Source organism: Astyanax mexicanus, chromosome 2 (assembly GCF_023375975.1).
Source record: "Astyanax mexicanus isolate ESR-SI-001 chromosome 2, AstMex3_surface, whole genome shotgun sequence".
NCBI lineage: Eukaryota > Metazoa > Chordata > Actinopteri > Characiformes > Acestrorhamphidae > Astyanax > Astyanax mexicanus.
The window spans coordinates 38,040,665-38,094,923 of record NC_064409.1 but is presented as its reverse complement, the minus strand read 5'-3'; the positions used below and the strand labels follow the sequence as shown (position 1 = coordinate 38,094,923).

General features: G+C 38.8%; 1 protein-coding gene across 1 annotated transcript; it reads right to left on the bottom strand.

The window, feature by feature from the left end:
* Positions 1–15,040: 15,040 nt before the first annotated feature.
* On the bottom strand, positions 15,041–31,971 carry LOC125799137 (scavenger receptor cysteine-rich type 1 protein M130-like). Its single transcript, XM_049475168.1, has 21 exons — positions 31,770–31,971; positions 30,699–30,770; positions 30,158–30,466; positions 29,723–29,776; positions 29,465–29,629; positions 29,246–29,335; positions 28,500–28,559; positions 27,870–27,935; positions 25,801–26,109; positions 24,696–24,986; positions 23,522–23,824; positions 23,074–23,388; positions 22,662–22,985; positions 22,139–22,474; positions 21,673–21,978; positions 21,503–21,571; positions 20,136–20,444; positions 19,958–20,023; positions 19,493–19,651; positions 19,271–19,363; positions 15,041–15,434 (listed from the first exon to the last, which is right to left on the bottom strand). Exons 1-21 carry the CDS (start codon positions 31,969–31,971, stop codon positions 15,130–15,132), a joined length of 4,203 nt encoding a protein of 1,400 aa, XP_049331125.1. The 3' UTR covers positions 15,041–15,129.
* Positions 31,972–54,259: the final 22,288 nt, after the last annotated feature.

Genomic DNA, 54,259 nt, shown 5'->3' with positions numbered 1-54,259 from the left:
GCTTTACGAGCTTCTCTCCCAGCATAGGGTGTGTTTTTCTCAATCAGCAGCTGCTTTTAAACCACGCTGTAGTTTAGTAATAAGATCGCGCTTCACCGAGAGTTGAAACAGCCAGTTAAATTACCTAACAGGACTGAAAGAGCTCCTATCGGTTCTCCGGTCTAATTCGGTCTAAATAAACCCAAACACCTTTGTTCTCTTTAGACAAAAAACGAAAATAAGAATAGAAAAATAAAAAAATGAAAAAATAAATAAATAAAATAATAAAATAAGGGGGGCGCAGTCTGCGCATGCGCCAGATTTTGCGGCCGCGCATGCGCAGTGGACCGATTTTTTTGCGGTCTTCTGCGCATGCGCCAGATTTTGCGGCCGCGCATGCGCAGTGGACCGATTTTTTTGCGGTCTTCTGCGCATGCGCCAGATTTTGCGGCCGCGCATGCGCAGAAGACCGCAAAAAAATCGGTCCACTGCGCATGCGCGGCCGCAAAATCTGGCGCATGCGCAGAAGACCGCAAAAAAATCGGTCTTCTGCGCATGCGCGGCCGCAAAATCTGGCGCATGCGCAGAAGACCGCAAAAAAAAATCGGTCCACTGCGCATGCGCCAGATTTTGCGGCCGCGCATGCGCAGAAGACCGATTTTTTTGCGGTCTTCTGCGCATGCGCCAGATTTTGCGGCCGCGCATGCGCAGTGGACCGATTTTTTTGCGGTCTTCTGCGCATGCGCGGCCGCAAAATCTGGCGCATGCGCAGAAGACCGCAAAAAAATCGGTCCACTGCGCATGCGCCAGATTTTGCGGCCGCGCATGCGCAGTGGACCGATTTTTTGCGGTCTCCTGCGCATGCGCGCCCGCAAAATCTGGCGCATGCGCAGTGGACCGATTTTTTTTTGCGGTCTTCTGCGCATGCGCCAGATTTTGCGGCCGCGCATGCGCAGAAGACCGCAAAAAAATCGGTCTACTGCGCACGCGCGGCCGCAAAATCTGGCGCATGCGCAGACTGCGCCCCCCTTATTTTATTATTTTATTTATTTATTTTTTCATTTTTTTATTTTTCTATTCTTATTTTCGTTTTTTGTCTAAAGAGAACAAAGGTGTTTGGGTTTATTTAGACCGAATTAGACCGGAGAACCGATAGGAGCTCTTTCAGTCCTGTTAGGTAATTTAACTGGCTGTTTCAACTCTCGGTGAAGCGCGATCTTATTACTAAACTACAGCGTGGTTTAAAAGCAGCTGCTGATTGAGAAAAACACACCCTATGCTGGGAGAGAAGCTCGTAAAGCAGCTCTTAAACAGCGCTGGTTGTGTTTTTTTTTTTCTGAACGAGCAGCTGCTGCAGGTAATGGGGCTAACTGAAGCTAAGGCTAGCGAGCTACGGTGGAGCTGGCTAAGCTAATTAGCTTAGCCAGCTCCACCGTAGCTCGCTAGCCTTAGCTATCTTACAGCGTTATTCGCCATTAACACGCTTCAGTTTAAATAGTCTCACCACGCTGTAGTTAGGTATTATAATAAGACCGCGCTTCACCGAGAGCTTAAACAGCCAGCTAGCTAAATTACTCACCGGGACTGAAAGAGCTCCCTTCGCGCTGCTCCACTCTACACCGGCAGGGTTATCACTACTGCTGCTGGAGGCCCACCGCTCCGCCTGTTTTACTGCCGCTGTTTTAAGACTGAGGGGCTTTTAATGAAAACAGAGTAAAGGGGAAACAGTAAAGAGCAGCGCAGCGGACCTTCAGCACCAGAGTGAAAAAACACTAGATTATTTAACCCAACATTAATGATTGTTCCCCCTAAATTACACCTCCTGCAAACTCCCTGAAGATCCCGAAGAAAAGGGCGACCGTCTTGTTCTTACTGACTGAATCAGGGGAGACACGACCATTCAAAACTAGGTGTGGGGGCTACGGTGCCCGAAATGTTTATATATATATATATATATATATATTTTTTTTTATATTTTACTAGCACTCTTATGTAATTCAGAGTAAGTATAATAATTAACTATGAACAGTTATATTAAAATAATATTGTTATATTAAATCTCAGACACCCTCAAGCCACCCCCCCGCTCTTTTCTATTGACTTTGGTTTCTTCCAAAAGTCACAGCTGAACAGCTGATGAGATGATGGATGGTGCATTAGTATAGCTTGTCTAACCCATTTCTTAACGTTGGAAATTGAACAGCACACTTAATTTTCTCTCAGCTCAATGAAAGGCTGGGTTTAATGGTTTAAACTATTAGTCTGCTGTATTTTAGATGTGTTATTTTGAGATTATTTATTGCTAACGTTTATTAAAACAACATTTATGTTTTGTTCTATTTAAATTTATAAATAAAATTATGCTTAACATTATAATGTTTAAAGCAACTGATATATAAAGATAGTGAGACAAATAAAGCAGGGCTAACATTACTGGCTTTTAGTATCCTAGTCTTTCAATACTTTATAGTTCAACTGTTGTTGTTTTTTTTTTTTTTTACCTATGTCTGGATAACTTTTACAAGAAGAGTGTTTATAATTGGGCAAAAAAGGCTGTTGTCCCTGAAATGTCCAATGGAGTACGATGGTGAATAAGGGGCTCTGAATGCCAGTGCTGATACACTGATGTGACGGCTTAAGAAAACATTAGGAAAATAAAAAAACAGAGTCAAACCAAGCACTGAAATGTGAGTGTATCATAAAAGGTATATATATTATTATTCAATTTTTTTGGTACAAAATAAACATTAAGAAAAATAACCAAAACAGACCTCTTAAGTTAAGTATAAACTTAAGAACTTAAGAAAAAGCATTTTTGTGAATCCCCAGTTTAATATTTTCCCTCTGATTTTTGATCCAGCCATCCATTTGTACTGACAGCAGCAGATAGTGTATATCAATTCTAGAATTAAATTTTGTGTTTATACAGTTTGTGTTCTACACAATTACATAGTACATTATTTTATTTACTATTATAAAAGCTGCACATTTGAGATTTGATTTTAAGCCTTTTATATGAGAATGGCACTGACAGCGCTTCTGAAAAAGGTCACCTCTAAAACTGCTGATTCTAAAAAGTTTAGAGTTGCATGCCCACCTGTAAGACCAGACTTTTTACTTCTAAAAAAACAAGTCACTCAGATCTATCCTTAAAAACAATTGCAGAAATTCAGCAACCCAGATCAGTTGTTAATTCAAAAAAGAGACAGACAAGTGTTACAGAGACATTAGTATTTATTTCAATACATGTGTACTACAAAAAAATGTTTCTGCACACATAACCATTGACCATTTCACAGTGGCAGCCTCGATTGCTTTATTTGATGTACACTCAAGCTTAAAGAGTAAGATTTACATTTTGGAAGCATAATATGCTAAACTGACACAAACATTTGTCTTCATTTAAAGACAAAAAAACATTTGACAAACAAATGCATAATATTGTGATGTATGCACGGCTCAGTAAAAAGCTCTTACAGTGAAGATGGGTTATGGACATAAAGTTGAGGTTATATAGCTATAGCTTTAGGGGCACAATATACCCGAATCCAATCCCTAAACATCACTCACCTTTTATAAGTGTGTGAAAACCGACATTAGAGCAAAGATTTAGACCTTGTGCAGGGCTTAAGGGTTTTAGTTGAGATACACAAGCAAGTGTCGTCTGCTACATAAGGGTCACTGAAAGACACGGTCACACCAAAGTCCTCCTTGTAGATGTCCCAGGTTTTGGACTTACGTGGGTTGTCCAGTTCCTCCCTTGACAGATAGAGCCTGTTTTGGGACCAAAGCATTATAGATTGCATTCAAGCAGCAGTCCATATGATTTTTCCTTTTACATTGAAAGCAGTAATGTTTACTAAACTGAGAGGGGACAAAATATCAAAATATTCTAATTAATGAATTAAGTGGCCTGGCATTTTTATATATAAAATCTAAAACCAGAGTGGTCTGGTAGGTAAACAAAGCCAGTGTCTGCTTCTGAGGACAATGGACAGCAAAAACCTCACCTGTTGTTCTCTACAAATGAAGTGTTGAACCAGAAATAGAAAGGATAGTCCTCATACCCCTTTGGAAGACCCTGGGCATAGAGAACAATAGAGAAAAAACATTTTGCCAAACAACTGGAAAAAACGATGTCCATAAAATCATTCTTACGTTACAATAGATTGGGAACTTACAGCCCTGGATTCAAACATGACCTTAACATCACCACAAACCACTGGCCCTTCCTGAAAGCTGATCACCACGGCATTGTTTTCAGTATCTGGGAACAGCTGGTAAAATATGAGAACACAGTATATGAGCGAACAGTAAAATAAACACAAAGGAACATAAGACAAACATCTGAAAGACCTTTCCCAACAATTACAATGTGATTTATGTTTTAGTGGGCTGCTACTGTCTTTAAAGGTTCAATATTATGAGCTTATTGAATATTTAAAAGTTGTTCTTTAGTACATATTTAAAATATGATTTGGGGTTAAGATGATACCGATTCACAAACGCTTTCACTAGTGTATGTATGTACAAAATCTTTTAATAGTGTATGTAAGGCTGTTTTTTCACACTATAGTTTGTTTGCTCTGGTCCAAGTCAGGTAATTAATTGATTCTCTTGGAGCATTTCCCTCATGGTTTGTTGTTTTAACAGAGGATAAAATTCAAGCTCACCAAAATGAGTCACAACAATCTTTGTAATCTCTTTGGTTGTTGGTCAGAGCTGTCTTGGCTGGGAGCAAGAAAGTAAACCGATTTCTGTGCAGTTTAACATGGAACAACAGCAGAGGTGGCATGTGTTCATTTGACTGACTCCACATCTTAAAACTGACAGAGTATGCTTGACAGATGGGTTGGATCAAGGTCAGATCATGTTCTCATCACAAACCAACCAATTCAGAGTTCAGACCAACAGTTCTCAGCAGTCTCATTGCAGTTGTGATTACTGTACTCATCCATGTCCAAACAAACAGCACTACACGTAAATATGAACAGTTTATTTTGACAAATAAAAAAAGTAGGTGTGAAATCACCCTAAACTACTAAATCATTTAGGGGTTGTGGGATTAGCCCACTTCACATGTCTGTTCTGGATATGCCATATAGCTCTGGTTTTAATTAGGAAACCACTGTGTTTAAGGTTCACAGTTTTTCACTTTTTTGTACTGAAACTACTCTTGTCATTTGACTATGAGGAAGTAAATACAGTTTTATACTGTAGAAAACCTTTAAAAGTTAGCTTACCCTACAGTTCGTCTGCGTGGCACAGACACACTGGAACACCTGCTCTCTTTTCACTATGATCCGCACCTTCAGATCACTGCCATTGCCCTTTCCCACACCTGCACAACAAACACAGCAATGCCCAGGAGCATTAAATTACATAACCAATACACATAACAGTGCAGTCACTCTGAAAGGAGCAGACTGACTGCAGATTTTAATTGGAACTACACAGGAAACAGCCCCTAAACATACACTGCCCCCCAAAAGTACTTGATAAGTCAGTCTCATTTCTTTATTTCTGCTTTAGACTGAAAACAAATTGGGTTTGACATTAAAAGATGAATAGGAGACAAAAGGTCAACAATTCAGCTTTTGTCCGAACTTACCAATTTGTCTTCAATATTCATCTTTAAATTATATTTTTGTTACACCAAAATGTTTTCACTAGAGCAGAAGAAAAAAAAAATCAATTGGCCTCAGTGTTTCAATACTTTTGTAGGAGAGTGCAGACATACAGCTCTGGGAAAAAAAGAAACCACTTAAAAATCTCATTGAAAACCTCTGGAATATAATCAAGAGGAAGATGGATAATCTCAAGCCATCAAACCAAACTGAACTGCTTGAATTTTTGCACCAGGAATGGCATAAACTTATCCAAAAGCAGTGTGTAAGACTGGTGGAGGAGAACATGCAAAGATGCATGAAAACCATTTTTTTCCCCAGAGCTGTATGTTTAACTACTTGGTCTCAGTCTTCAACTGAGCACAGCAGAAACTAAAGGAGCAGTTCTGACACACTGAATATATACATACACATTCACCTCACCTCAGGAGAAATACAGTACCTGCGCACTCTCAAACTAAACGCTGTCAATCAACCATGTACACACCATCGTACCCGTGAAAAAAACCCCTCCTCAGCTAAAATGAATAAGTGAATCCAGTTTGGATATGGCTTTAGACATTCAGCTGAACAACTATGGTGATGGGTTAACCTAAAAATCAAATCAAATACATATAGAAAACATTGATGATGTCTTTAAATCAGTGAAAACTTCAGCATCACCTTTGCCTCCTTTGCAGTGGATGGCAATGACATTCCCTCAAACTGGCAGTGTAGTTCAACATGTCACTGAGAACACAATAACACAAAGTTCCATATGTGAATAAGAGCTTAGGTTCTCTGCCCAAACCCAACCCAAGGTCTGACCTGGCTCGAGATTTCCCACCACTTTCCTCAGGTTCCTCGGGCTAAAGAAAATAATATAGTTATAAGTTATTTTCATTTTATATAAAGCTATGAATCAAAATATAGCAGAAACAAATCAAACTGTTTTTAAAAAAAAGTTGCACAAGTGCAAAGCGCACACTGTCCATATTACGCACTTCACCTGCCGCTGCGCTTTCCTCCAAATGTGCTGGCTGCTTGGCAATGCTGCATCAGCAGCAGCTCGAAAAGAAGCGGTGGCTGACTTCACATGTATCGGAGAAAGAGTGTGCTAGTCTTCATCCTCCTGGTGTGTTGGGGCATTACTAGTGATAGGGGGAGTCCTAACGAGTGGGTTGGCTGTGTAAATTGGGGAGAAAATGGGAAAAAAATATAAATAAAATTATAAAAGAATTTATTTTCTTTTCTTAAACCATGTTATATTATACTAGATTAGAGGAAAGTCATTCAGACATTGTTGTAGCCTAATGTTTAGGCCTTTGGATCATTGTTTGCATTGTTCATGTTATAATCTTTTGGAGATCTGTTCCTAATAATTAATAATATTTTTCTTAAATAATAGGTCTTATTCATTCTTCACTCATTCTAAACAGAACGAAAATGTTTTTTAAAAGCTCAGTTTTAATGCTCTACTTACTCAAAAAATGTCAGGTTTAATTCGGGCTTTGGCTCAAAATGACAGTGTATGGGGCAGGTTGGGTCGAGCTCTAATGTGAATCCTTATACTGCATTCCATCTGAAGTAGGAATTCAGAACTGGAAATTTCCAAGTTCTAAGTAGAACATTTCAACTGGAATAAACCCACAAGTTCAGAACGCAAGATGGCTGCACCAAACATCAACAGTAGTAAAAGCAGTAGTATTTTACGTTTCATTAGCACGTCTAGCTGTTCATGTTTCCATTGTGTGTGTGAATGTGCGTCTGGTATCGCTGACAATGCAAAAAATTATAACCTGGGACATATAATGTGGGACATTTTTTGGTTACATTTGCTATAAAACACTGGTACATGATTAATAATTAAGTTGTAGTAAACATGAAAGTCTTTAGCTTATTTTATAATTCCCTCTGGAAAAAAAGAAAACAAGGGTAAAATATGTATACACATGTAGATTACAAATAGTGTTAACCTATAAATTTAAATTATTTTCTGTGCCTTTTCTATGCTTTCACAGCACATTTTAATGACCATAGCGTGTTTAAAGCATCAGAGTAGACAAGAATGTATATCAAAACTGATTATAGTAGGCCTATATTTACATTAAATATATTTAAATAATTAAAAAAAAACATTTATTTAAGCAATGCTAAGACACAATCTTCAATAATAAAATGTGTCAAATTCTGAGCGCTCCATAATGTAGGGCTAAATTACTTCACTCTGCACTGATGTATTAATCAGCTCAGGCCCATAAACATTTGGTAAACATTTCTAATGTTTAACCTGTAAACAGTATTTCACACTTTCATCAAACATGATATAGAATCTTCTGTTTAAAACTTTGAACAGAATCAATTTTTAAATAAACTAATTTGGCATATATCTGGCTGTCAGGGAATATGTTTAGGTTGTGTCTATATTGTGTAGATTCTTTATTTTTTAACAGCTTTTAAATGCATCTGTTTAAATGTTGCCTTCTTGTCACCATTACTGGTAATTTACTTGCATATATAACCAATATGCTTCCCAAAGAGTGGAAGAGAGCAAGAGCTTAATTACAGCCTAAACACCTAGATTTTTCTCTGTGAATTTACAGTTATATTCCATCTGAAACTCCAATCAAGTTATCAAATTATTTTTTAAATAGCTTTTCTCAGTCGATAAACAGAGTCGATAAATGGAAACACAAAGATCACAAAGAGTAAATTTGACTTTGACTTTGTTTTTTTTTGTTTTGTTTTTTTCCAAAACTTATCCAGGCCTGAAAATGACTATTTTCAAGTTCCTTGACTTTTCCAGGTTTTTCATGACCCTGTTCCACAGTGCTTCATACACACCTCAAAAATAGCTAGTTATGTACAGGTGCAAGTTTCACTTATAGGGTAAGACATTTTTTCGACATATTTTGTACAGTTATTTTAACAGAACGTTGTCGACTCAGGTGTGAAGTTATTCCCAGCTCCAACATCCAACATAAAAGCTAAATGGAACACAACGTTAACGGCAGAAGAAGCATTTGAGTAAAGTGCTGCTCATTACTTACTCTAATGACGGTACGTTATGGTCGTCAATCATCACTCGTTGCACTCTGTAATGGAAGAACAGTGGATCGTAGCCTTTTTGACCTGAAACAAGACCAAAGCTATGCTCAGCACCACTCATTTATTGAGTGTCTCCAGCAATATAATATAATATTATATGATCTAACTTACTGCAGAGATTGTAAACTCTGTAATGATCGGGATGCTTTGTGTCCAGAAATATGGCAGCTTCCTAAATACAGCAAATTGTAACATTGTTACATAAAAATCTGTTTAAATCAATAATTCAGCTAAAATAATTGCCTTCTACAGACTTTTCAGTTTTATTTTATTTTCTTAATTGTTAAGCTTACTTTTATGGGATTTCTGTAGAGTGCCTGCTTTCCAGGTGAGGGAAAAGACATGGCAACAAACATTATTAACTATTGGATCCCAAACCAAAAGCAGAAAATCTAGATTCAAATAAGATTACATAATTAGGTAAAGCATCCCAACCTGTGACATAGGTGAGATCCAAATCAAATCCATCCTTTTTGTTACCGCCTTTTGTTCTCAGATACCTGCAAGATTCACAAATGCCACAAATCAGCATACAAACAGTAACTTGGGTGTATTTTAAAAGGTTTTGATGGATTTTAATAATTTTCCAACCTATTTCTAAATACATCAAAATGTTTAATTTTTTTTATTTAATTCTCTCTGAATCATGATGAAATAATCAAACTGTAATTAAGTTTAACATTTCATTAGAATCTATATGAATAACTGATATAATTTAATTAAAATAAAAGAATGATGGCCAGCATCCATTTAGATCCTCACCTTTCTTCTAGTGACCTTCTCCAGATCTTTCTTCTGAGAGGCCAGACGAAAGACACGCACCAGGATAACTATCCTCAAAGCCCTCAGGAAGCTCACCACCCTGTTAATGATAGAGAAAATCACATGAATAGCTAAGAAAGAACAACATGTAGATGAATAGTTTACCACATCATCTGAACACAGCATTTGTTCTTTGCACTGTATGATAATTTAATGATGAATGGACTAATCTGCGTCATGAAGTAGCTCCGTAAGTTAGCAAACTAACTTACATAGCTAAGCTGTTTTGGTTCTACTGTCCCCAAACGCCCCATAAACTCGAGCCACGAGACTCATATAGCTTTCATTGCCAAGATTTTACCTGCTATCACTAAAGATTAATAAGATAAATACACGTTAGCCCTGTAAATCCACCTAACGTGCAAATGATCTTAACGCAAGCACGAACGAGTAACGGATTAGTAAACACGCAGGTAACCCTCGCTGTTTCTGAAAGAAAACTTCTCCTCTGTCTCTGTTTATACAGCGATGGTTTGGGTTTAAAGCTGGGTTTGTTGTGCTGGATATTTGCTGCAATATTATGAACTGAGATCAACCAGTGCTAACCAGTGACTTTAAAAAACAAATAAACACAGCTGTTACTGGACTGAAGGGGTTTTAAATATATTGTAGCGTCCGCCTGGACTCTGAAAGAAGGACCGAGTAGGCAGTTTAAGTCGCTTTATTGACTCAACTTAGAACACAGGTTGCTGTAGGCCGCAACCACGCCGAAAAATTAGTGTTGTGTCGTTCATGAATCATTTGAGTGAACGAACTGAATCCAATCACTTCCCCAGCTGATTCGTTAATTTCTCAGTTCAGTAGTTAAGCTCAGCAGCGACCCCACAGGCCGGCAGGGGAACTGCTGTGTGGTCTGTGAATCACTGAATCACCGGCGAATCTGGTGGCGGAGACTCTAATTGCGAGGAAACTTGCTCAATGCTCAGTGATTCCTTCACTCACTGAACTGTTATCAGGGCTGGTGCTCTCGTTCACTCAGTGATTCGGTCACTCACTGAACTGTTATCAGGGCTGGCGCTCTCGAGAAAGAAAAACAAGGTTGAGGCCTGGTAATAGTAATAATAACGTATATTCAATTCAATTCAATTCAATTCAATTTTATTTATATAGCGCTTTTTACAACAAAGGTTGTCACAAAGCCGCTTTACAGGAAAAACAGGTCCACGCCTCTTATGAGCAGCACCACAGAGATGCCAATTTTATGGTGACACAGTGGCAAGGAAAAACTCCCTTTAAGAGGAAGAAACCTTGGAAGGAACCAAGACTCAGTCCGAGGAACCCATCCTACTCGGGTTGACCCGCTCAGTACAAACAAACAACAAACAAATAACAGAACAAAACAGTACAGAGAATTAATGTGAACTATGGCTAATATAACAGGTACTAATTTATGAATATAAGAATGTGATGGGCACAAACTATAGAGCTATGGCTAATACAGAAACAGATACTGAGTGTGTTAATGGTAATCAGTGCAGGGTTGCAGAGCCGGACAAAAACACAGCGGGCAGTGGAGAGCCAGGCTGGGAACATCAGGAACAGGGCATCTCCATACATGTAAAAGAGATAGATAGAGAAAACAGAAAGGAAAGGAAGAGAAAAAAAAAGCAGGAGTTAGAAGGGCTGTGTAATAACTCTGATGAATAGAAGGACAGGGCTGATTCCTGAAAGCTGGAACCACAGACGGACACATCCAGGAAGACCGGCCGGCCAGGCGTCTCAGCACATGTGAGAAAGATAGAGATAGAGAACAGAGAGGGGAGGGAAGAGAAAGGGGTTAGAATGGTTTTATAAAACTCTGCTGGAGTGGGATGGGCACTGGTAGCAGCAGCTCAGGACATGGGGAGAGAAAGAGAAAGCAGATGATTAGGACAGGGTTTATATTTGCTGGATAAGCTGTAAGAGGAAGAAAATTGTAATGAGACATTACTCAAAAGCATGAGCAAATAGAAATGTTTTGAGTCTAGATTTAAAGATTGAGAGTGTGTCTGAGTCCCGTATATTAATAGGGAGGCTATTCCAAAGTTGGGGAGCTTTATAAAAGAACGCTCTTCCTCCTGCATAGTTTTTTCTAATGCGCGGGACTAATAACAGGCCAGCGTCTTGGGAGCGGAGTGAACGCGGCGGATTGTAAGGAGTAAGGAGTTCCTGTAGATAATGCGGGGCCAGACCATTAAGGGATTTATACGTCAGGAGAAGTATTTTATAATCTATACGAAATCTAACAGGTAGCCAATGTAGGGATGAAAGAATAGGTGTAATGTGATCGAACTTTCTAGCTCTGGTAAGCACTCTTGCGGCTGCATTCTGAACTAGCTGGAGTTTATGGAGTAATTTATGTGGACTTCCAGCCAACAACGCGTTGCAGTAGTCCAGCCTGGAGGTTATGAATGCATGTACCAGCTTCTCAGCATCTTCCAGAGAGAGTATACTGCGGATTTTAGCTATATTTCTTAAGTGGAAGAATGCAATTTTGACTATGCTACATATGTGAGCATCAAACGAAAGAATTGGGTCAAAGATGACCCCAAGGTTTCTCACAGTTTTACCAGGTATAATTAAGTGACCGTCTATGTCTACAGTATTAACATTTATGTTTTTATCAATATTAGGACCTAATAGAAGGACCTCAGTTTTATCAGAATTAAGTAAGAGAAAGTTGTGTGTCATCCAATTTTTAATGTCTTTAATACAGTCTGTTATTTGATTTATACAGAGCTCCTCGTTGGGTTTAGCAGATATGTAAAGTTGCGTGTCATCAGCATAGCAGTGAAAGTTAATACCATGCCTACGGATAATTTTACCCAGTGGTAGCATATAAAGAGTAAAGAGTAATGGAGTCAGGATTGATCCTTGAGGGACACCATATTTTACTCTAGACTGATAAGAGCATTCGTTATTTAAGTAAACACACTGGAATCGATCTCTCAGATAAGATCTGAACCAGGTGAGGGCTGATCCTTTAATTCCTATAAGATTTTCTAACCTATCAAGTAGAATAGCGTGATCTATGGTGTCAAAGGCAGCACTTAGATCTAGCAGTACAAGGATGGCATTACTGCCCCTATCAAGAGCTGAAAGTAAATCATTAGTTACTCTAAGTAGAGTTGTTTCAGTACTATGGTTTTGTCTAAATCCAGATTGAAAAACCTCATGCATACTATTACTTTGTAGATACAAGCGCAGCTGGTTAAACACAAATTTTTCTAGGATTTTGGCTATAAAGGAAAGATTAGAAATTGGTCTATAATTAGGAAGCTCGCGGGGGTCCAGATTTGGCTTTTTGATAATGGGCTTAATGACCGCCAATTTAAGAGAATTGGGTACGTAGCCCATGCTAAGGGATGAATTTACTATTTCTAGTAATGATTTTCCCACCTTTGGCAGTGCCTGTTTCAATAATTGTGTGGGTACTGGATCTAATATACATGATGTTGATTTTGATGAGTTAATTACACTAAGTAAATCTTTTTCTGTAACCGGGCTGAAACACTCTAGGTGTGTCTCAGAGCTGGAGCAGCATTCATCGATATCTATAAGTAAATTTTGGGGGTGATACTGAATTTTTTGTCTAATGCTATTAATTTTATCATCAAAGAACTTCATGAAATCATTACTATTAATGTCGACAGGGATAACGGAGCTAGTTTGTTTTTGACTGCCGGTGAGTTTAGCCACAGTAGTGAAAAGGAATCTAGGATTGTCTCTATTTTTCTCAATAAGCGATGAAATATACTGGGATTTTGTTTTAATTAGGGCTTTTTTGTAGTCTGTGAGACTATGCTGCCATGCTAGCCGGAAACATTCTAGTTTTGTGTGTCGCCATTTACGTTCAAAGTTACGAGCGGTTTGTTTTAATGTACGTGTGTGGTCATTATACCACGGTGCTAGCTTTTTATCCCTGATTTGTTTTATTTTTGTCGGCGCTACGCGGTCAAGGTTAGAGCGGAGCACAGTTTGTAGATTTTCTGTTTTGTGCTCGAGATCATGCTCATAGGACGGAAGGGAGATGGTTAAGTCGGGGAGTTTATTTACAAATTCATTAGCAATTGCGGTTGTTATTTTACGCTTGCTGATATAGCGGGGCGGGAGGAGAATATTTTGATTAAAAACTATTTCAAACATAATTAGATAATGATCGGATATTGAGTCATGTTGAGAAAGAGTAACTATATTCTCAGCCTCAATACCCAGTGTCAAAACTAAGTCTAATGTATGACTACATCGGTGAGTGGGGCCAATTACATTTTGTTTAAAGCCTAGAGCATCTAAAACTGATTTAAATGCAATTTTTAGTGGATCCTGGTCCTTTTCAAAGTGGATATTAAAGTCTCCAACAATTATGATCTTATCAGAAAGAAGAATTACTGCTGCTAGAAAGTCAGCAAATTCACTAATAAAATTTGAGTATGGTCCAGGAGGACGATACAGTGTTATAAGCAGAAACGAATGCTGCGTTTTGGAAGCAGGAGACGGGCCTGCTACTTTAAGACTAAGAACTTCAAACGACTTAGCATCCAATTGTGAGTTTTGAGATATACCTAACATTGAGTCATAGATTGTGGCAACACCACCGCCACGACCAGAGCTGCGTGGGTAACTGAAATAGCTAAAACCTGGGGGGGTAGACTCATTTAAAGCGATATATTCATCAGGTTTAATCCAGGTTTCACACAGACATAGTGCATTAAGGTGATTATCAGTAATAATATCATTAACAATAACTGATTTTGGTGCTAGCGATCTTATATTTAATAGCCCTAGTTTCATACGGACGCTGCTGGTACTCTGAGAGACGGATGCTGTTGTTTTAATTTTAATAAGATTATTAAAACAGATTTTCTGAGTTTTTCGGTTTCGAGCGACACGGGGGACAGACACAGTCTCAATCCTACCAGGTAAAAATGCACTTGTATCTGAAAAAGGCACATAATTAAAACTCACAGCCTTATGCACAGGAAAGTGGCAAGATAACTCATTAGAACAATGTATATTACTAAACTGCCCATTACTTAGACCACTAACCTGGCCGGTATGACTGGTTAGGGCCAGTCAGTCCCGGCGTAGCACCGCCTCAATGTTACCAGAGAGGACGGTGGATCCCAGGCGGCTGGGGTGAAGCCCGTCTCGGTGGAAGAGGGCTGGACGTTCCCGAAAACTCTCCCAGTTGTCCACGTAGCCAACTCCACTAGCAGAGCACCAGTCCCGCAGCCAGCAGTGGAGAGCGTAGAGGCGGCTGAACGGCTGGCTCCCGCGGCGGTAGGTGGGCATCGGACCAGAGATGAGGAGGCGGGCGCGGGTCAGTCTGCGAGCGGTGTCCAGAAGAGTGCGAAAGTGCTCCTTCAGGACCTCACTGCGCCGGGCGGACGTGTCGTTGGTACCCACATGCAGGATGACGGTGCCGGGGTCCCCGCGATGCCGAACCACCGTAGGAAGCCGCCGGGCGACGTCCAGGACCCGAGCTCCTGGAAAACACGACACTGCAGCATTACTCTTAGCGTTAGACACCTTTAAATGCCTAACAATGGAATCTCCGACAATGAGGGTACTGCCCTTATCTGTTTTCCTCGGGGCTGTGGGAGGTGAAGGAGGCGACGGCGACGAGCTGAGGACCTCAAACCGGTTTGCGGAGGCAAAATCCGGCTGAGAAGGTAGGGGGGAAACCCGCTTTCCTCGGCCGCGCTGCCGCTCCCAGGCCCCTCCCGGAGCGGGGGTGAAGCAAACGACCGCCGGGGTCCGCCGCGCCGGCATCACCGGGTTGGAGACGGCCGCGAAGGCGGCGTCGCGGGATTCCTCCAGCCTCGTCCTCTGCCTGTGGAGCTCCGACTGCCTCTCGAGCAGGCGGTGGATCTGCTGATCCAGACGTACGAGCTCCTCGCTGAGTGTCAGGAGAGCACGATCCTCCGCACACGCCATTACCTCGAAGTAAGCACAAAACACACAAAAAAAACGGCAAAAATCGATAAATAACACAAAAATAATGGCTACCTGAGGGATTTTATAAGTTTAGGAAGGTTATAAGACGGTTAAAAGTTAATAAGTAGTAGAAAACGTAAACAAATAGCTAAAACAGAGAGGAGCTAAACAAACAGCAAGCAGGTACGCAGACCGGAAGTTGCGTCACTCACCGCGTCACTCAGTCAGTCTCTCAGTAATTCAACAATATTGTTATCGTGGTTATTTTTTTATAATATTATTACTATTAGTAATAATAGTTGTATAACAAGCATATTCATAACCAATAGACAAAGTTTCTGAAGTAAAGGGCATAAGGCCACCTTTATCATGATGATCCTGTTTGGATTTAATTTGTTCTGCACCCACAACAGTGAGCGTATGGATGTGTCTTTGTTTTATTTATATGTATTTATTTTAGTTTCTTGACCTTTTGTTTTGCACTACAGTTACGCTATTTATTTTCAATTTGATTGCACATTGAAGTTGATACTTTCTTCTGAATGTAATTTTTTTTATGTTAATTTTGCTCTTAATGTAATATCTATGTTGCAGAAGTTCATACTTATTTTTTGTATTATGTTATTTGTAATGTGATGTATATATATATAAATCACATTACAAATAACATAATAAGAAAAGTCTCCCGTTTTTTTTACAAGTGTTGTAAAATATATATAAATAACAAATATTGAAATATGTAACTAAATGTTGGGTTTATTATACGATAAAAAAACGGCCTTTCCGTCTCCCATCTTTTTAGTGAACTTATTCTAATGGTTCAGTTCATCTAAAAGAGCTGTTATGCCCATCACTACGAAAAATAACAAAAGGCTAGTGCTAACTGGTTAACTCTAGCTCTCACTCTCAGCACACACTCACGGGCAGCTCTTCTCTCTCTCTCTCTCTCTCTCTCTCCCTTCACACACACACACGCGCTTTCCTGCTCTGCCCCTCCCCCTACCCCAATCACAAGCCCAGCACAGAACAGAACAGTGAATTCACAGTGAACAGAATATAAAAGCAGCTTCGCTACAATATAGCTAATTGTTAAGAATTTAAAGATTAGGCTCCTGAAAGCCAGTAATGTTGACCCTGCTAAAAAGTCCAGCTCAAAATCAGAAGAAAACATTCCCTATACTCCCTATATTTAACGATATAGCCTCCCAGTATAAAGTACGTTTTTTCTGCTTTTGAGATGGATTATTTAGTAGAGAGTGTAAATCTGTACTGCAGTAAAAGTGTGTAGTTTCATAAACTTGGCTCGACCTAAATTTGGCTCACTATCTTTATAGGTCAGTTGCTTTAAAACAAAGTAATGTTAGCATAATGTAATGGAAGTGTGACTATTTTCACCGGGTAAAAGAAGCTTTTTTTTTAACACAGGGGGACTAATTTCATCCCTTAATTTAAAACTTCACAGTGCAGTTTACACTACACTGCAAAAAAAAAAAAAAAAACTAGACATAAAATATATGCAAATTAAGACAAATATATGTATTAAGCAAAACAAATCTTAGTAAGATTTCTTACAAAAAAGCAATGGCAAAGTCTCAAAATGAGTGAAGTAACACCTAAATCAAGCAAAAAAGTCACTGTTTATGGACACAAGAATCAGAATAACTTGATTGCTGCTTAATTGTGCTTATTTTGAGTTCAAATTACAAATTCTAAGTAAGAATGATTAAGCTAATTATCCCTAAAATAAGCAAAATAATCTAACACTTACACAATGCTTAGTAAGACAAAAAGTCTTATCAGAGAAGAAAATAAGATTTATTGCCTTAAATTTAGATAATTTAACTTGCTAAGATTTAGTTTTTTGCAATGTAATGACTGTGAACAACTTATTACAATATAGATAACTAACTACCTATGTAGTTATGTATGCATTAGTATGGTACCTAAGCTGTCAGTCCTCTGCTATTCTGAGCACTTCAGAATAAAGATGAATCATATTTGTCAGCAAGTTCTTAGATTTTAAAATGCTATTTTATTATACACACACACACACACACACACACACACACATATATATCATATATATATATAATGAGAGTACACCAATTTAGCTGTGAGTAAAGGAGAGATTCTAGTTGAGAAACTGTTAAAATGAAATGTAGTTTTAAGAATGTCAATTAGCTGTATTGCCATTTTATCTCAGTTTTGGTTGTCTTTCATTTTTGCATCATCTGAACCTGGGAGTTGTTCTTTAAATTGTCAATATGTCCATACATACACCTTGTTTTAAATAGCTTGTGCTTAATTTAAATGAAACAAAACTTAAAAGCTGGTGTTTTAATAAATATTAGCAATAAATAATACACATCTAAAACAGTAAAACCATAAATGTAATACATACTTTTTATTTGACTAGACTAGGCTTAAATGTTTTGTTGACTAAATGACTAAAGTGTGACAAACAAAAGACTAAAACTAAATTAAAGTCACCTGTCAGAATGAATGATGGACTGTATCTGTACTTAATTTTAAATACTTGTCATTCTTAATTCTCTGTTCTGAACATTTTCATCCAGGCTTGCTTGTTTAAAAAAAATAGTTGTTTTACTAATTCTATTATTTCATCATGATAGTGTGTATCCTGCAGTAAAGTTATTTATTTGGTTACTTTTTTGACATTTCTAGTTTAGTACATTAATTACAAATACAGGCAGTGTATAAAATGGTATGAGAGAAGTGCTGAATCAGGGGTTTGCCCAGGATCCCATACAAGCTAAAAACAGTGTATGTTAATGAGACAAATGTATGAACTATGGAGAACTGTAGATCTTCTTATTTGGATAAACTATTACAGGACTACAGTAACTATGTGAAAGTAAATCTACAGATCTTTCTCTTCTGTAAATTCAGGCCCAGTCCCCGAAGACCCAGCATCTTCAGTGTCCTGGAGCTCAAGCAGCAGCACTTGCCTCTCCACCGTCTCCATCCCCACCCGAAAGAGGAAGATCAGCAGAAGGAGGCTTCCAGGATGTAAAGAGGAGGAGAGGAGAGGGAGAGCAGATCAAAGCTTTGTAAATTGCTTTCTAAATAAGTGTTTTTTTTTATTGTTATTGCTTGTGTCTGTGTTTTCTATTTATTTGTTACAAAAATGTAAATGTGGGTTTGAGGGCCTGATTTAAGTGTCTCCCTATTTCTTCCTTTTTTTCTTCTTTCTTTTCCCTTTTCCCCAAGATCTCATGACCTCTCGCCACAGAAATAACTTTCTGGTCTCAAAAAAGTAAACAGGCACAGTAACATATTTTGATAGTTTGAGGTGCTACACATTTGGTACCTACAGCACATGTGAACCTACAGAAACTCCATGCACAAACAATAAAATAATCCCTGTCAATCATCTTGCATTACTGTTACAGAAACTAAACATCCACAGGGTCTAAAAGTCTAACACTGCCCTCTACTGGAAACTGAAAATACTGGTAGTGCCCTATGATAGTGAATATTAAAGTTGCAATAAAAGAGCAATACATAGAACAATAAAAAGCAAAGAAAACTAAAATTATTGTTAAAAGTTTTTTTATCCAATAGCTTTTATAAATACATTTTATTGAATGAGAAGATACATTATTCAGAACATTATTCAGTGGGAAGAAAAGATAGATAAATTGGTGTAATTTATTAACAAAGGAAGAAAATCTACAAAAAAACACTAAATATTTAAACACTAAAATAAACAATATGAAAAGAGAGTTATCTGACAAGTATTTGATTAACTGCTACATTATTTCTGTAAAGACCAGACATGTCTGCTTTGAGAGAAGAAAAAAACATTTTACTCTTACTTTCAGTTGAGACAGTAATTCTTTTAGGGATGAGCCTGGTGTCAATCTCCTCATAGACAGGCTCAGCTGAAGTCTTCCTCCTCTTAGAGATCACTGTGAGAGAGACAGAGAGAAACATGGAGTCAGTTCAGTAAAAGAGAAGACTGATGACAGATTGAAGTACTAATGATGATTAGAGAAAGTACAGAAAGTGGATTGTAGATGATCTCTGAATCCCCCTACCTCTCCTGAGCACTCTGTTCTGATAAAACAGCACAACCAGAAGCACTACGGCCAGGAAGAGCACAGATCCCAGAACCAGGAGAGACACTGGATAGATGGAGGGAACAGCTGGTGGAGGAGTTTGTGGAAGTATGATTCTTCTTGTCTGTGGTTGAGAATCTAAAAAACAAATATACAAAATGTATAGACAATTTATACATGAACACAGTCCTTTTATTGGATGTGAATAATTTTGTGATGAATATTATGGAAGATGACATATGAAATGTCTATAAACACAGAATGATCTAGACAGACTGGTGCAAAGCACATACAGACTCTCACTATTGTTACTTTCTATCCTTCCCAAAAACATTACAATTATTAAATGATGGAAACCAAATGTGTGTGACCAACATTATGATCAACAATAGTTACCGAAGTTGCTATCAAGCCTGTTTACAATGGAGAAAAGTGGTCCCTGACCTTGCAAGACAAAATGTCCCATCTGTCCTCTTTTATTATTTAAAGGCAAAGTATGATACAGGAAGCCTAGTGAGTGAGCATAAAATAACAATGTGATGTAAGTATTTTTCTCAAGCATGTGTAAAGTTTCTGTAACAGTTAGGAGGCAAATATATTCAATTGTGTCTGTTCCTCTGACCTCCACAAGTGACTCCAGCACTGTGGGAGCAGTCAGTGTGGTTCTTCAGGGAATGAGGACAGTCCCACAGGTGAATCTCATTCCCTCTACACTTCACTCTGTTCATCCAGATAGTTCCTCCACCAGAACCATCAGCAGCTCTTCTATTAGCACTCAGCGCCGGCCCACAACCCAGCTGCCTGCAGATCACCTGAGCATCCCTGATGTCCCAGAGATCACCACATACAGACCCCCATGTTTTATTATGATACACCTGCAGCCATCCAGAACAGCTTCCTACTCCTCCCCTCAGCCTCAGAGGAATGTGCTCTACAAACACACCACAGAGGGAAAAAAAATGATTATCCATCAAAGTCTTACAAACATTTACAACAGTCGTATATACTGTATGATGAAATATGTTCTTATAGAGATAGAGAAAAAAGCATTGTAAGATGAAAAATATATACAAGCAGAAGAGAGCAGGAGAAAAAAAAAACAGAAGTAGCCATAGTAAAAAAAAAAAAGCACTTACCTTGTTTTACCGTTTTAGTTGAAACAGTTGATTTTTTTAAACTAATATTTTTTTAAAATAAGATATTGCTTCTAATAGAGTGTAGTTTGTCTGTCTTCAGCAAGCTGTCTGTTACACCTGTTATTTCCACCACTAGGGCTGTGCCATATCGTATCAAACGCAAAAAACGATACTATACCCTGAAATATCGTGCCATATCACCCACCCCTAATTATCACTGCAGGGCACCACTGGGGTTGCTGTTTTTATCTGTCCAATATTATTCATTTTACTTTATTATTAATTATATAGATTATATAGAGTGCATTAATAGTATCATGACTTTCTTGATCACTGATGTCTGTTACCATCTGATAAAAAGTCTTGTATTTTTTTATATCGTAGTTTGGGGGGGTGCCATATCATATGCAAAAACAGAATTTAATTTTTATTTTGTTTCAGTAGTGTATTTTTAAAATAATATCTTTAATTCAGTGTTTTGTCATATCACCAAGAGTACTGTTATCGCGATAAATGCCATGAAACATCGTGATATTGTTTTAGGGCCATATTATCCACCCCCATCCACCACACCTGTCCTGTCTACACCTGAATTCCTCAGACTTACATAGACACTCTGATGGACTCCATTACCCAGAATCCCTCTCTAAACCTTTGTTAAAAATATCACTGTAGAAGTGTTATCTAAAATATGTTAAAGTGCAAAAAAATATGCAAACTACAAATAAAACAGTGCGAGCAAAGACAAGAATTGCTTATTAGTGAAAGCATGCTGGCAGAACATGCAGTCAAAAAGAAAGAAAATGTAGTTTATCAAAGACATGATCATTTTGATAATGATAAGTTTTCTTACTTGAGCACGGTCTCTCATGAGGAGATGAATCACACAGCCAATTTGTCAAATCTAGTGTATTTCCATTCTCTGTGGTAGGACAAAAAATCAAATATTATGAAATTCCAATTACAAACTACATTAGTTCTAGCATTCTTTAAAGTCTTTAACACCTCATCATATCTGCCTACCTGAGCAGGTAATGCAAGCAACCTCATTGCGATTATCACACCTGTTCTCCCCCCAGGAAGAAGATGGACAGTGCCACAGAGTGGAGTCATGTTTCCTACATTTTACATTATCCAGCCAGTTAGGAGCTGATTCCACTCTTGCTTTAGACCAAGACTCACTGCCAGTTCTTCCACAGTTCAGCTCTCGACAGATCAATTTTGCCGTTTCATCAGTCATCCCATTTACACACACATTCCCCCAGGTTCCATTATAGTACACCTCCAGATTCCCCTCACAGCCCTCAGTCAGTCTGATCTCTTTATACTCTGGCGGGAGAAAGATAGCTAGCTAGTTATGCACATTGATTTAAACGTGCAAAAGTTTCTTCTTTAATTATTCAAAATGTACCTCCAGTTGTACATAGATAGGGCATTGGTACTTGATTACAAGATCATTACAAACTGAGCAATTCAAGATACGAAGTACCTGAGCACACGACTCCTACATCATCCTTGTGTCCACATTCATCCTCTCCACACAGCTGATATCTGCAGTTCCACAGAGACGCCTCGTTCCCCTCACACTCCACCTCATTAAGCCAAATGGGTCCAGTTCCAGATCCAAACCGGGCTGGTACCGGTACTGGAGCACTGAGGGCCACTCCACACTGCAGCTGTCTGCAGACCACCTGCGCATCCTCAATATCCCACAATTCATCACTCACTGTCCCCCATGATCCACTGTGGAAAACCTCCAGCCTTCCTGCACAGTCTCCCCCAGAACCAACCAGCCTGATGGAGCTGTGGACTGTGTTAGATGTACCTAAAATTTACACAAATACAAAAGATGTTTTTTAAAACTCCTTTCACAAGATATGTGTTGTGTATATGTACTCATATTTGCCAAATAATTATTCTCAAATGTTCAAAAATATGGATAATAGAGGCACTTTTGCATGTTATCATACATACAAATAAAATTATACATATATTAACTGTGCAATGCTTACCAGAGCAGGTGATGTAGAGCTGTACTGTGGAGCTGCAGTTAACTGCTTGTGAGCTGCTGCAGTTCCTCAGATGAGCTTCACTCCCAGAGCAGTTGAAACCCGTCACACACATGTAGCTGTGTTCAGGACTGGATGAAGAGGAGCTGGAGATGTTGAGTACAGAACCATAGCCCAGCTGTCTGCAGACCACAGAGGCCTCAGACTCACTCCAGGAGTCCAGCAGAACTCTCCTCCAGTCCTGCCTGAAGAACACCTCCACTTCCCCCTCACACTCCATCCCTCCAGACAACCGCACTCCTCCCTCATGAGACGCCAGAGAAGAACCTGAAGAGAAAAAAATATATTACTTGGCTTAAAATGAGGGAGTAATAAACTTTCAGTTATTTATTATACTGCAACTGTAAGATCTCACCACTACAGATAACTCCAGCATACTGTTCATGAGAGCATGCAGTTCGACTCCATGATGAAATGGGACATTTTAACAGGTGTGTTTCGTTTCCCTGACAATCAAACACATCAGCCCAGATCCGGCCACTCCCCTCCCCAAACCAGTCTGACCCCAACACAGCCACAGCACTCCCACACTTCAGCTGAGCACAGAGGACACTGGCAGCTCTCATATCCCAGCTTACATCACACACTGTACCCCACTCACTGAGGTACTGGAGCTCCACTCGACCAGAACAGGAATCTGAGCCGTTCATCAGCCGAGCCTGAGTGTGACCTGAATTAACAGAGGAAAAATATTAGGCAACAATAATACAATACAATAATAATAAAAAAAATACAGTAATTACAAACTAATTGCTCACAGTTTAGTACTAATCTAAATCTTTTACAAACATACTTCATCATACCAGAGCATCTTAGTCCCACATCCTTGTTGTGAGAGCAGTTGGGTTTCAAGGAAGGAGATGTCTGGCAGAGGTACATATGAGATTCGTTTCCTCTACACTGAAGCTCCTCTGACCACATCTGACCCTCTGCTCTACCAAAAGCAGCTGCTCCCAGAACCTCCACAGGAGAACCACAGCCCAGCTCTCGACACACAACCTCTGCACCCTGCTGGTCAAAGTCAGCATCACACACTGTGACCCAGCTCTCTCCATGAAGAACCTCCACTCTCCCAGAGCAGCGAGATCTGCCCACCAATCTGACCCCTAAATTAGTTTATAAGAGAAAGAGAACATGTACATTAACATTAACACACAGCATTAAGTACTTGGAAACCTTAAGAAGTTCCACAGGGTTCTACTGTAGGACCGATGAAACTAATATTAGTGAAGAACTGATGACAGTGAAAAACTGCAGTGTGGGCTTACACATGGAGTCAATTAACAGTTTAAGCACTAAACACAAACAAATGTACTAATTAACTGCTTAAAATATATAAAGATAAAAACTCTGGCCATGTACCACTGAACTAAGGTGTAACTGTAATTAACTAAAAAATATTAACGCCTGTTTCTTTGTGAATGGGACTTCTGCATGGAAATCCATTATTTTCTACCAGAAAGGAAAGATTACAAAAATGTATTTCTCCATCATGCCTACAGCAATAGTCTTTCTATAATTAAGTATTGTCTTATAGTGAAAATCACTTTTCATCTCCATATAATAATTTGCTTTTTTAATAATTTGACTTAGTATATCAAGTTATTACCTACATTTAAGTTATAGTAAGACCCGGTAAGTATTTTGTATGTGCTAGTTCATACAGAGAAATCACACTGTAAGTTATGGGAACTTAAGCTCTAAAACAGGCTGTATTATAAGTGTTAACTAGGTTTATTACAGCTTATAGTTTTCTTCTATACAGTAATTTGCCACATTATTTTTTAAACGCAAAACCAGGTCTGAGATTGAGCAAACAGTGACTGATCTAGTGGTCTTAACCAAATAAAAGTGGGTTAATATAGGTGAAAGTAGGTCATGATTATGGCAGATTAGGAAGAAATGCTATAATAAATAAATTGTGCACAACTGATATACATTCCAACGACAAGTATTTTAAGATTTAGGAGAGCTCACCTGAACAGATGACTCCAGCAAGTCGATTACAAATTTGTTCCACCCATCCAGCTGATCTACAGTGCTTCACTGAAGACTCTGATCCACTACAGTTCACATCATCCATCCAGGCTGATCTTGGTCCAAACTGAACATTTTTAAATACAGCCTCCCCACAGCCCAGCTCTCTACACACCACTGCAGCATCTCTTATATCCCAGTTTTTACCACACACTGATCTCCATGTTCTGTTATAAAAAAACTCCACTCTCCCAGCACAGCGATGGCCACCATCCACCAACCTCACACTGTCTGTACAACAGAGAGAGAAAGACAGAGGAAAAGATGTAGAAATCTGAAAAATCAGACTGAATCTCAAAATTAATACATAAGCCATTTAGCTCATACCAGCACACACCAGTCCCACATCATTATCATGGGAGCAGTTGTGTTTGAGTGAAGATGATTTTGGACAGAAGTGAATCTGTGATTCTCTGCCTCTACACTGAAGCTCCTCTAAACACACCTGACCCTCCCCTCTACCAAAAGCAGCTGCTCCCAGAACCTCCACAGGAGAACCACAGCCCAGCTCTCGACACACAACCTGCATCCTGCTGGTCAAAGTCAGCATCACACACTGTGACCCAGCTCTCTCCATGAAGAACCTCCACTCTCCCAGAGCAGTGAGATCTGCCCACCAGTCTGACTTCTACAATGTGTTTATAAGAGCAAAGAGAACATGTACGTTAATATTAACACACAGCATTGGGAGGGCTGGGAGGTTAATTTGAATAGAAGGGAATTAAATTATATGGGGCAGTGATTTTTATATTTTGCACTTTTCATTAACTGAAATACAAGGATTTAAAAAATATATATATATTATTTCTTAGTTGCTAATTCTAAACCAAAGCATTCAAAACCACCTCTGTAATAATCCATTTATTAAGTGTATGAAAGTGAATTTAGGTTCAGGCTTAAACTTTTCATGTTACAAAGAAGTTTTTTTACAGGGGTGTATATAAAACAACTAACAGTTGTTTAATTAATTCAGTACATTCCAACACAGGCCTCATCACATTTGTTGACATCTCTGTGTAATATGTTTTATTTTTTTGCATCTTACCTGCACAAACAGCACCAGCGTCTTCATCATGATTACATCTCTGTCTACCCCAATCATACGACCTACAGTTCTTCAGTGAAGACTCTGATCCAGCACAGTTAGCATATTCCACCCAGATCGGTCCTGATCCTGATCCAAAGCGAGCTCTCCGTGGTGCATCTATGGCTTCCCCACAGCCCAGCTCTCTACACACCACTGCAGCATCTCTCATATCCCAGTAATCATCACAAACTGTTCCCCAATGTCCTCTATGAAGAACTTCCACTCTCCCAGCACAGCGGCTCCCACCATCCACCAACCTCACACTGTCTGTGTGGAGAAAAAAACAAACACACTGATAATCAGAGAATAATTACACTTATACTCAAATAATAATACTCAAACAAGGCTGAAATACATTTAAACCAAATCATGGACATCAAAAGCTCCCATTTAGAGATCATAAGAAATCAGTCACTAATTTGTACTTCTATAGCAATACTAAAATGGGCTGACTGGATGATAGCAAAGTGTAAATCACATGAATGTAAGATCAAAAAGTAAATATATACTTTTCAATTAAATGCCACTTTATGCAACATCATTCAGCATGTCTGGTTTGGTGGGGGATCAGTGATGGTCTGGGGAGGCCTGTAGATGCCCAGGCCTCTACAGGTTAGACAACAGTACCCTGCCTGCTCTTAGGTATTGAGATGAAATCCTTGAACCCATTGTAAGACCCTACGCTGGCGCAGTGAGTCCGTGGTTTCTCACGGTGCATGACAATCCCCGGCCCGATGTGGAGAAAGTAGTTAAGTTCTTCGAGGATAAAGGAATTTATACCATTCACTGCCTTTCCAACAACATCCTAACAGAAAAAGAGGCCAGTATACATACAGTCAACAAAGTTAGTTTAAATATGCTGTATATATTATATATATATATATATGCTCAACTCAGCAGCAGAACAAGCTTTACCTCTACTCAGCCAGATAAGACTCAAGAACCTGAGAGACAGAGAGAGAGAGAGAGAGAGAGAGAGAGAGAGAGAGAGAGAGATTCCCCACAGCCGCCAATCACACTCACTATGACCTTATTAGAAAGAGGAGAGGAAATTATCAAACATTTTCAGTGACAAATCAGAAGAAGCTTTTTTTTCATTTCGCCATATTTTTAAAAAGCGTCAGCACTAATTAACACAGCTCCACCTCCTTGTGTCTGTGTCTGTGTGTGTGTCTATGGGCAAAGGAAGGTACAAAGTCAGCTACCTTCTGGAGACAAACTTCAGAGAGAGTAAACACACAAAATACAGCATTAAAGCTGCACCTGCAGACAGCAGATCCAAACACATAACATCCACCATGAAGATCAGTTTCTTTTAACTACACATACAAACAACTTTTTTGTGTTTCTCATGCTTTTACAGAGTATATAAAACTAGTTTTAATCCTGATTACAGAAACTCTGATTAAGTGTGGGAATATTGTGGGTTCCCTGTGAACTACAGCAAGGCTGGTGAGCGATGGACCAAACAAAGGCGGTTTGTCTGCCCTGTGAGGCGGGTGTAGGGTATGTTTGTGGAAATGCATCTAAGGATGCACCTACTACTCTACTGATCACAGCAGTTCCAATTACAAAATAAAAGTCCTGTTCTCTGGAGTATGCACTCGTGAGCCGAACTTACCAAGTTCGTTCTGACAAAGTACAAGAGTCCAAACTTGCTTAATCTATAATGAGAAACGGGCCGACTGTGGCGCTGCCAGGAACTTGTGAGCCCATGGGACCACAAGGGTGGTTGAGAAAACCTTTATTCTCTCTGTAATGATTAATTTATTTATCTAAAACAGTATGAAATGCATTAATTAACTGAAACATGTTGCTAAGTGTGCTTTTAAAAATGAAAAAAAAAAGAAGACACATTCTTTATAGGTGTGAAAAAAATCACACTTTATTATCATAATATAGAAAACCATAATAATGTATGCTGCACAGACATATATAGATATATTTTTGATTAAGGTGAAAAGCAAATATAATTTGCATGTTTACCATGTGTCCACAATAAATCGTACGTATTAAAATATCCAAACCTTTTGTAATGTGTGGGCTCTCTTCAGCAGGTATGATATCATCATAGACCTCGCCATAGTTTTCTGTAAAAATTAAACAATGCATTGCAGCACAGCAGCATCAGGATGATGGCAGCAAGACACTGTTACTCAAAGACTCAAACTTTTAAAATACTAAGGGGTTTTCAATGTATTGGTACTGTCGCCCTCTGCGATCAGAACTGGTTGACAAATCAAAGTGTGTCCCTTTAAAAAACAAAAACAAAAAAAAAAACTCCCACACACCAAAGGATATTAACTCACCTCAACATGCCTTTTGCAATCCTGTAGTTACCCCTGGGCAATCCTAAAATCACTATTACAAACTGTACAGTAGGCAAGACATTGTTTTTAACTTGTGCCAGACATGGATATAATGGAGTAGTCAAAGATAAATTGAATTTAGCATTAGCATTACCCGCTAACCACGCTCACTATTTTCCCGTTCAGGGGTGAGTCTTATCGGCCTGAAGCCTGATGCTAACTGCTAAAACACTTCAGAACCCTACACATATTGCATGGAACTTTTTTCTATAAAACAAAAAATATATATATGTTTTTTCTTCTGCATTAAAAATTCTAACACACATTCAGTATATGTCAACTTATCTGAGAGAAGCTCCTCATCTACGTCCTCATATCCTGAATGCTGATCTTCAGAGATAAAACTTCCTGTTAAAGGAGATCAGAACAGTCAGAATGCCAAAGTTCAATTATTTAATCAAAATTTACAGCAAAAAAATGTATTTGTAAGTCTGAAAATGAGATGAGGCTTTAAGCCCAATCCCATTTCACCCCATGGCCCTACCACTTACCCCAACCATTCTTTGAGTGTAAAGGGTGAAATCCTCCCCATAAGAATTGGGACAACACTTCATGCACCAGATACGTCATCAGAAGCACTAAGGTTCAGTAACCTAGCTAATTTTATGGCATTGTATGTCTTCAGAAAGGTTGGTGATTAAGGAACAATTGTCAATTTCTTAATTCCTGTTATGGGGAGCTTGGATTAGCTTTCATTTTATTTAATTGTTCTGTTCCACCTTAAATGATGCAGCCTCTGCTGTCTCTTGCACCATTTAAGGTGAAATGGGAAAGTTGGCTAACAAACCCCATCCCTTTCCTCTGCTTTTTAACAGCAGTACAGGCCTGAATTGATAGTAACAGATATGTAATTCTTCCTATTATAGTCAGTGGAGTAACACATATTATTTTGAACCTGTAAGATAAGCTAACAATGCTACAATTGATTTATAGTCATTTAAACACTCAGAATTGCTATTTGATATCTGACCTTAGATCCACTTTACATACTGTGTGAAGACTGCCTTCAGTGAAACTCTCTACATATAATTTACCTCTTTTAGTATATCTGTTAGTGACACATTTATGGTTAATCTCTTCATAGACTGCCTCAAGCAGAGTCTTCCTCCTCGCCTTAGAAATCACTGTGAGAGAGAAAGAAAGAAACATGGAGTCAGTTCAGTAGAAGAGAAGACTGATGACAGATTGAAGGACTAATGATGATTATAGAAAGTACAGAAAGTGGATTTTAGATGATCTCTAAATCTCCCTACCTCTCCTGAGCACTCTGTTCTGATAAAACAGCACAACCAGAAGCACTAAGGCCAGGAAGAGCACAGATCCCAGAACCAGGAGAGACACTGGATAGATGTATGGAAAATTAGATGATGGATTTTTTGAAGGAGGGACTGTCTTTTTCTCTGTTAGCTGTGCTGGTACTGAAAACACAGAATAAAAACACTGTTGAACACTGCATAGTGTTGTTTAAACTTAAAAAAAAAATCACACAAAGGAACTAATTAAAAGAGTACCTGTGGTGTAAGTTGTAGTTGTTTCAGATGAAAAAGGTAATGTGACAAATATGTCTGAAAGAAATATCATAAAAATGGTCAAGAAAAAGAGGTTACAGAAGGAGAAAGAGATTAGAGCAGCATTATTTAAGAAATGGTATTTATTGTTTTTGTGTTTATTGTCTTTGAAACAAAAGAAGTATATGGCTGATATGGTAATATTGTAGGTATTTTCAAAAATATTGTTGCATTATTGTCTGCCAATGTTACTTAGTGTATTTATCAGTGTTGTGAGCCTAAATCAGCCATAATATAAATGCTATTCTCCCTTTTACAGGTCAGAGGAGCACAATAATAATAATATTGAACCTGACTGAAATACAGAGTACACTGCTTAACATAACCATAGTTATCTTAAGAGAAGTTAATACTAGATTAAAAAATGTTCTCGCACACCTGCACAGGTGACTCCAGCACTCTGGGAGCAGCCAGTGTGGATCTTCAGGGAATGAGGACAGTCCCACAGGTGAATCTCATTCCCTCTACACTTCACTCTGTTCATCCAGATAGTTCCTCCACCAGAACCATCAACAGCTCTTCTATTAGCACTCAGCGCCGGCCCACAACCCAGCTGCCTGCAGATCACCTGAGCATCCCTGATGTCCCACAGATCAGCACATATAGACCCCCACTCAGCATTATGATACACCTCCAACCTCCCAGAACAGATTTCCTCTCCTCCTCTCAACCTAATAGGCATGTAATCTACATCACACATGAACAGACACATGAATAATATTACATTTTTATAACAAAACTACAGCAAACTGCATTAGTGTTTTTATTTAATCAGCTTTCACTCAAATCAAAGATCAACTGATGAAAAGGGAAGTTTAGAATTATTTGACAAAACAAGTTAGAATGTAGGCACGAACAAATCTGATTAATATGTATACTTATTCAAGTAGTGAATGGAGTGGTAGTCAAATATTCGTACTTGAGCACTGACCCTGGTTTGGAAATAAGAAGAATTTTTGAAGGTTTTCAAATGCAAGCTGTTTCTTCTCTCCTAGAAATGGAGACACATGCTATAAATACTACAAAAATCAAATCAATACTACTAAACTCATTACTAAAATAATGATCTCAGCAATAACAATTGAGAGTTTCAATTGAGCGGCAAACCCCCTCATTTCACACCAACGCACAGAATTAAAAGTCAGTCTGGTTGTGCTGATTTTCAAATAACACCAGGCATTCTAACAGGGCGCACAGGAAACTTCAAGCTGCACCAGACTGCTCTTTTTCTCTAACCCCACCGAACTATTCCAGCAATGACAAAAACAATTTTTCAGTGCGATTTTCGGACAGAACAGGCTCCTATTAGTAAATGTACACCATTATTGTAAGTCACTTTGGACAAAAGCATCTGCCAAATGTAATGTAATTCAATGTAAAATATCTTATTATTTCACTCACAAATGTAATTTTTTTCTGATACACTTTACACTTTTTATTAAAATGTGTTCCCAGCATGACCAGATGAGTGTAAAAAGCACAGCAAGGTGTAGCTTGTAGTCCCAAAAAATCTCAAGCAATCCTGCACACATACATTGCCATGAAGAAGTATGTGCCCCCTACAGATATACTGATATTTTTCTGATTATTAAAAAAACTTTAACATCAGACAAAGATAACCCGAGTAAACATAAAAAAAGCTCATTTTAAATGATCAGGAATAAAGGAATTTAAAGAATTTCTTGATTCTACAGGTCTGGCAGTAATCAGGCCTGGTTGAGTTAAGTGAAACTGAATACTCATCTATCCAAAAAGTGTAATTAATCACATTTTATTTTTTAGGGGGTGTTTGGATATTTTTTTTCCCTTAATAAATAAAATGATTATTTAAAAAATATTTTATATTTACTCAGGTTGTATACACTTACACAGGGAAAGAGGATGAGGCAAAGTGAGGGTGATCCGGTCACCACAACACTTTCTTTCAACACAACTTTCCATGAAAAACTGTTTTACTCATGCTCATCTACTACAAAGAAAAACAACATACCGGAGCAGGTAATGTGAGTCACCTCACTGCTTCTATCACAATTGTTCTGACTCCAGGATGAAGATGGACAGTGAAACAGAGTAGAGTCATGTTTCCTACATTTTACATCATCCAGCCAGTTAGGAGCTGATTCCACTCGTGCTTTGGTAGCTCTCTCAGTCTTAAATCTTCCACAGTTCAGCTCCCGACAGATCCATCCCATTGTTACACACATTCCCCCAGGTTCCATTATAGAACACCTCCAGATTCCCCTCACAGCCCTCAGTCAGTCTGATCTCTTTATACTCTGATGAGAGAAAATGCTTTATGTTAGACCCTGGAGTTTTCATGTAGTTTAAAACAAACTTAATGAATCTACACTATTAGTTAAAAGTTTTAGAACACCCCCATTTTTTGCCATTTAAGCTCTCCAGCCCAGTTAATAACCTGAAATGGTGCAAAATCCAGTGTGCTCAAATGGTACAAAAGTTAGCAGTGCCAGGGCCTTTAAACAGAAAAGGACCCCAAAAAAGTGTATATTGTTAAAAAAAAAAAAAAAAAAAACTGAATATATTTGTTTTAAAGAAAGCTTTGGAAATTGGCGCAAAAATAAGAATAAATTAAGTCTTAGTCTGTAGTAAAGTTAGAAGAGAATGTGTTACTGCACTCTACTGCTGACTTTGTAGTAAACTGCACTTTTATCATAATACCTAAAAAAGACACCAAAATACAGATCAATTTGAAACAATTTAGTTTGCCCTTTAGATACATTCTGACACATTCAAAAAAACAAGAAAAAAAAAAGGTACAGGAAGAGGTCTGGCTGACCCACATGGCAAAAACTTTAGATTGGTTTAACAAGTCTTATTTTAACAGTTTAACTAAGTCTCACTTTCAGCACTGAAGAGAAAATGTAGAGGTCTGACAGGTGAAGTGTTGTAAGAACACCAGCAATCAGCACACTGTACCTGAGCACACGACTCCTACATCATCCTTGTGTCCACATTCATCCTCTCCACACAGCTGATATCTGCAGTTCCACAGAGACGCCTCGTTCCCCTCACACTCCACCTCATTCAGCCATATGGGTCCAGTTCCAGATCCAAACCGGGCTGGTACTGGTACTGGAGCACTGAGGGCCACTCCACACTGCAGCTGTCTGCAGACCACCTGCGCATCCTCAATATCCCACAATTCATCACTCACTGTCCCCCATGATCCACTGTGGAAAACCTCCAGCCTTCCTGCACAGTCTCCCCCAGAACCAACCAGCCTGATGAAGCTGTAGCCTAAAATTAAGAGAAACCAGTTCAAAGTATGATTTCTTAGTTCACCCGTAGTCACATGATGATTGGTTCATTTCAGATTCATAATAATTATAATAACCCTTACAATAAAACAAAATAAAACAATTTCCCCCTAACAACAGGCATTATTCACTACAACTCCAAATAATTTGAATTAAATGTACCAGAGCAGGTGATGTAGAGCTGTTCCGTGGAGCTGCAGTTAACTGCTTGTGAGCTACTGCAGTTCCTCAGATGAGCTTCACTCCCAGAGCAGTTGAAACCCGTCACACACATGTAGCTGTGTTCAGGACTGGATGAAGAGGAGCTGGAGGTGTTGAGTACAGAACCATAGCCCAGCTGTCTGCAGACCACAGAGGCCTCAGACTCACTCCAGGAGTCCAGCAGAACTCTCCTCCAGTCCTGCCTGAAGAAAACCTCTACCTCGCCCTCACACTCCATCCCTCCAGTCAATCTCACTACACCCTCATGAGACGCCAGAGAAGAACCTGAAAGTACCACAAATATATTTTAGATTTTACAGGCTTAATAAGATTGTTTTTACAGCACTTGAAATAAATCAGATTTAGAAATTAAACACATTGTTTTTTTACAGGTACTGCTGCATTAGCTGAGCTATGTATGGAGCAAAATTAGAAATTGATTTTCAGAAATCAAAATTGTCTATGGAAATGTATATACATGTTCAAAACTGAGATACATTAGTAAATTAATTGAAGTGAAGTAAAAAAATATATATATATAAGAACATTATAAGGGCACTTCCTCCTAAAATCACTTTACAGCCCATTGATAAGAATGTTTAAGATTCTTAAAAGCTCACCACTGCAGATGAGTCCAACATCCTGTTTATGAGAGCATGCAGTTCGACTCCATGATGAAATGGGACACTTTAACAGGTGTGTTTCGTTCCCCTGACAATCAAACACATCCGCCCAGATCCGGCCACTCCCCTCCCCAAACCAGTCTGACCCCAACACAGCCACAGCACTCCCACACTTCAGCTGAGCACAGAGGACACTGGAAGCTCTCATATCAGCTTTCAGCTTCTCTGACCACACCTGACCCTCCCCTCTACCAAAAGCAGCTGCTCCCAGAACCTCCACAAGAGAACCACAGCCCAGCTCTCGACACACAACCTCTGCATCCTGCTGGTTAAAGTCAGCATCACACACTGTGGCCCAGCTCTCTCCATGAAGAACCTCCACTCTCCCAGAACAGTGAGAACCACCAACCACCCGGACTCCTAAAAATTGTGAACATAAAGCTGAATTTAAACATATGTGAGTCACTGCTTCAACATGAAAATGTCTTTCCATGTCATTGAATCTCTGACATTAACACAGCAAGAATGGTCAAAAGAGATATGGCATTTAACCTTCAGTGGAAAAGTTGACTAAATGAACGCTATCTGTTTCCTTACAAACAGTACTACTACGCTTAACTGGACCCTAAGCCTCTAAAATGGGTCCTTTCCCACCACTTACAAGACTTTGTTTTACATGTATGATATATTATGAACAGTTTCCTGTTCCTAGTTAACAGAAGGGAACATAAAATAATTTACTGATACAATTTACCTGAACAGATGACTCCAGCATCTTTAGAATGATCACAGTTATGTTTACCCCATCCTGCTGATTCACAGTTCCTCAGTGTAGACTCAGAGCCACTGCAGTGCACATTATCCATCCAGATTGGTCCTGATGCTGATCCAAAGTAAGACTCATGATATGTATCTACAGCTTCTCCACAGCCCAGCTCTCTACACACCACTGCAGCATCTCTCATATCCCAGTTATTACCACACACTGATCCCCACTGTCCTCTATAAAGAACCTCCACTCTCCCAGCACAGCGACTGTCACCATCTACCAACCTCACACTGCCTGTACAACAGTGAGTAAGACAGACCAAGACATTGAGAAAGAATGGAAAAAAACATGTATTTTCACCACTATTAATGATGTAAAGTAGAATTGTGGCTGAAAACTGAAATAATAGCAAGACATTTTTGACAGAATTACAAAAAGTTTACATAAACATTGAGCTAATCTTAATGACATTAATCACAAACATGCAGCTCTTACCAGAACACACCAGTCCCACATCATTATCATGGGAGCAGTTGTGTTTGAGTAAAGATGATTTTGGACAGAAGTGAGTCTGTGATTCGTTTCCTCTACACTGAAGCTCCTCTGACCACACCGGACCCTCCACTCTACCAAAAGCGGCTGCTCCCAGAACCTCCACAGGAGAACCACAGCCCAGCTCCCGACACACAACCTCTGCATCCTGCTGGTTAAAGTCAGCATCACACACTGTGAACCAGCTCTCACCATGAAGAACCTCCACTCTTCCAGAGCAGCGAGAGCCATTAACCAGCAGGACTCCTAAAAATTACCATGAAAAAAAGAAAGCTTATTTATCAGTAATGATAAATGATTAAGCATGATGATGCTAAATATTGCACAATGAATGATTCATAAATGCATTGGAAAAAACTAAAGAGAGTATAAGGATTCAAAATAAATTCAGTAAAGCTATGAATTACATTAAACAAATTAATATGGATCAGCAAAATTATGAAATCAGTAAAAAAAAAAAACAGTAAATTAATTGTTGGTTGAGAATTCCAGTGTACAGCACAGTTTGGTGATTGCTCATTTTAAACATACCAATTTACCTTGGCAATCAACAAGGATTTAGTGGGTTAAAAAGAAAAATCATATGTGCTGTACACTTTGCCTACATGGCAGATAATGTACAGTCCCTGTTTACAGCGTTTTACCTGAACAGATAACTCCAGCATAGGACACCCCTAATCAAAATGTATATTATTGTGACTACAGAAGGAAATAAAAATTACCTAATGTTTAGAACACATAACATTGAAGTGGACACGTCTATTTAGCATTTTTAATATTTTTTCCCTTTACAGTTTCAAAATAACAAAAATAAAAAAGAAAGATACACATAGACTTTTAATTTGTTGGCAATCCTGTGAGCAGTTATTTTCCAGACACTATATGACCTCCACCAGTCTTGTTACCTGCTTAATGGACTGGAGGAACAGAACAGTAGACACATACTTAATTCACCATTCTTGCTTTTAAACTATGTGCTGCCAGTACAAGTATTCTAAGTCTGTTCCACTCCAACCCAGAATATTACATGTGATTCACATGGATACATGTTGCTGTAGCCATTTTGTATAATGTGTTACTGCAGCTCCAAAAATCCACAAATTATCTCCAAAACAACAGTCTCTTGTGTCTGTTAGACTAGAGAAACTCATTACATTTGTCCAAAGTCTATTGTGTTTATAATTAGTGCTATCCATCAGGACGTTTCTGCTAGCTGTGTTTTTAATGTTTTTAAACTCACACTGCAAGGTATTCTAGACAAACACAGATCCCCTACACTTTATTACACTATTATCCACTAAAAAACAAATGCCAGAACAGTAATGCTGCACAAACATAACACCCTCACCCCATACAAACAATATAATAAGTCACAAATATTTAATTTCACCAGGTCTTAATGGCAAACAGGTAATGGAGCACAGGGCTGAGCTACTGAGACAGAGGGCTGTCTAAGTAGGAATAGATGAAGTCACAGGCTCATTGTGCTGAATGCAGTTCTTACCTGCACACACCAGTCCCACATCATTATCATGGGAGCAGTTGTGTTTGAGTGAAGATGATTTTGGACAGAAGTGAGTCTGAGATTTGTTTCCTCTACACTGAAGCACCTCTGACCACACCTGACCCTCCCCTCTACCAAACGCAGCTGCTCCCAGAACCTTCACAGGAGAACCACAGCCCAGCTCTCGACACACAACCTCTGCATCCTGCTGGTTAAAGTCAGCATCACACACTGTGGCCCAGCTCTCTCCATGAAGAACCTCCACTCTCCCAGAGCAGCGAGAACCTAAAACCAGCCTGGCTCCTAAAATATCACAAGAGCATAAACAATGAGATAACAACAGGATTTAATAAATGAAAGTCAGACAGCACAGACACACAATGTAACTATTCAATACAGTGCACATATTATATGAACATAGTGTAGCTTGCCTGAACAGATGACTCCAGAATTGTGGGTTTCATTGCAGTCATGTTTACCCCATACTGGTGATCTACAGTTCTTCAGTCTAGACTCTGATCCACTACAGTCCACATCATCCATCCAGATTGGTCCTGATCCTGATCCAAAATGAGATTTGCCCAGTGCATCTACAGCTTCTCCACAGCCCAGCTCTCTACACACCACTGCAGCATCACTCATATCCCAGTCATCACCACACACTGTTCCCCACTGCCCTCTATGAAGAACCTCCACTCTCCCAGCACAGCGACTGCCACCATCCACCAACCTCACACTGCCTGTACAACAGACAAGGAATAAAGAAAGAAAGAAGCGAATAAAAAAAAAAAGAAATAATAATAGGTCTATGCTTCTTCAGCGTCGCAAGGTTATTTAACATAATTCTTAACAGATTTCGCTAATTCAAACAGCCCGAAAATGTTTTAAATAGCTAAATTTTAACGCTCTAATTACTAAAAAATGGCTCGGGTTCAGAATGACAGTTTATGGCTCAGGTCGGGTCTGGCTCGGGCAGAAAGTGCATGGATTTGGGCCGGGTCGGGCTGGATTTTTGGGCCCGATCTAAGCTCTACCGCTCCACACACTGCAGGCTTTTTGCACTGCGGTCAAGCCAGCCCCCACTTCAAAACGCTTGGTCAAACTAGCCCCCACGCTGTTTCTTAGAGCGCGCATACACTGAACATTGCGGCAAGCGTGAGAAGGAACACATTTCAAAATAAAAGTCCCCCCCTTAATATCACGACATTATGCTGTGGAGTGGTATTAAAAGGAATCCACATAATATCACATGTTATGTCTGATATCACATGTCAATTTCATGTAGTCCTGGTAGTACACAAAATAAAAGCCCTGTAAATTATAACAATTATGTTAATTAAATAATAATACTACTACTAATAATAATACTAACAATACTACTACTACTAATAATAATACTTGTATGTGTCACTCACTTAATAGCAGGGCATTATAATGTGTCATTTTAAAATAAAGGCCCTTTAAATTGTAACATTTATGTAATTTTACACAATGTTTAGACTGTTATTAAAAGAAATCTGTCTGATATCACAGGTCAATTTCATATAGTCCTGATAGTACACTACTTGTATGTTTCACTCACGTAATATCAGAACATTTTGATGTGTCATTTCAAAATAAAGGCCCTTTAAATTATGAAATGAAATATGAAATTGACCTGTGATATCACACAGATTCATTTTAATAACAGTCTAAACATTGTGTTGAAATAAAATATTGTTACAACTTAAATGGCCCTTATTTTGAAATGACACATCAAAATGTTCTGATTTTAAGTGAGTGAAACATACAAGTAGTGTACTATCAGGACTATATGAAATTGAAATGTGATATCAGACAGATTTCTTTTAAGAACAGTCTAAACATTGTGTAAAATTACATAAATGTTATAATTTAAAGGGCCTTTATTTTGAAATGACATCAAAATGTTCTGTTATTAAGTGAGTGACACATACAAGTAGTGTACTATCAGGACTATATGAAATTGAACTGTGATATCAGACAGATTTCTTTTAATAACAGTCTAAACATTGTGTAAAATTACATAAATGTTACAATTTAAATGGCCCTTATTTTGAAATGACACATCAAAATGTTCTGATTTTAAGTGAGTGAAACATACAAGTGGTGTACTATCAGGGCTATATAAAATTGAGCTGTGATATCAGACAGATTCCTTTTAATAACAGTCTAAACATTGTTGAAATAAAATATTGTTATAATTTAAAGGGCCTTTATTTTGAAATGACGCATCAAAATGTTCTGATTTTAAGTGAGTGACACATACAAGTAGTGTACTATCAGGACTATCTGAAATTGAACTGTGATATCAGACAGATTTCTTTTAATAACAGTCTAAACATTGTGTAAAATTACATAAATGTTACAATTTAAAGGGCCTTTATTTTGAAATGACACATTATAATGCCCTGCTATTAAGTGAGTGACACATACAAGTATTATTATTAGTAGTAGTAGTAGTATTGTTAGTATTATTATTATTAGTATTAGTATTATTTAATTAACATAATTGTTATAATTTACAGGGCTTTTATTTTGTGTACTACCAGGACTACATGAAATTGACATGTGATATCAGACAAAACATGTGATATTATGTGGATTCCTTTTAATACCACTCCACAGCATAATGTCGTGATATTATACTTTTATTTTGAAATGTGTTCCTTCTCACGCTTGCCGCAATGTTCAGTGTATGCGCGCTCTAAGAAACAGCGTGGGGGCTAGTTTGACCCAGAGCCATAGAGAGAGAGAGAGAGTCGCGACAACGGAAGTTCAAAATCCTTGATGGTCACGTGATTCATGGAGATTTCAGATAGTTCCAGGAAGTTCTTGGTGGGCAATTTGAGCCCATAAACACAGAGACAGAATTGCGATTTTGGGGCACTAATAATAATATATAAATAATCCTCAATGAATTATATATATATATATATATATATATATATATATATATATATATATATATATATATATATATATATATATTATATATATATATATATATATACATATAATATATATTATATATTATTTCATTATACATAGATAATTCATTGAGGATTATTGTGACCATATATTGACTTATTTAAGGCTTATGTTATTCTGTGTGAATCCAATATTGTAATCCATAAGAGAGTTTTTATAGGCTAAATTTGTATGTTAATTAATATTAATTTCATGACACTGTGCAAATGCAGTCGCTACAAGTAAAATTTTAGGTTCAAAAGAAGATGGAGAAGTTTTGGCTTGCATATATTTAGAGTTTACTGCAAAAATAATTTAATCAAAGGATACAAAGATCTGCAAATATTCTTAAGTCACCACCTGAATATTTCATGCAGAATTATTTGGATTAAGACAGAGGAACCACATTATTTGCAACAGCTTTATTATTTTTACAACAAACATGAGATGATATATAACTTTAAAGACTGATATCAGAATATAGAGAGGCTACATACAGAAAAACAAAGTACAGAACACATGTAAATCAACTAAAGGAAAATAGTACATTGCACATGTAAATAAACCAAAGAATCAGCACAGATTACATAAAATGGGGTTTACTTGTGTAGTTCGGAAGAATGAACCCTGGGGAATACAAAAGCAGGAAGAGAATAAGAAAATTGAGACATGATTGCATTTAATACATGAATACAATTAAACATTTTGGAAACATTATCTACATTTTATTATTATTATTATTTAATATAAAATGAAGACAAGAAAGATTATTGTATTAAAGTTGTTATATTTTGTATTCATTATTTACTTATTTTATATTTATATAAAACAAACAATAACACACACTTATATTTATTGGGTTTGTTTTTGGCACACTATTACTAGTGCATCTCAGAAAACCTGAATATAATGAATTTGTCTGTCAAATTTTATAATCACTACATATAAAGAGACATATCCCAAAACTGTTTTTGTTTTACTTTTCTAAAAGCTCATGAAAAAACAGAAATAATAAATCCCTAAAATAATTAATTTAAAACTTAAAATATAAATTGTTAGATGTGTCACTGTAAGCATAATTAATACAAAAGATGACTGTTAATTAAACAATATTAAACATTTCTTTTGAGATGCACTACTATTAAACATAACTAATTATGCTATCTTAAATTACACATGCATTGGAAAGTGTTTTTCCCTACTGTTGACAATATAGCCTATATCCTTAATCACACATATATAATAAAATAAATATTGGTCATATCACCTTAAATCATATCTCTGTTAAATTAGTAGTTACTAAGACAAACAGTAAGATAGCTAGTTAGCGTTAGCTACCTGAGCAATAGGTAGCTATCATTTAGCTAAATTCTGCAGTACTACTTAGTACTTAGTTTCCACAGTAGTCTGTATTTATTAAGCATTTATCTCTTGTTAGTGTTTAAAGTTCTTTCTGAAATGAATAGAGTTAAGCTTTATTTACCTAGCTAGTTAGGTTAGCATGGTCTACCTGGATATATAAGATATTTATTTAGTTAGCTTAGCATGGTCTATTTGGACATACAAGATATTTACAATATTTAGTTAGCTTAGCATGGTCTACCTGGATATATAAGATATTAAGATATTTAATTAGTTAAGCATGGTATATCTGGATATATAGGATATTGATATATTAGATATTAAGATATGTACTTAGTTAGGTTAGCATGGTCTATCTGAATATATAATATATTGATATATTAGATATTTACTTAGTTAGGTCAGCATTGTCTATCTGGATATATAAGATATTAAGATATTTAGGAATTTACAACTAATAGGCTCTCAGTCATTAATGTTAAATGCCAGTAACTGTATTCGCGTTGTCCTGGCATAGATTTACTCCCCTAAATCTGCTTTTTAAGAGGGGGTTAATTCACTAAAATGCTTCAGTGCACATGTTAGTTTGATTCTGATGTCCTGATAAAACACAATCAGATTATTTAAGCGTACTAACCTGTAAAAGTGGACCACACATGGTGTATCCTGCTCCAGCTTCACTGTGCTGATAGTATTTGCTGCTAACTTCCGGGAACTATTGACAGGCTCCACGGTCCGCCATTGCTGTAAAAAACTGGTCCATTGGAGTGAACGGAGTTGATGCAACTCTCTCTCTCTATGGCTCTGGTTTGACCAAGCGTTTTGAAGTGGGGGCTGGCTTGACCGCAGTAAAAAATTGGCCATGTTGCGGCAGTGTGCAGGGGAAAACAAAGATGTAGTAAGTGCAGCGGAGAACATGTGTATGGACAGTGCGAAAAGGATGCGAAACTCAAATGTTGTAACTGTGGAGGGAACACAGCTCAGCATATAGAGGGTGTGAGGTGAGTAAAAGAATGTAGGAAATACAGCGAGTGAAAACCATTGGAGGGCTTTCTTATGCAGAGGCACCGAAAACAGTCAAAAGAGTAGAGACAGTGCCAGCACTAGCTGTTACAGAGGGAAGACATGACAAAGCTAAGTGTACAAAATGTGACAGGCTCAAAGAGGATACATTGATTATGTATAAGAATACCTTTCTTCTGTTTATGGCGGGTATTATTAACTGCTCTGCTCAGACTAAAAGTCGAACTGAGAGGATTAAAATAATAGTCAAATCTGCAGAGAAATACTTGGACATTAAAGAATTGAGATGGGAAATCATTATAGATACTTTAAATGAGGAGGTACAACAATTTCAAGAATGGACTGGCTCAGGATAATGGTTTTATTTATACTGCAGTGGAATGCAAGGAGTCTAATATCGAATGGACAAGATTTTAAAAAGTATGTGGAAAATATGATTGTACAAGAATCATGGTTAATACAAAGATTGGATTTTATTATAAAAGGGCATACTGCAGTAAGAATGGACAGGACGATTGGTAAAGGAGGGGGGGGGGGTCATTACTTTTGTACAGAAAGGAGTTCAGTTTAGGGAGATAAAGAGAGGGGTTGACTTGGAGTATCTAGTTCTGGAGGTATGGTCAAACGAAGGTACTGTAAAAATAATTTATTTCTATAACCCATGTAGAAGACTGGAGGTGGAGCAGCTAGAAGAAATATGGAGGGATATTGATGGGAGAGCTATTTTTTGTGGAGATTTTAATGCCCACAGCACATTATGGGGAGATAGAGATGATTGTAATGGGAGGGTAGTAGAAGAGTTTATAGAACAAGCAGGATTGCTCTGTATTAATGATGGTACAGGGACTAGAGTTGATATTATAAGAGGTACAGAATCGGCTATTGATCTTACCATAGTGTCAAAGGTTGTTGCTGATAAATGTTAATGGCAGGTGTTAAGGGGAGATACAGTTGGAAGTGATCACTATCCTATTAAAACTGTTATGGGTATAAAGCTTGAAAAGGAGCATGAAATAAAAGAGGGAAAATGGATCTTAGAAAAGGCAGATTGGGGAAAATTTGGAGAACTTAGTGAAGGATTTATGATACATATTGACAAGATGTTAGGTATTGAAAATTTGTGTCAGGAAATCAGTTATAGCATAGTCAGTGCTGCAGAATTATCTATACCAAAATCAAAACCTAAGAGATGTAGCAAGATAGTTCCATGGTGGACGGCTGAATGCAGGAAAGTCATAAAAGAGAGGAACAGGGCTTTTAAAATCTTGTTGAGTACAAGAGAGCACAGGCCACGGTTAGGAGAACGATTAAAGAGAGAGCAAAGAGAGAGCATTGGATAAGATTTTGTGATTCCATAGGTAGAACTACCCCAGTGGAGAGAGTTTGGGGGATGATTAAGAAAATGAAAGGAAATGGGAAAGACTATGGTTATCCAACGTTGGTTGATGGTCAAAATGTGTTAACTACTAATAAAGAGAAGGCAGAAATAATTGCAAAGACTTTAGTTAGAGTGCATAGTACAGATAACCTCAGTGATGAGGAAAAAATAAGTAGAGAGGGAACAATTAGACACTTTCAACTTGACAATAAGAATAGTGATGAAGAAGAGATCCTAAATTAAAAATTTTCAAGATCTCAATAGTGCTCTAAGTAGGGGTGTCACGATCTCGATATTTTATCGAAATCGAATCGAAATGAGGTCATGGTCTCGAGTATCGAAGTCAAAAAGAGCGTGTGAACTCGCTGAAATGTGTGTGTCAGTGTGACTTGAGAACACTGACTATAGATCACAGTGAGGTGGATTAAAAATCTTAAACTTATAATTGACTACACCTGTTGCTTTCCATTGAATTAAAAAAACATCTTTCTCTCAGATAAAGTAAACACAAGCGTGTTTCTGACTAAAATAAAAGCTTTTCAGGAGAGATATAAGTTATGTGTAAATATTTATAAGACAATACCTGACAAAATCTGTTTTAATGACGTTAATAAACATCACTGTGACAGCGCTAGTCAGTTTCACCACATCACTTATTTAACCAGCATGTACTGATTTCTGCCCCCCAATAATGCTTTCAATAACCTCTAATAGCCTTTAATAGTCTTCAGTAGCCTTTAAAAGACTTACCTGGCGGCCGTGGTGTGTCCACTAAACTCCGTAGTTATAAACATCCTGAGGTTAGCAGCGCGCTAACTGACCTGTTTATAATGTAATCCGAGCAGTGACTCCGTGTCGGCTGTTCTAACCTGCTGCTGTTAGCTGCTTGGGCTGAAAGATGAACTGTATTATCCGGTTAGTGGGGTTAAAACCTTTATTTGTTTACAGAAACAGTAAAAACGGACTGGCTGAGCCCTGTAGCCCGTGGCTGGGCTGTACTTCTTCTTCTTCTTCTTCTTCTGTGGGGTTTTACGGCAGCCGGCATCCAACTTGTTGCATTGCTGCCCCCTTCAGGATCATTCCTCCTTTACCTCATATCCTCTTAATGAGGCCAGTATCTCTGAAATACTTAAATAACCAGTACTTCCCCTTCCCAGCATATCCCAGTTCTAGAATTTTACCCAAAGACACTACTAACATACCCAATTTCCTCAGCTCTGTAAAAAGTACTTGCCTCTCCGTAGTAAATTTAGTACAATCCAAAATCACATGCTGTACTGTCTCTGGTTGCTGACACTCTATGCACAGCCCATCTTGATGCTTCCCCATACAGAGTAGAGTATGATTGAGGTAAGTATGACCAAGCCGTAACCTATAGAAAATGACCCCCTCCTCCCTCTTCCATCCTCTGCCCTTACAAAGCGCCGGATCAGACACACTTTTATGTAATGAGAACAAATGCCGTCCCTTAACTTCTCCCTCCCATTGGTGTTGCCATTGTAAAATAATCTGTTTCCAGACAATACACCGACCTTCCGCCTTAGATAGACTAATATGGACATCTATACTGCCCTTCCTCACCGCTGCCTTCGCTAACCCATCCACCCTCTCATTCATTGGAATACCTACATGAGCAGGAACCCACATCAATGTTACCTCATTTCCTCTCAACATCATCTCCCTGATCGCCAAAAGGGCATCATAGACAATGTCCTGTCTACTCGGCTGGGCTGTACTGAAGTAGTGACTGAGTGAAGAGAGCGGGGCTTGTGCTGCTGCTGCAGCTCCGACTAGTGGTTGGATGAAGAACTGCAGCTTCATGTAAGTGAGCAGTTTCACCAGCCATCCACACACAGCTCTGATAAACTGCTTGTTTTAATAGTGCACACTGTTGCTACCAAAAAAAAAAAAGTCACTAGATGGCATTACCATATATATCTTAATAAATAATAATAATATTTATAATATTTATAATAATAATAATAATAATAAATATATTATTTAAATTTTATGAGGCATAAAATAATAACAAGAAAAAAAAACAAGAAAATCGAGAATCGAATCGAATCGTGACCCTCAAATCGAAAATGAAATCGAATCGAGGATTTAGAGAATCGTGACACCCCTAGCTCTAAGGAAATTAGGCAAAACATCCCCAGGAAAAGATGGAATCTGTTACTCCATGTTAAACAATTTAACGGATAAAGGTAAGGACGTACTATTATGCCTTTACAATAAAATATGGGAGGTGGGGGCAATTCCGACTGAGTGGAAGAAAGCAGTGATTATACCCATTAAAAAGAACAACCTAGTAATTACAGACCAATTGCATTAACATCACACATGGGTAAGACAATGGATATGATATCCATTGATAGAATGATAAATGATAGGCTAACTTTCTGGATTGAGACCAAAGGAAAGTTGCAAAATTATCAAATTGGATTTAGGAAAGGAAGGTGGACAATGGATCCTATTATATGATTAGAGGATGGCATTAGGAAAGCGCAGGTGAATAGGGAATCAGAGGTTGCAGTATTTCTTGATATTGAGAAAGCTTATGATATGTTGTGGAAGGATGGTCTTTTAATAAAGTTGAATCGGATGGGAGTTAGAGGGCATATGTACCACTGGGTAAAATATTTTTTATCGGGACGGTCTATAACAGTTAAAATATAATCAGTGACAGCTATCAAGTAGAGAATGGCATTCCACAAGGTAGTATAATTAGCCCGTTGCTTTTTTCAATTATGATCAATGGGATATTTAAAGATATACAAACCAACACTGGCGTAGCACTGTTTGCTGATGATGGGGCACTATGGAAGAGAGGGAGAAACATAGACTTTTTAATGGACAAAATGCAACAAACACTGAATACAGTGCAGGAATGGGCAATGAAATGGGGATTTAGAATATCTGAGGATAAAACAAAAATGATTATATTTACCAAAAAGAGGATCAGGGATGATTTGACTCTGAGATTAGCTGGCAAAGAATTGGAGAGGGTTGAGTCCTTTAAATATTTGGTTTGACCATAAATAATATGGTTTGACAGAAGATTGACATGGAATGTACATATTAAAAAGATTAACGACAAATGTAAAAAAGTGTTGAATGTTATGAGGTGTTTGTGTGGAGTGGACTGGGGAGCAGATAGAACGGCACTAAAAACTATATCTACACGCCTGATCAGAACAGTATTTGATTATGGGTGCATGGCATATGGATCAGCTTCTAAGACGTCACTATTACAACTAGACCAAGTAAGATAACAATTGCATCAGATTCGAGTTCAGCATTAATAAGTCTGAAGAATGGACAGTCTGACTCAAGGCAGGACATTGTTTATGAAGTATTGCATATTTTAAATACTCTGGTCAAGTCTGGAATAGTTCTGTCATTTTTATGGGTACCAGCTCACGTGGGTGTAGCAGGGAATGAGATGGCAGACCAGTATGCAAAGCAAGCAACACAGGAATCCACTGTACAAATTCAGATACCATACAGCAAAGCTGAAATTAAAAGCATAATTAAATCAAAAATATCCCACAAGTGGCAAAACGTTTGGAACACTGGGCATACTGGACGTCAGTATTATAGTATCCAAAATAAAGTTAGCAGGGGCAGGTGTGCAGGTAGATGTAAAAAAGAAGAAGATGTGTTTTCTAGAATGAGGCTTGGGCATACGGCACTCAACAGCTTGCTGTATTTGTTAAAAAAACATGTTGATGGAACTTGTGAGTGTGGTGACAGCAAGGAGACCATAGAGCATGTACTTATACAGTGTCCCAAATACAACCGGGAAAGACAAAGACTAGCTGTGCAGTTGGAGCGAAAGCATGTCCAGTTTAGTCTACAGAGGGTACTGCAACTAAGCTCGGGTGACATCTGTTTCAAGTACTTACGTAGTTTTTTATGGGACACAGGTCTAATGAGCAGAATTCAGTATTATTGTTATTATTTTTATTGCTATTATTATTATTATTATTTATTTATTTTTTGTACAATTAAGTTCTTTTATTAAAAATAACTGACTCACACTCCAGTCCAGATGGTGGCGGTAATGCTCCATATACGTTGGTTGCCAACTGCCATAAAAACCTTAAGAAGAAGAAGAAGAAGAAGAAGAAGAAGAAGGCTCAAAGTTTCTCTGGCTCCGAGGGAAAACGCCCCGTGCTGCAGGACCACGCGCTCTGTTCCCGTTCATATTCACGACTCTGAGGTACTCTGAAACTTAGAGTGAAGCGGCCATTAAAGGGATAGTTCGGGATTTTTGACATGAATCTGTATGGCATCAACATGACCAGTTTCGTGCATTCTCACTGACTTACCCCCGACCATGTCCGCTGAGCGGAGTTCTTGTCCAGTATTGTCCGAGCCGAAAGTAGTCCGGCATGTTTGCTGGGGTCACGAAACGAAAGCGTTTTTCTTCCCAAAACAGTACGAGTGCAAAAGTGTGATTTATTTGCATAACAAAAAACGGTGTCTGCAAAAGTCACGCCTCATTATCACTGGGGCACTACTTTCATTTTGGATCAGTGCGCATGTCATTCTAACTGCGAGCAGCGCACTAGTCTTTCAGATCATTGGCTGCGCTCAGCTTCAACCAGCAACGCAAAGAGCAAGCTTTAGAGAGAAGTTTATCGGCTTTTATAAGCTTCTTGAACACAGATTTATACATTTGTATGTGTGTGTGTTAAAATGGTGCGGACTTGTGATTATCCAGGCTGTAGCAACAAAGATGTGGCTGATTCTCCGCACAGTTTCCATCGTATCCCCGTGACTGACATTGCTCTCAGGCAACTTTGGATACTTGCAATGGGCTTCCATGTGGACACCAAAGTGGTGAAAATGAAGAAGCTTCGTGTTTGCGGTGCGCACTTCAGCGAGGATGACTATGTTTCTCCATGCCCGCTGTTGTTTGTGATGCAGGCAGCAGCTGGCCCGCCGACGTCCTCATCAATTGACAGGTTCTGTATCTCGGGCATAACTAAATCCCACTCGTGGCAGCAGTAACATTCCACCTCTGTCGGCATTAGTTCGCACTTCAAACAAGTGCACCAGGATTTGTCGGCCACCCTTGGTATCGCAGCAGCAGCAGCAGCGGCTCCAGCTTCGGTCTCAATCATTTCTCTGTCCACCCTCTCTCTTTCTGCACGATCCAATTCGATTTGGGCAAGTTCCTCCTCAGTATACTCAGGCTCATAAAGATACCCCCTTGGCTCTGAGCGGAAATCAATATATTCCTCGTCGCTCTCGTAGTCCGACATGTTCCCGAACAGTAAACAGTGAAATCGAAACCGTAGGCTAGCTGCCAGGTTGCGCAATCGCGCGCACTGATCCAAAATGAAAGTAGTGCCCCAGTGATAATGAGGCGTGACTTTTGCAGACACCGTTTTTTGTTATGCAAATAAATCACTCTTTTGCACTCGTACTGTTTTGGGAAGAAAAACGCTTTCGTTTCGTGACCCCAGCAAACATGCCGGACTACTTTCGGCTCGGACAATACTGGACAAGAACTCCGCTCAGCGGACATGGTCTGGGGTAAGTCAGTGAGAATGCACGAAACTGGTCATGTTGATGCCATACAGATTCATGTCAAAAATCCCGAACTATCCCTTTAAGTTTTAGGCCATAACGCACTCCAGCTCCGAACCAGGCCTGCACCATTTTTGTTCATTTCTTTGCGAGTTTGAGTGTATTATTTAAAGTGGGCCCACATATTTAATTTAAGGTGGTATTTTATTTTACAAGCAAACTATAAAAGGTGAGGGTGTAAATATATTACTCAAAGTGTAGTTCTAAAAGAGAGAAAAAGGGGTATATATTCTAAAGCTAATTCTAAACTAAACTCTAAACTAAACTAACTCTACAGCTAACATCTAAGATACTAATTCTAAAATAAGAGCTAGTCATAAAATTTAATTCCGATCTATAATAATCATTACAGTAATTGGTAATATTTGGTTATTTAAATAATTATTAGTAATTTAAGTAATTGGGGTAGAGTTTGTAATATAACTTCAGGGTGGCTGTGGGTCCTTAAAGTCTTAAATGGTATTAAATTTCATTTTTGTCAAATTAGGCCTTAAAGTCTTATTTTGTCTTAAATTTTCAACCAAAATGTCTTAAATTTGCCGACCTAAATTTAGGGGGGAATAATTACGTCAGCCATATGTTGAACTTCGGGGATGGAAATCGGTAGTTAGCCATGCAGTGCCAACCCAGTCTCATTTCCCATACGTACGAAATGGTACGCAAAACTAAACACCAAACAAGCAATAGTGGAGAGGATTAGCTTGGATCCGTTTATTGGTAACTTCAAAAATAGTGTTCAACAAAACACACTAGATAAGAAAAGAACCCACAAGTGTGGCAGAGTATTAATTGGGGAAAAAAATCACAAACAACCCCAGAAGTTACTGAAACCAATGAAAAAAAAAAGAAAATAAACTAATTAAATGTAACCCAAAAAACAAAACCACAAAATACAAAACAAACTTAACTACTACAATAAATTATGCACACAATCATAACCAGAAAAAAATAAAGTATCAAAAAAAAAAAAACAAGGAAACTAAAGAAACCGTAAAGAAAGCAATACAGAATCTATAAAAAAAAACAATAGAGGACCATCAAAAAAAGCAGGAGAGAACCATCAAGAAAACAGTGGCCAATATCCTCAACTTTCAGCCATGCACACTGTAGAGGAATGAAACTTGAGCTTTACTTTGTTTTATGAACTTTTAATGGAACAACTTCAGCCAGCAACAGCATACATTCAGTTTGTTTATCTCTCCCCTCTGGATGCCTGCGCTCTCACTACCGTAAATAGCGCTAATATATGCACAAGCACATTTAACTACCATGTATGACATCTCCCCCTTTTGCGTTTTATAACAGCAAGCAACACTTTAACTTAAACATAACATCTGTTTTTTCTTTTAACAGCACCAGTCAATAACCAAAGTTATCTCACACTGAAACACTTCAGCATGCCTTACTTAAACATAGTACTGTATTGTTACTGTCACATTTACATGGTCACAAATCAACATAACTGACAATACAACTTTTGTCTTTTTTTCAGTTTTGTTTCTATTCAGTTTTCTCTCTCTTTTTTTTTTTTTTTTTTTTTTCTTTTCACCCCATTCCCTCCAAAGGCCATAGGTTTTTGTTAGCCTACAAGTCGAGCCTGCTGACTGGCTTACACACTCTACCAGACCTGGTCACGGTCGGAGTAGGTAAAGGGCTTGTAGGCTTGTCCAAACTCTGACTAGCAGGAACAGTCTCTATAGTAGTGACATCAGACTGATTCGTCCCTGTGTTGTGGTCAGCTTCAGGATGGTGAACAGGCCCTAACCGAAGATGATGGCGATTACGCCGCAGCTCAGTTCCTTGATGTATTCTGACAAAAAAAGATCTTGGAGTTGTGCTCTCACTTGAGACAATTGCTGGTAAAGACCATGACTTTTCATTGTCCAGCTTCAGGAACACAGCATCACCTGGTCGCAGTGCAGGTAAGGGCTTTGCTCCATGACGGCGGTTGAAGTAGTAGGCTTGTTTAGCCTTTTCCTGGCCTTCCTTTACTTTTACTGCAGTCCTACTGGGCCATTTGGGTAGGAGATTATTCTCCAAGGTTGGGAGTGTGGTTCTGATTTTTCTCCCCATCAGCAACTCGGCAGGGCTGAAACCAGTGGAGGAGCATGAAGTGGATCTGTAGCACATCAGAGCCAGCAGTGAGTCCTCTTGTTTGAGAATTTTCTTTGCTGATTGTGCAGCTCTCTCAGCATGTCCATTGCCTTGTGGATGGTGAGGGCTAGTTGTACAGTGCTTAAAGTCGAGCTGTCTTGCAAACTCCTGGAACTCAGCACATGAGAATTGTGGCCCGTTATCGCTCACAACCTCATCAGGAATACCAAATCTGGCAAAGACAGTTTTCAGTTTCTTGATGACTTGTGCACTTGTTGATGTTGATAGATGCAGTATTCCAAGAAACTTAGAATAATAGTCAGAGATTACTAGGTACTGCTGGTGTTTGTACTCACACAAGTCCATTGCAATCCTGTGCCAGGGTCATTCCGGACGTTTGGAAAAATGAGAGGTTCTTTTCAGTTCGCGGCACTCTTGACATGAAGTCACCAGCTCGCTTAGTTCCTTACTGAGTCTGGGCCACCACACAGATGAATTTGCTCTTTCTCGACATTTCACTAGGCCCTGGTGCCCATCATGAATTTTCAGGAGAATTTCACCCCTCATCGCTCAAGGCACAACTATCCTACTCCCTCTAAAAACAAGGCCATTAAACTCTGAATGTACTCTCTTGCAGCCTCAGGTACACTGCTTAGGTGCTCAGGCCACCCAGTTCGTATGAGCTTTATGACAGACGCCAATTCAGCATCAGTGGATGTAGCTGTTCTGATTTCATCCATCTTGCTTGGTGATGCAGGGATCCCCCCATACTACACTGGCCACATAACAAGCTACATCACTGCGTGTGTCCACATCGCTGCAGGCCAACGGACTACGTGACAGGGTGTCTGCAAAGTTTTCCCAGGAGCATATTCTACAATGGGGTTGAATCTCATGAGCCTCATGAGAAGACGCTGGCAACGTAAAGGTACATTGTCCAGACTGCGGTTGTTAAGTGGCACCAATGGCTTGTGATCTGTCACTAGTTTAAACTGCTCCAGCCCAGTGAGATGTCAAATTTCTCACATGCCCACACGCCAGCCAAACTCTCCTCCTCTATTTGGGCATAGCGCGTTTCTGCTTCGCTAAGGCCTCTGAAGCAAAATGCCACAGGTTTCCACTGTTCTCCATGGAGCTGAAGGAGTACCCCTCCAAGTCCGCAATTGCTCGCGTCAGCCGACACAGCAGTGGGCTTGTTTACATCGGTACATCGGGGCTAGTACCGGTGCAGTCGTCAGCGGCTCCTTGATGTTCTCAAAAGCTGTTTGTTGTGCATGGTCCCATTTCCATGTGTTCTTTTTCTTTTAAGGAGCTCGTACAGTGGTTGTCCTACTGTTGAGAGGTATCTGGAAGAACCCACTGGCAGCATCAAGTGACGAAAATACAGTAGCTCCACTAATTTTTGCTGTAATCTCTTCAGTAGTAGGCAACAAATACTGTTCTCTTTTTACAACTTTGTTCAGCTTCTTAAGATCAACACATATACAGACTTTACCTGTGCTCTTCAGGACTGGCACCATGGGTGCGCACCAGTCTGTGGGCTGTGTCACTCTTTCAATGATGCCATTTCTCTCCATCCTCTGGAGCTCTTCTTTGACCTTTTGCAACAAAGGGAATGGTACACATCGTGCTGTGTGCACCGCAAAAGGCTTAGCGTTATCTTTTAGCTGAATTCTCACAGGTTCAGTGTTTAATGTCCCATGCTCACCAAACGCTTGTGAATGTCCTTTACTGCATACCAATTCGTTTACTCTTTTCACCAGATTCATTTTCACTGAGAGTGGTCTGCTAAGCAGATTGCTTACTGTGCGTCTACGAATGACACATGCTGTGAGATGATGGGTTTCTCCTTTATATGTCACAGTGCTCTGGACTTGACCTATGCACTCCAGTTCACCACCTGGATTATCCAATGGAATCTTAGCAGTCTCTAGTGGTCTTTTGGGGAATAGTGAGTGGTAGGTCTCCTCACTAATGATGCCCACATCAGCGCCTGTGACAATTTTAAAGTCAACAGGTGTGAAGCCCACCAGCAACTTTACAGTCCATTGTTCTGATGAACCCCCTGCTTTACTCACAGCTCCCAGAAAATATGACTGTTCTGCTTGCTCAGTCACCTCACTCACAGCTTTTCTGTTCCGACACACTCTAGCCCAATGTCCAATTTTGCAGCATGCCTTGTATTTGGATTTTTTCCCCTTTTGGCTTACCATAGTGCTTGGTGTATTTGCTGCGCTGCATGTGCATGATCTCGTGTGAAGGGTGTGATTGGAGATAACCACACCTTCACACTCTTATTCTTAAATGTTTTATACATTTATATATACAGTTATTATTTTTACTGTTCACTTTATAATTCACTTAATAACCTTATGATCTTTGCTCTCTTTTTATCTGTCACAATGACACAAGGCTTTGGAGGTTGTTTTTACTTTTTCAGGAATCAGGAAGGTCAGAGTGTTTTCATCAACAATGAGAGCTGTGAGGAGAACTTGACCCTGAGCGGCAGAGAAGCTTCACTTCTGTTCTGCTGTTCTGGGACCAGTGCATATGAACTAGGAGACAACAAGCTATCTGAGTGAAGTGCTGGGAACCTCTCCTCAGACAGCCAGCGCTTGCCTGTTCTACACGGCGTAAATTCGCACACAGGCCAGAAGATCTTTCCATCCACTCTTTTCCTCCGTTTCATCTTCTCACAGACTTTAGGACACTTAAGGACTGTCTGCTGTTTTCATGAAGGACACAGCGCTGAACAACATCATGATAAGAACAGACAGGCTGGAGCGGATCACGTCATTAAAACTGGACAACATGCTGTTAACTGGACTCTGCTGACGTAATCATATTGATAAGTTCTGTTCAATCACGTCATTTGCATAAATGTATAACTGCTTGGATGAAGTCTGAGGAGTTCTCTCTGGCCCTCGACTGGCTTTAGTTTCTCTTTCTTTCTTTCTTTCTTTCTTTCTTTCTTTCTTTCTTTCTTTCTTTCTTTCTTTCTTTCTCTCTCTCTCTCTCTCTCTCTCTCTCTCTCTCTCTCTCTCTCTCTCTCTCTCTCTCTCTCTCTCTCTCTCTCTCTCTCTCTCTCTCTCTCTCTCTCTCTCTCT

What these genes read in the sequence shown, in the direction of transcription:
- LOC125799137 (XM_049475168.1), bottom strand. Translation starts at nt 31,971, where the DNA reads ATGGGATGGATCTGTCGGGAGCTGAACTGTGGAAGATTTAAGACTGAG. An exon ending in CGTAGATGAGGAGCTTCTCT is followed by an intron (nt 27,936 to 28,499) that starts CAGATAAGTTGA and finishes GTTTAATTTTTA; the next exon opens with CAGAAAACTATGGCGAGGTC. An exon ending in TGTGGGACTAAGATGCTCTG is followed by an intron (nt 23,389 to 23,521) that starts GTATGATGAAGT and finishes CTGTTAATTCAG; the next exon opens with GTCACACTCAGGCTCGGCTG.